This window comes from Lonchura striata, chromosome 31 (assembly GCF_050655825.1).
Source record: "Lonchura striata isolate lonStrDom1 chromosome 31, ASM5065582v1, whole genome shotgun sequence".
Classification (NCBI taxonomy): Eukaryota; Metazoa; Chordata; class Aves; order Passeriformes; family Estrildidae; genus Lonchura; species Lonchura striata.
The window spans coordinates 4,506,401-4,576,213 of record NC_140733.1 but is presented as its reverse complement, the minus strand read 5'-3'; the positions used below and the strand labels follow the sequence as shown (position 1 = coordinate 4,576,213).

At 49.1% G+C, this 69,813-nt stretch overlaps 3 protein-coding genes across 4 annotated transcripts; all 3 read left to right on the top strand.

The window, feature by feature from the left end:
• Positions 1-8,797: 8,797 nt before the first annotated feature.
• Positions 8,798-26,407, top strand: LOC146764773 (uncharacterized). Of its 2 annotated transcripts, XM_085563801.1 has the most exons (10): positions 8,798-11,131; positions 13,522-13,736; positions 14,598-14,758; positions 16,595-16,641; positions 16,846-17,054; positions 18,611-18,771; positions 19,236-19,282; positions 22,888-22,976; positions 23,929-24,079; positions 25,194-26,407. In XM_085563801.1, exons 2-10 carry the CDS (start codon positions 13,572-13,574, stop codon positions 25,370-25,372), a joined length of 1,209 nt encoding a protein of 402 aa, XP_085419927.1. In that variant the 5' UTR covers positions 8,798-11,131; positions 13,522-13,571; the 3' UTR covers positions 25,373-26,407. The 2 variants fall into 2 exon arrangements, with proteins under 2 accessions (XP_085419927.1, XP_085419926.1); XM_085563800.1 differs by lacking the exon at positions 8,798-11,131 and having other exon boundaries at positions 13,305-13,736.
• A 5,467-nt stretch (positions 26,408-31,874) lies between these two features.
• On the top strand, positions 31,875-41,557 carry LOC144247938 (TOG array regulator of axonemal microtubules protein 2-like). The gene is made up of 7 exons (XM_085563850.1): positions 31,875-33,324; positions 34,281-34,384; positions 35,593-35,797; positions 36,953-37,169; positions 38,238-38,324; positions 40,471-40,912; positions 41,364-41,557. The coding sequence occupies exons 1-6, from the start codon at positions 33,223-33,225 to the stop codon at positions 40,704-40,706; spliced, it is 951 nt and encodes a 316-aa protein (XP_085419976.1). The 5' UTR covers positions 31,875-33,222; the 3' UTR covers positions 40,707-40,912; positions 41,364-41,557.
• A 17,727-nt stretch (positions 41,558-59,284) lies between these two features.
• Positions 59,285-63,925, top strand: LOC146764772 (uncharacterized). Its single transcript, XM_085563770.1, has one exon. The coding sequence runs from the start codon at positions 59,839-59,841 to the stop codon at positions 61,555-61,557; it is 1,719 nt and encodes a 572-aa protein (XP_085419896.1). The 5' UTR covers positions 59,285-59,838; the 3' UTR covers positions 61,558-63,925.
• The last annotated feature ends 5,888 nt before the right edge of the window (positions 63,926-69,813 follow it).

The window sequence follows — 69,813 nt, the reverse complement described above, 5'->3', positions numbered from 1 at the left end:
TCTCCTTTCTTCTGCAGAAAACAAAATCCCTAACATGGACTGCATCTCCTCCCAAGTATAAATATTAGGTCCCAAAAATTGATCCAACCGCTCCGCCACCCCTAAAGGATCTTCTAATAAATGTCCCATTTCCTTTTTAAATTCCCTAACATCCCCTGAGTTTAATGGGACAGATATGTACCCTATTCCTAGAATCTGGGCAGGCTGTCCTGATTGCGCAGCATTTGGGTTAGGCACCATTCCCATTCCATGCTCTCTAAGGGGAAATATACCCAATTATTGCTTTCCCTTTTGTCAGGTCTGGCTTCGGGTTACTCGCCAAGGACCCTCAGGGATATTTTCCTCCAACCTTTCACCTTCCAGTCCCTCATCCTCCGATAATTCTTGGGTGGGTGCCGAGGGACCCGGGTGGTTGATTAGCAAAGGTTCCAGGAGGGGGGGTCTAAAAGTTGTGGTGGTGGAGGTGGCAATGGAAGAGGTGGGGGTGGTGGCGGTATGTAGGGGGGGGAATGTCTGGAGGTAATTCAATTTCTTTTGACCTCTTTTTCTTCCTCTCAATACTGAGAGCAAATAATTTTGCCCTTGTCTGTCCTCTTATCCAGAGGGCTGCATATTCACTTTCTTCTAGATTAAAGGGTTCTTTTGAATTAGCGTAAATATTTAAGGCCTGGCAGATCCAATCCTCAAAAGACCCAAATACCGGCCAATATAACTGATCCCCTCTTATTTGTTTCCCCCCCAAAACTTCCATGCAGTAATGAGCCATTTTTACTTTTCCTTTTCCATTCCTAGAAGGAAAGGCATTCCAATATTTAATCATTAAGCCTAATGGACTATCCTCTGGAATATGGGGAAGGTTTAAAGGGATTCCCCCACCCATGGGTTCAGCAGGCTTGCTTTTCCTCTGACCCATCTTCTGGAGTGCCTTCTCTCACACACACACTTGCTTCCCTCAATTCGTGGCCCAGTCCATCGCCGGATATGGGAACCACACTACTATGAGGTCCGCACTTGCTTGGGGAGTCCGAGCTGCCGGCTCCCCTCTCATACACCACACTCGTCACACTCCAGGATCCCCACCCCCAACCAGGCGGTCCCGTTCTCCCAGAACAGGCCTCCTCCGGACACCAGGTCCTTTGGAAAATACTTACACCATCCGGTATCTTCGCCTGGGGCTTCATGCACAAAGATTAAGGGGGTTGCCGGCAGTTCTTTGCTTGCTATCAGATTTTAGGTTCGTCGGTCAGAGTCCGGGGAGGAGTGTCCCCATAAGGCCACTGTTAAAGCAAAGGCAGTGGGGCGCCTCCTTAGAAGACCTCCTCTCTGGGTGTTCCGATTCGAGTCACAGCACCAAATTTGTTATAAATTGAGGCGAATAATTTGATTCAGCATTTTAAGATCAATTAATAATTTTATTAATTACAGCAAGCGATAGCAAGCAAACAGCACTGGGTTCAGCTAGGAGCCTGGCTCCGCCAAAAGCTGACCCCCTTTCTTTCTCTTCAGTCCCTTTTTATCCAGCACAAGTGGGGGTGATGGGTTTCCTTCCACTGTGGTTATCGGTTCCAGCAGCAGTTGGTTTGACAAGTGGGGGTGATGGATCTCCTTCCGCTGTGGTTTTCAGTTCCAGCCAGTCCTGCAAGATCTTTCACAATCTTTGTTTGCGGTTACCAACCTTGCCCAAGCTTGCAAATTCCATGCCCCGACCCCCCAACCCTTTTATCCTAATTTCATACTTTTGATGAACAAACAAGTCAATGCAGTTTCTCACAATACTGTAGCTTTTCTGCATAAAATGCTACACTTGCTGCAAACAAACTCATAAAATCTCCACAAACACAACCCTACAATCCCGAGAATCAAATCACCACAATGCGGGGGAAGAACCACACAAACTCACCGGGGGAAGGTGGCATCTCTTAAAGTGCCCACTTTTCTCAACACAACACAGCATAAATGTCCTCACCCACGTTTCTCCACTTGTTTCACTTCTCTGAGGGGCACTCCCTGCCCCAGACGGCACCCCCAGGCTTCACCTGGTTGCTTTAGATGCAAGTAGAACTTCCCCCCTGCACTGCAGGTACACTCACTCGTTCACTTGTTCACTGTCTTTATACACCCTGCACCCACACGATTACAAACACAATGCATTAACCACACAATGTCCGGACACCACAAGCACACAAACGTGGGGTTCATTTGGCTCGCCCCCAGAGTCTCTTGCGGTCGCTCTGTGGAACAATGAACCCATCTCCAGGCCTGCTGCTCTATCGGCCGGGCTGCCTGCAGGCCAGGAATGAGGCTGGGCACTCCGACATCACTGGGTGACTGACCAGCAGTCCTGTCTCTGACTGACCAGCAGTCCTGGCTCTGAGTGACTGACCAGCAGTCCTGTCTCAGGGTGACTGACCAGCAGTCCTGTCTCTGGGTGACTGACCAGAAGTCCTGGCTCTGGGTGACTGACCAGCAGTCCTGTCTCTGGGTGATTGACCAGCAGTCCTGTCTCTTGGTGACTGACCAGCAGTCCTGGCTCTGAGTGACCAGCAGTCCTGGCTCTGAGTGACTGACCAGCAGTCCTGGCTCTGGGTGATTGACCAGCAGTCCTGGCTCTGAGTGACTGACCAGCAGTCCTGGCTCTGACTGACCAACAGTCCTGTCTCTGACTGACCAGCAGTCCTGGCTCTGAGTGACCAGCAGTCCTGTCTCTGGGTGACTGACCAGCAGTCCTGGCTCTGACTGACCAGCAGTCCTGGCTCTGAGTGACCAGCAGTCCTGTCTCTGGGTGACTGACCAGAAGTCATGGCTCTGACTGACCAGCAGTCCTGGCTCTGAGTGACCAGCAGTCCTGTCTCTGGGTGACTGACCAGAAGTCCTGGCTCTGACTGACCAGCAGTCCTGGCTCTGACTGACCAGCAGTCCTGTCTCTGACTGACCAACAGTCCTGTCTCTGAGTGACCAGCAGTCCTGGCTCTGACTGACCAGTAGTCCTGTCTCTGACTGACCAACAGTCCTGGCTCTGACTGACCAGCAGTCCTGGCTCTGAGTGACTGACCAGCAGTCCTGTCTCTGACTGACCAACAGTCCTGTCTCTGAGTGACCAGCAGTCCTGGCTCTGACTGACCAGCAGTCCTGGCTCTGACTGACCAGCAGTCCTGTCTCTGAGTGACTGACCAGCAGTCCTGGCTCTGACTGACCAGCAGTCCTGTCTCTCTCTCTCCCCAGGGCCCTCTCAGTACACACCGTTTATCGCCACACCAGCAGGTCCTTGTCTGTATCTGCAGGTGGCAAGCCGAGGCAGAGAGGAGCCAAATTCCCCAGGGTGCACCAAGGAGGTCCACGCCCCTCCTTCTGCCCCTGCGAGGACAGATCTCCTGCCCGGCTCGCCAAAGTGAATCATGGATAAAAAAAAATGAACTTCACAACTGTTAGAGGGAATGCCGCGGGAGACAAGACTCATGATATCATGATCATCAAGTCTCAGTTTATTGTAACAGATTACACAGTTTATATATGTTCGTTAATTAGCTCATACATATTGCAAAAGCCAAGCTCATGATTGGTTGCTATGTGACTTGTACTATTATCTTAAAAGTATCTTTATGATCGATACATGCCTGTCCAGCTGGCCTTGCAGTTAGAACAGCTTAGTACCCCTTTGTTCTTCTCTATCTACTTCTACATACCAAGCAGTTTCAATATCCTGCTTTCTGCACACCATCTACTCTTCAGGGCCATGCGAACTTTGCAGCAGTCACGTAGCCCTCCCTATTTGGATTAATTTTACAGTATCATGTCCCTTGTTGTTCAACCATTCCTCTGTCAGGCTCTCTTCACACAACTTTGTGAAAAGTTGTGAAGCTGGTATGTTTATTGCAGAGCTGGACGCATCCAGGGGTTGCTCCCCTTCAAAGGACACGTGCACCCCTAAGAGTTCCTGATCCTTTTTATCTCCCTTTCAAATCCATATGCATAGAATTTCACAATAGGTTCATGAATATTAATTTTACTGATTTTGCATTACACTTGCAGCTAGTTTTTTGTCAGAAGGTACAAAAAAACTCCTGGTTCACCCTGCCGTGTCTGGTTCAAAGTTTGAAGGGCCTCTCTTATCTTTTCAGCTTGAAAATTCGCATTCTTTCTCTTTGGCTGAGACAGTTTTACTAGCACTGCAGAGCTACCAGACTAAACAGCATATTTTACCTATGCTAGCAAGCTACTAATGGTTCAAAGCAGCACATTTCACCTACATCTAAATGGATTTCTACCTTGTTAAATTTTCACTCTGTTTCAGAGGCTTTTCTCAGGCTGGCTGCCCCCGCCCCAGCCCGTGCCAGGCTGGCTGGCAGAAGCTGTCAGCAAGGCCAGGAGCCGTCTCCCCTTCTACAACACCCATTCCCTGTCCCAGCAAAACCAGCTTGGCGGCCGGAGAAAAATTATTCCCCAGCGCCGCTGAGTGGAGAACCTGCGGCATGTGGCCAGGCTGAGCCCTGCCGTGCCTGAAAGCACGAGCATGGCCAGGCTGAGCCCTGCTGTTCCTGGAAGCACGAGCATGGCCAGGCTGAGCCCTGCTGTTCCTGGAAGCACGAGCACGGCCAGGCTGAGCCCTGCCGTGCCTGGAAGCACGAGCATCCCCCACCCCTGTGCCGGCTGGGGACTCATCTTGATTTCATCGGGGTGCAGATCATGTCTGTTGGGAAGGACAGATAAATATGATTGCCTGGCAAAAGATTTACGGTAATACAGACAGGATGAAAACAATCCTCCCTACTGGCTGGGCAATGCCCTTACCTACAAATAAGTCCAAAAGTCAAATGGACTGTTCCATCTCAACCCCCAGAATGTACGGTTCATCCCACACCTGTAACCCTCCCCTGAAACATCAGGTGTCTGTAACCCCATTGGCCCGAGCCTTGTTCCAGCCCACCCTGAAGCCCCCTGATAAGGGGTCTCTGAGGGGCTAGATGCCCTCTTGGAACTTCTCCTCTCTTAGAACTTCCCCTCTCTCGAGATAGCCTTCCGCACGTGCCGATTCTTCCCATGTGCCTCTGCTGACAGGCTCCACTCCTCCTGCTCCTCTGCCCCAGCCACCAGCAGCTCCTGCACCCGGTCCAAGCAGTACCACAACACAGCTTGGCACACAAACCATGCAGCGAGAGGGAGAAGGATGGAGTGTAGCAGACGCTTTGACAAATAAAGGACAGACGGGGAACTGTGTTGCCCATGCAAATACTAACCCTCTTACCCCGATTTTAAAAAATTCCCAGAAATGTGTGGATAATCTCCAACTGACAGACTGGCATGGACTCAGATGTGATAGTCACAAAGAGGACAGTCTGAATCCCCGAACCATGCCTGTGGTATTCAGCCAGGAACCTGGTGGTCCTAGAGCATGGACAGCTGTCCCATCTCAGGATGAGAAAGAATTCCTAAAAGCGATCAATGACGGTGGCATCTCCTCTTCCTATTTTAAACAACTTATGAAAAGTACCATAGAAAGAAAATATCAAACCCTAAAACGCATTTTAAATCAACAGAAAGGGGGATTAGATCAGGCTGCACCTCAAAGGAGGTTGAGTAAGGCTCTGTATGTTTACAATTTTTTAAATAGCTCTGCAGGAGAGCCTGACCCCCTGCTTTATAGACATTTTCTGAACAACAAAAAAGCAAAAATAAAGGGGCACCCCCCAGTTTTGATCAAAACCTTAGATCCAGGACAAATAGAAGGACCATGCAAGCTTATAACATGGGGAAAAGGTTTTGCTTGTGTTTCTACAGGTAGAGGACCCAAATAGGTCCCAGCAAAGAATGTGAAGCCCGCTGCCACCCCCGCATCATGCAGTGCTTCTGCAAGTACAAGCCAAGAAGCAAGCACCCAAACCTGAACTGCGCAGAGTCATCAAGAGGAAATGATTTGCCAGAAACAGCTCGAGAAAAGAATGGAGTTTTGTCATTTGCGAGCATGCATGTTGCTTTTGTTCTTTTGTTTTAGTTTTTGTATTGAAGTTTTACCTGTAAGTCAACCAAAGACAAATGTCTGAGTTGCTTTAGCCAAGTCTGCAGGCTCTGGTACCATCTGTCTAGCTGACACAAGCCCTAACAGACCCTTTTCAACCTGTTCAATTAGAGGACCTTTTACAGAAGGTTTTGATAATGCTACCTCAGTTAAGTTCTTCCATTACACTAAAGCAGTCAAACAAGTTAGGATGTTGGCTCAGTAAAGAAGTAAATGCCACCTCTACTATAATCAGTGATTTAATAATGGATAACCCATCTTAGCTGAACAGTTTATTTAATGGTTTGAGCTTTGCACCTTGGCTAAAGGAACTCTGTAAAGCAAGTTTGATTATTCTAATAGTAATAAGTGTAGTTTCAGTAGCAATACCCTGTATACCTCAGAGTGTGCAGAAAATAGTGGTTAAATCGATATTTAGTATCTTAAGTTGTTCAACAGAACAGGGAAGATGTTGGGAATGTATAGATAATATATAGATAAATATAATTGCCTGGCAAAAGATTTACGATAATGCAGCCAGGATGAAAACAATCCTCCCTACTGGCTGGACAATGCCCTTACCTACAAATAAGTCCAAAAGTCAAATGGACTGTTTGATCTCAACCCCCAAAATGTATGGTTCATCCCACACCCGTAACCCTCCCCTGAAGCATCAAGTGTCTGTGACTCCATTGGCCCAAGTCTTGTTCCAGCCCACCTTGAAGCCCCCTGATAAGGGGTCTCTGAGGAGCCAGACGCCCTCTTGGAACTTCCCCTCTCTTGGAACTTCCCGTCTCTTGGAACTCCCCCTCTCTTAAAACTTCCACCCTCTCCTGGAGCATCCTCTTGTCTCCCTCTACCCCCTGTCTCTCCCCTCTCCCACTCCCTCAGGCCCTGCCACGTGCTGCGTCTGGCAGCTCCAAGCAGGACCTTTCACGCTCTATAATAAGCCTTATGTTCTAAAAGCAGCCTTCAGAGATCTCTCGTCTCCATCCATCCAAACCATCCTGGAGCCCAGCGTTCCCTACATGTGTCCTCCAGGAAGGGGCCTCAGCCAAAGCCAGTTGGCTTTGCCCCACCAGCGGCCAGCTCCAGGATGGTGTTCCCCGCTCCACGTGGTGCTCCAGAAGAACACGCCAGCTGTGCCTCGGCTTGCAGAGACATCACGATGCCACTGAGCTGCAGGGGGATGTTTCCCCTGTTCCAGTCCATGGCACCTTCACTGCAGTGCCACTGCTTCTCCAACAGGATGAGGAGCACTGAGCCGCTCACTCCACAGCTCACCGGGCACCAGCGGAAGGATCTCCTTGGCTGCACTCTCTCCTCCATGCCACGGCCACAGGGAAACGCTCCGGGGTTTTCTTGGAGTGCCACCATGTTGTGGTTTGACACAGAAAAAGAATTTTTTCCGGAAGGAAGAGGTCAATTTGGATATTGACCAATTGAAGGTGGACACGCCTCTGAGAACACAGAGGGGTTAAAATCAGAATTCCCAGGAGAACTTGCTCTCTTTGGTTCTGGTCAGCGCGCGGTGCAGCCTCTCCCCTGCCCGGCCCATGGCTGGGTGAGGTAGGGGAAGGCCCATGGCCTGACTGAGGTAGTCTAAAGGGTGGAGGGGACTGGAACCCCCTGCAGATGGAAGGGTGGAGAAAATCTAGGATGTCTCCGTTCCCTCCCCAAGAGTCTCTTGGCAGTGGTGGCTTGTCAGCAATTTCACCTCAAGGGAGGAGAAGAACGGGGGGCCACAAGGTGCCCAGCCACTGTGGGAGCTGGAGCCTGGGCAGAGAGCCAGCCAGGGAGTCGGGACTTTTAACCCTTCCTTGAGAAATTAAAGCTTTGTGAATTTTTTTTTCCCCTCCTCGGTTTGAAAAGAGAGGAAGAGGGACACCTTGGACCCTGGGATGTTAGAAGGAGAAATTTTAGATGGGAGGGGACAAGGAGTGGCTTTTAGCTAGACCTTTCCCTTTGTAGCCACCGACTGAATCAATCTTCTCCTCCAAGAGAGACTGTATTTTAGGAAGATGCCAGTGAGCCAAGAGACCTGCTTCAGCTGGGAAAAGACGGAAATAGAGCAAACAGAGGAAAAAGTTAGGGGGTTTGTGGTTGTGCCCCCTGTCCTCAAAGAAAGAGAAGAGATCTCTGTTCTTAGACCCTCTTAGACCCTGCTGTGGCTGGGGACCCCTTGCACTAGCCTGGCTTGTCTAGAGCTCCATTCAGCCTGGCCTTGAACACTGTCAAGGGCAGGACATCCACACCTTCACTGGGCAACCTGTTCCTGGAGAGCCTTTTTTCTGAATCCCTACCTAAACTGACTGTCTTTCCATTTAGATCCATGCTCTCTTGTCCTGTCCCTGCCTGCCCTTGTACAAAGTCCCTGTCCAGCTTCCTTGTAGGTTGCCCTCAGGTACTGGAAGGCCCCAGTTGGATCAAGCCTAAGTCCCCTTCCCAGGCTGAAGAAGCTGAGCTGTCTCAGCCTTTCCTTGCAGGAGAGGAGCTGCAGCCCTCGCATCATCTCGGTGTCCCTCCCTGGCACCTGCTGCAGCATGTCCACGTGCTGGGATCACGGCAGAGCCGATGCAGCCCTGCAGGTGCAGTGTCAGGCAGGGAGGAGACACGGCCCTGACAGCGGCTCCGGGAGCAGCACTTGGCGAGTGGACGCCCGCCCTGCAGAGAGCCGGGCCCTTGTGCCTGCCCTTCTCCCCAGGGCTCCTTTCCCCTCCGCCCGCCCGCCCGCTCAGGGGAAATGCCCCATGTGCCCCCTCGGTGCCGCTCCTCGCCCCTGCCCCGGGGGCTCCCTGGGGCCATCTCGAGGGCCCCAGGCCTTGGCCTCACCAAGCTCAGCCCATGGCTGTGGAAAAGCAGATTAAAACACCCAGCCAGAAAGTGCCCTAGGATTCCAAGGTCAATCTTTTCCCTACAGTAGGGTGTTGCTTTCAGAGTCTGGATGGGATTATGAAATAACCAGGAGAAAATAGCACGAGCAAGTTCTGCTTTGGCAGTAGCTCCAGGCTTTGAGGGAGACGGTCGTGGTGCATACTCACTCACAGGGATGCACAGAAAGTGTTGAAATGGTAACAATAGTCCAAACCCATGAGAAATTGGAAGGAAAACCTGAGGCAGTGGCATCTAGCACCTCAGAAAAGTGTAGATTTTGTTCCTATATTCCACCTGAGAGCTTCTTGGGCAGGGGCAACTCTACCAATTTCATCAGTGTGGCCATGGCTAGAAAGGGCAGCGAGCAGATGGGTTTAGCTTCTCCTGCCAGCCCCTGAAGTGCCAGCTGTCATTTGTGTGTACTGAGGATTCGCTTCAGGCTCGGAACTGGCGCAGCTGCTCCTGGGCACTGCTCGCCCGCGGGTGCAGCAGTGCTGCAGCCGCTGTCCCGCACACAGGGAGGGCTCTGGAGCCTCCCAGGGCACCAAGGAGCGGAGCAGGGAACGTGCCGGGATCTGCTGCAGGACCGTGGGGTTGTGCGGGATCCTTCGGTCTCTTGGATGGGGCAGGGAGCGGGACAAATGGAATCAAGGGGAGACAGGGATCAGGTAGCCCCACGGCAGGCAGCATTTTCTCCTCTGAGAGCTTCTCTGAGCTGAGCGAGCTGGTGAATCCTGCGGAGCAAATGAGACCCGGGAGCGAGGGAAAGGCTGGCTGGGAAGCAGTCAGGTTATGCCCGTGTGGGCATTTCTCTTTCCAAGGGGCTCCTGGAGAGACAAAGGAGACAAGAAGGATGTCCCATCTCATGACATTTCCTGGGATATGCTTTTGTGGTGGCCTTGGCAGTGTTAGTGGTCTCAGGTTATTGGGAGGACTCTGTGATCTTAAAGGTCTTTTCCAATGGAAGTGGTTCTGCAATTCTAAACCTCCATTCCTGCTTTTGAAGGATATGGTCTCAAATAGACCCCCATTTGTGTCTTTAAGGAATTTAGCATCTACCTTTCCTTGAAAGTAAGAGGAATCAGGCTATAAATGCTCTCAAAACACTTTAATTCCTTGCTCTTAAGCTGTGTGTTTGAATTGAGGTGCTTTTGTAGAGAAAGGTTTGAGCATGGGATAAATGTAGGAAATTCAGCTGCAATGGCACTTGTTTCGTCTGCTTTTCTTCTTCATTCCCCATGGGTGGTTGATTTAGGAGTATTTGTCTTGTACTTTGAGTTCCAGCTTAGACTTGCTCATGGATGTGCTGTAAAATCTTATCTACCGCTTTCTACAGAAAAATGCTTGCAGAGTGGTGGGAATTGCTAGAGACAAGGCTTGCAAACCAATCCCCAGTGTGATTAGCCCAGTGTCCCTGCTTAAATCCAGGTATGCTTGTATTACAAAGGAGTGAACTATTCTAACTCACTGGCCCCCTTCCCCCTTTTATTTTCTTGTAGCTCTTGGGGCAATTCCTGTGTGCCATTCCAGCTCTTTGTTATCAAATGTGTGAAGGCATGATGCTGCTGTAGCAGCAGCCTGAGTTCAGTGGGAACATGTCCAAAGCACTGGGTCCCACAGCAGTGGGCACAGTGAGAGACTTCCTCTGCTGCCATGGCCATCCAGCCATGGGGAGAGCAGCTGCTGGGGCTTCCCTGATTCTGCCAACAGCAGTCTGCCTCCAGCATGAGGACTGCATGGCCATGATTTTGACAGAATGTGGAAAATGCATGGTTTGAATGTATTCTGATGGTGTCTGACACCACCTGACTGGAGCAGTTTGGTAGGCAGGACACCCTGTGGGCAGGGCCATGGCAGGGATCGGTGGCTGTCACTGGCACTGGCAGTGTTATTTTCCCAGACAGGTTCCTGGTACAGCTGTGGGGAGGGCACCAGCAGCCATGTCAGCCCAGGGAGCAGCAGCACATGAAGGAGACCCTCACCTGCAAAGAGCCGTCACCCCCTTTGCTCCCCCCACAGCAGCGCAAGATGATTCTGCCGCAGGTGAAGAGCTGCAGCAGGACTGGAGACTCCTTCAGCCAGGACTTGCTGCAATCTCCCTGCTGCAGCTGTGCCTGGAGGATGTTGGCCTGCAGCGATACTGCCGATGCCCAGGAATGCTGCTCGGCCCAGAGAGGCAATGTGTACAAAAGCTGCATTCAAAGCGCTGATCGTGAGACCCTGGAGCCGCTGGCAAGTGCAGCAGCTCTTCTTCATTCCGTGCAGGTGAGAGCCCAGCCTTGGAGCCTGTCCCTGGGGACAGGGAAGTGCTCTGAGCATAGTTTTGAATTTTCAGGGACAGTGCAAACGAGAACTGTTGTGAGGCCGGAGTTGTAATGTTTGGTTTAGGTGTGTCTGCAGGAAAGAAAGTGGGAATAAATGAAGGAGAATTTTGCATGGCAAATTTACACCCTACAGATCCACTGATCGCATTGGCCCACTGAATACTGGGGGCATCTAATGCAGAGTGCAAAGCTTCTTTGAGGAGAGAGGAGGCTTGAATAAATGATTTTGCAGATGCAGAAAAACAATCAGACCCATGGATCCCATGGCTCAGGCTTAGCTGTGTGAAATCAAGCATCATTAGTTTTATCCGCTCTGTTGGAGAGTACTTCAGAATGACCTGCCTATTGTGCAATTTCCATGAAGAAAATTTTGAATTGTCAGGAACTGCCCAAGATCAGAAATGTTTTGAGGCAGATCATGTTTATGTTGGATTTGGGTGTCTCTGCAATAAAGAAAACATGGAATAGACCCCTGGAACAATGAAGCAGAGCAAAAGTGGAACGTTTGGATGGTGAATTTGTTCCCTACAGCGATCGGCCAACTGAATTGTGGGGTCCTGTACTGGGGAGTGCAAAGCTTCTTTGACTTCCAGCACCTGGTGCCATTCTTGTGTCCCACCACTTAGTTTGATGTGAAGAGAAAGAAACAAAATCCCACATCAGCAAGCTGCAACCCAGAAGTGAGTGGGAATTACAGAAATAAAGGCCTTGAAAAGTAGCTTTGGAAAGGGTCTACTACCTGGACAGTGTGAAACCCTCAGGCCTGGCCTGGCCGGGCTTAGGGCTGGCTGCCCTTGGAAGGGAAAGGAAGGAAAAGGGATGGAGTTGGGGTGGGGCTTTGCAGCCATGGAAACAAGAGAACCACTGGTGAACGCATCACAAAGGGGCAGCCCCACGCTGGGGTTGTGACGGTTGTGGTTGGCACGGCCACAGCGGCAGGAGACGCGTCTGGCTCTGCCTCTCTGTGCCCAGCACTGGCGATTGGAGTCACCCGACCTTGTTCCAAGGCTGGGTACCAAGCTCCCGTCGCTGCCTACTCTGAGAGCGTTCCCAAATCCAAACCCAGACACTTCTGCGAGGCAGAAGCGCGGGTTCAAACATGGATTTTACTGGAAAAGGAAAGACCACTGAAGGAAAAGGTGAGGACAGAAAGGAGCTGAAAGCCCTGAGCCAAATGGAAAAAAATCCCACCAGATTTCAGGGAAAACTGGTCCATGATGGTCAGTGCTGGCTATGTGTCAGAGTAGGTGGCTGACAGATACAAATGATCCTGCAGGGATGTCCATGGCATCACAACATTCTGTCGTTAGTTTACTCTGCTTTCTCCTTTTGACAGTAGCCAAGTCACTCGTACTGTCAGCCAGGACAGGGACTGTGGCCACAGCTGACCACAGACTGGACATGGCCATGAGATGCAAGTGCTGTTGCTTTCATTGCCATCAATGTTGGGTCTCACTACAGATAAATTTCCCATTCTTCCTCTGCTTGCTGATTGGGTCCAACCCTGAGGATGGTATTACGGTGCTACAGAAACACTGCTAAGGCCTGCCTGCTTGCTGAGAGGTCTTTGTGGTTTGCAGAAGTAGCAGTCACAGCTGTGTGGGTTTTTCCTGTGGATTCACAGGCCAGCCTAAAGAAGGAATCTTTTTTCCCCTTTTATCATTGGAGCCTTCCACCTTTCCCTTCAGACTAGCTAACTCAATACTGCTCAGAGGAATTAAATGCAGGCGAGTTCCATTAATAATAAAACAAAAGAAGTTTTCTCTATATTTAAAACTTATTCCCCTTGAGTGCCATATCCATGAGATGTGTTGAGGATGAAGGTGGGAGTTCAGCTAACTCACTTCTTCCCCTCTGAGCATGGCTCAGCCTCACACAGAGGTGAGGGGGAGCTGGGCTGATCTCTGGTGCGAGGAAGGGTCTTGTGGCAGCCCAGAGAGCCTGTGCACATTGCCAGGGAACAGCTGTGCCCTGCGTGTGCCCCTGCAATGAGCTGTGCTCCCAGTGCCCCTGCAGCTTAGGGCTGCTCAGCTGTGGGGCAGGGAGAGGAGCAGGAGGGTGCAGGTGCAGCTGAGCCATTCCTGGAAAGCACAGGGCTCTGGGCTCCCTGCTGTCCCAGGGCAGCCCAGAGGCCAGGCTGTTCCTGTGGCAGCCCTGTGGAAGCGGGTCAGGGTTTTCTCCGGGCCTGCCTCAAGTGTCTGCCGGCAGGAGCATGTTTCCCTGTGCAGCTGTTTAGAAATTGGCAGGAAATGAATCCCATGAAATACGGAGCTCCAGATGCTTTAGGTTTGCATTGCTGCCTCTGTTAAACTTTGTGTGTCCACTTTGCAGGCCTGACTAGCTACCCTCTGGCCAAGAGGCTTTCCCTGGCAAGTCCCTCTATGCTCCTTCCCTCCAAGCTGTTGCCTCCCATTCAGAAGAGCTCTCCTTCTACGAAGCCCAGCCAGATATGCAGCGGAGAGCAGGAGAATGGGAAAAATGGCAGCAGCTATGATGAGAAGAGTAGAAAAATACAGGAGCTGAGTTCAGAGGGAACAGGATATAAGGTAAGGAGACCAAGTTAAGTCCTGTGTGGTAAATTTTCAGTTTATGTGCCATCAACAGAGGTCTCAGACCTTTTCCTAGACTGGAATTGACCCTCCCTCTGAAGTTTGATCAGGTCCCAAATTGGCTCTTTAGCTGGGCCAGCAATGATGGGATATGAAGGAAGGGTGTGCATATGCCCCTGCTGCCTCCACCCCCATTCCTGGCCATGCCATGGAGGCCCTGGAGGAACTTGGGCAGGCTGAGACCTTGCAGAGAGCAGCAGGGCAGGGAGCTCTGCTGAACTTCCTAATGCCAGTGAGCCTGAGAAGATGGATGTGTGGGAGCTGGAGTGCAGCGAGCACCCTGAGAGCTCAGCAGCATCGGGGCTCAAAGGCTGCTGGGGAACTGCAGGAGGGAGGGGCAGCAGCAGAAGCAATGAGAGGCTTGAGAAAAGCAGGGTTTGACATCCTGCAGAATGGCTTTGTGGCGACTTGGCTGGAGATCAGCACTGGCTGTTGGGTACCTTAGGGGCAGGGAGAGAAGAGTGACCTAAAGCCACTCCCATGCCATCCAAAAGGCCAGAGGAGGCAGTGGCACCTCAGAACATGGAATGTCTTGATGTCAAACATGGGAATGCCAGCTGGGCATGTAGCCACTCTTGGAGAAAACTGAGCACAAGGGGAGAGGTGGCAAATATGTGACAGGGGCTGTCCCTCACCACATGCCTTCCCTAGGTCACCTTTCCCTGTCCTAGGCCAAGCTGCTCCATACATTTGACTTTTCCTGCCAGCTCCCAGTTAAATGCATGGCTAATTGTCTTGAGGCATGAGTGGAGGCAAGGCTGGATGCTTGATCTGAGCAATGTGTTCTACTCTTTCCAGACTTCCTTGCTGTATCCCAGTGGTGGGGATGTGAAGAAGGGGTCATTGGGACCACCTTTGATCCCCCCCATACGCAAGGCAGTAAGTCCCCCTCTTGGCAGTGCTGTGGGGTCTCTGCAAAGCTCTCTGCAGCTGGAATTCCAGGAGTCCCAGGAGATGAGGTGAGCCAAGGTGTCTGCTGTTGCAGTGTGCTGTTCACCTCCCTCTTCCCATCTCATGTGGTTCTACTGCACAGTCAGGTGTCCCAAGTATTTAGGCAAACCTCTGAGTATTCACCATTTTGCCCATCTATGAGGGTCCAGCACAATGTGAAAGCCAACACCAATGTCCCAAGAGCAGAGGTGGTGGTGGGGAAGAGGAGGCAGGGCTTCAGAGCACCTCAACCTGGGTCCTCTGCTGGACTTGGCTATTGGCTCCCTCTTTAATGGTTGGGGTGTGTCCTGGTTCAGGGCAAATTTGGGAGAGATCCTCCAAAGAGGTTTCTCTAGGAAGCAGATTCAATTGGCCCCTTCGCCCAACTGGTTTGGGACAAAATATCTCCTTGGAGAAAAGTGGAAAAGACCATTAAACAAGAAAGCCTAAACCATATTAAACAATAAAACTTCTTGCCACTCCAAAAGAGAGACAAACTCAGGAAAATCCTCCCCCAGGCTGCAGCTCAGCTCACTCAGTCTCTTATCAGTCCCTCCATTGCTGGAAGTACCGCGGCCCTGGCCTGGCCCGCTGGGCCACAAGGTGAGAGCAGCCAGTGCTGATCTGGGTGTTCAGTCCAGAGCAGGCTTGAGCAGGTCCAAAGAAAAGGGAAAAAAATCTCAGTCCAGGGAACTTCTTGGCCTCGGCTAGCTAAAACTAAATAAAAGCAAAGGAGAGCTCTGTCCTGCCATCTGTGTGTCAACAGACAATACAGTGCAGGAGCAGGAATGTGGAGGAGTGAGTGCAGTTTCTGAAAACAAACTCCATGCTTCTTCTCCCCCCATTTCATGCCTGGAACAAGTCTTAAAGGTGCAAAACTTATTTTTCAGCATAAACAGAACAGGTGACTGGGGATAAAAGCATCATATAGACAACCCAGGACAGGGTGTCATTTGGGAACGGTGGTGCATGGGTCTGGATCCTGCAGATCTTTGAATGCTGTGATCCTTGACTGTCAACTTCTGATCCCACAAGATCATGAGTGGGCAAATACAGGCTACTGGAGAGGTGTCTGCAAATTCAGACGCTGCTTCTGTAATCATCAGGTGTAAATTCATTGTGCCTGGGCCTCCACTGTGAAATGAGAACCCAGATAAGTTTTGGGGTATAGATGTATAATCCGATGGATGTTTAATATTTTTATTGAGGCTTAAGATCAAAAAGAGAAAGGCGTGAGAGCAGTGTTATAGGACTGTATCTGATGGAAAGATATTGGCTTGGATATGAGTGAGAAAATATAGCTGTCCGAGTGTTAACAATAAAGAAAGAGACACAGATGTACCATTCCAATAGAAAATCTTTGGTAGGACTTTTAAAGTGCAATCTGAATATCCTGCCCTAGCAGCTGGGTTGGAAAAAGCCTTTTTGTTGTTGAAAGAGCCAGGAGGTGTAATATAATTTGCAGGAGACAGCAGGGCTCCCTGCAGTTTGTGCTGTTTCAGAGAGGCTGTAGGAGCCACCTGGCTCCAAAAGGAGAGAGAGCAGAATTTGAGAGTTATGATGCAAGTGGAAGAATGACTACTGGTGGTGGGGAAGAGGAGGCAGGGCTTCAGAGCACCTCAGTCTGGCTCCCCTGCTGAACTTGGCTAATGTTTCACACAGAGCTTGGCCAGCTCTGTGTGACTTCTGCAATGGAAAGCTGAAGGTCAATGAATTAGCTCTGCATCCTGTTGTGTTTCTGTGGTGCATTTCCTCCTTCATCAGAGTGACCATGCTAAGAAGGTTTGCCTCCTTTGGTGATGCATCCATTCCCTCCATTCTCTTTTTACCTCCTCATATGTTCTTTTGTCCTCCATTTTCTCCAGGCCAACATGCAGCAGCAGAAGCAAGGAGAAGAACTGTGAACATGCAGGTAGGTCCAGTGCATGTCTGTCCTAAAATGACCATTGTAGTCTTGGCTACATTTGGTGACATTTGGAAAGCTTGGCTAAAATCCATTCTTTTTAACATTTCTTGAAATTCGTTTCAATTCCTTGATGGGCTCAGTGGACTCTCCCAGAGCCCAGTCACTGGGAGTGTGCTCCAGGGGTACAGTGAAAATTCCTCCTCTTTGCAGGCGTGACTAGATTCATTTTTTCCAAGTCTTTTCGGCGGTGTCCCTCTTCACTCCTTCCCTCCAAGCCATTGCCTCCCATCCGGAAGATCTCTCCTTCTAACACTAATAAAATGTACAGCGTGGAGAAAGAGAACAAGGAAAGTGGCATTGGCTATGATAATGAGTGTAGAAAAATCCAGGAGCAGAGTTCAGAAGGAAAAAGTTATAAGGTAAGGAGACCAAACTATGTTCTGTGTAGTAAATTTTCAGTTTATGCACTGTAGGCAGAGCTTGGAGACCTTTTCCTGTGGTGTGAGCCCAGGGAAGCAGCTGAGCCAAAGAAGAGCTCAGCTGGACACTGTGCTCCAGGCTGTCTCTGCAATGGGTGTGTAGTGCAGACTCCACGTCCTCAGTGTGTCTCAACAGCAGGAGAGGTCTTTGAATGGTTTCTGGGCCCTGTTGTGGTTCCTCCTCTGTCTTATGGCTGAGAAAACACCAACAAGTAGTCAGAGCAGCTAAAGTTGTCCAATCTGGACAAGCTCTCCTTCTAGATTTAGTAAGCTACAGGTATCTGTGAACTATGTCCATGTCTTCGTGGTGGTGTTTTCTGTTGGCTGTGTCTGGTTTGGATGGAAAAAGATGTTTTCTGGAAGAGGCAGTCCTGCAAAGTCAGGTCCAGGTTGTCTCAGCTTTTGAGTTGTACAGCCATACCCTCTGCAGTTGTCTCTGCTGCTATTTCTAGCCTTCATCAGCTTCTGGGCAGCTGTGTGCTCTGGTATGGCTTTGTCCAGAGGATAGGGATGGGAGGTGGCCATGGAGAGAGCAGCCCAGAGCCAAGCCACACGATTGCCTTTGCAGCAGGGCCAGGACATGCTGTTGTTTAGGGTTTGCCATGGGGGGCAGGAGGAGGCAGATGAACAACAGCTTTTCTAAACAAAATGTCCAATCAAAGGTTTGAGTACCTGATTTCAGCATTGCTGAGAAAGGGCCCAGTGTATCCCTGACAGGAATTGACCCTCCCTCTGAAGTTTGAATGGGTCCTGATTTGGCTCTTTAGCTGGGCCAGCAATGATGGGATATGAAGGAAGGGTGTGCATCTGCCCCTGCTGCCTCCATCCCCATTCCTGGCCATGGCCTGGGAGCCCTGGAGGAACTTGGGCAGGCTGAGACCTTGCAGAGAGCAGCAGGGCAGGGAGCTCTGCTGAACTTCCTAAATGCCAGTGAGCCTGAGAAGATGGATGTGTGGGAGCTGGAGTGCAGCGAGCACCCTGAGAGCTCAGCAGCATCGGGGCTCAAAGGCTGCTGGGGAACTGCAGGAGGGAAGGGCAGCAGCAGAAGCAATGAGAGGCTTGAGAAAAGCAGGGTTTGACATCCTGCAGAATGGCTTTGTGGCGACTTGGCTGGAGATCAGCACTGGCTGTTGGGTACCTTAGGGGCAGGGAGAGAAGAGTGACCTAAAGCCACTCCCATGCCATCCAAAAGGCCAGAGGAGGCAGTGGCACCTCAGAACAAGGAATGTCTTGATGTCAAACATGGGAATGCCAGCTGGGCATGTAGGCACTCTTGGAGAAAACTGAGCACAAGGGGAGAGGTGGCAAATATGTGACAGGGGCTGTCCCTCACCACATGCCTTCCCTAGGTCACCTTTCCCTGTCCTAGGCCAAGCTGCTCCATACATTTGACTTTTCCTGCCAGCTCCCAGTTAAATGCATGGCTAATTGTCTTGAGGCATGAGTGGAGGCAAGGCTGGATGCTTGATCTGAGCACTGTGTTTTACTCTTTCCAGACTTCCTTGCTGTATTCCAGTGGTGGGGATGTGAAGAAGGGGTCATTGGGACCACCTTTGATCCCCCCCATACGCAAGGCAGTAAGTCCCCCTCTTGGCAGTGCTGTGGGGTCTCTGCAAAGCTCTCTGCAGCTGGAATTCCAGGAGTCCCAGGAGATGAGGTGAGCCAAGGTGTCTGCTGCTGCAGTGTGCTGTTCACCTCCCTCTTCCCATCTCATGTGGTTCTACTGCACAGTCAGGTGTCCCAAGTATTTAGGCAAACCTCTGAGTATTCACCATTTTGCCCATCTATGAGGGTCCAGCACAATGTGAAAGCCAACACCAATGTCCCAAGAGCAGAGGTGGTGGTGGGGAAGAGGAGGCAGGGCTTCAGAGCACCTCAGTCTGGGAGCTCTGCTGAACTTGGCTAATGTTTCACACAGAGCTTGGCCAGCTCTGTGTGACTTCTGCAATGGAAAGCTGAAGGTCAATGAATTAGCTCTGCATCCTGTTGTGTTTCTGTGGTGCATTTCCTCCTTCATCAGAGTGACCATGCTAAGAAGGTTTGCCTCCTTTGGTGATGCATCCATTCCCTCCATTCTCTTTTTACCTCCTCATATGTTCTTTTGTCCTCCATTTTCTCCAGGCCAACATGCAGCAGCAGAAGCAAGGAGAAGAACTGTGAACATGCAGGTAGGTCCAGTGCATGTCTGTCCTAAAATGACCATTGTAGTCTTGGCTACATTTGGTGACATTTGGAAAGCTTGTTTAAAGCCCATTCTTTTTAACATTTCTTTAAATTTGTTTCAATTCCTTGATGGGCTCAGTGGACTCTCCCAGAGCCCAGTCACTGGGAGTGTGCTCCAGACGTGCATTGAAATCTCCTCCAGTGTGAATTGTTGAGTGGCAGGGGCTGGAGGGTGCCTTGAGGCCCTGCAAATACAATGCAGGATAAGGAAACATTGCTCTCCATCCTGCACATGCCTTTTATCTCCCTGTAGCTTTTCTAGTGTCACAATTAGTAGGGAAAAAGAAGGCATTTAGCAAGAAATGAGAATTGTTCCCACTCCATCCTCCTGCTTTTGAAGCAGGAAACCTTTGCTTGGGGCAATTTCTGAGCTGAACCCTTTGAGATCTGAAGGAGCTTCATGGACATTGTCTGGTTTTGTATTGGCAGGGATAGGAAAACCTCATCTGACAGAATGTCCTTATAAATCTTCCAGTTAGGGAGAAGGACTCTTCCAAATGGATGCAGCCTATGCAAGGTCTGCGTTTGTCATCCTCTGAGAGCACAAGCCCCAAGCCACCTATGGCAGGTTCAGGATGACAAATCTCTCCCCCGTCTCTCTCTGCCTGTGTCAGTGTTGCAGGCTGAAGCTGGGGGAGGAGAACCCTTCTGCCTTGTCCTCCCTCCCTGCCTTGCCTGATCCCTGACGAGTGGAATGGTGCCAGACAAAATGTGATCTCTGGTGCATCTGGGTCAGCCAATGCTTTAGAGTTGAAAGCCTCAGTGAACGTCTGTTGTTGTTCCTTTGCCATCTCTGGGCGTGTAATGATAGGAGAGATGAGACTTGAAGAAATAATTCTGCTGATGCAGAAAAAGGGATCAGATCCCCTGGTCCCTTTGCTCATGGTTAGTTCTGCCAAATCCTGGATACAACCCCTTTGGAATGAGTCCTTAATTGCGGATAGGCAGCTGGAATGCTAGGGTGTAGTATTGCTCAGTAGATAAGGTGACATTTTTTCTGGATTAATTCTGGACTAGAAATTCCTCATCTCATTAAACCTTACCTTTCTCACTTTTATTGATCCGAGTATTCTACAGCGTGAAGGAATCCAGTTTTAAGAGAGGTATTGCTCTCGTACTGCTTGGCTGACATATGAATTTATCCTCTCTGAAGCCATGTAAAGAATTACTTCTCTTAGTTCTCACAGCTCTGTTGGAGAGCATTTCAGAATGACCTGCCCTCTGCTATTTCTATTAAGGAAATTTTGAATTTTCTGTATTAGCCAAGATGAGAAATGTCTTGAGGCACGTCATGTTTATGTTGGCTTTGGGTGTCTCTGCTGAAAAGCAAGCAGAGAGTAAACCCCTGGAACAAGTAAGCAGAGCAAAAGTAGAACTTTTGGATGACCGCTTTGTTCCCTGCAAATACAGGCTCACAGAGTACTGGGAACATCTGATGGAGAAAGCAGAACTTCTTTTATATCTAACACATGGTGCCATTGTTTGTGTCCCAGCACTTCCTTTGTTCTAAAGAGTGATATAAAAATCCCAAAAGTGCAAAGCCCAATCTAGAATTGAGTAGGACATACAGAAACAAAGGCCTTGAAGACTACTTTTGGAAACAATCACTTCCTTGACAGTGTCAGCTCCTAGAGACCACTGTGAATTTCCAACTGTTTGGAAGGAAAGGGATCCTGTAGTAGTGGGGAGGCAAGGGCAACACATGAAGTAGTAGAACCCTCCTCTCCTGGCTTGCCGGCTCCATATTGTTCAGAGAAATTTTATGGATCCTAGTTTCCTGAAAAATAAAAAACCAACCAATGTTTTCAGTTACTAAAATACACTTTGAAGTCCTCACCCATTAGATGGGTGGATTGTAAAGGGGTGAGTTCAATGAACTCACTTCTTCTCTTGTACCTGAATTACAGCTTCTTCTGAGGCTACAAGAAAAGCCCAGAGGAAGAAGGGAAAGAGCTCTTGCTGTAAGCTGGGACCTGGGATGCCTCTGCTCCCAAGGAAACTCGCTGACCTGTTTGGCTTGGAGAGTCGTGTGCCCAAGCCCGGCCTTGGCAATGGAGGTCTCGGCCCCCGGCCGGCTCAGGGCGCCTTGGCCCAGGAGCCTCAGCAGAAGCAGCAGAGCAGCGCTGGCCCCAGGGTCACTGCCGGGGAGGACAAGGGGGAGCCCGAGCATGGCTCAGCCTCACACAGAGGTGAGGGGGAGCTGGGCCGCTCTCTGGTGCGAGGAAGGGTCCTGTGGCAGCCCAGAGAGCCTGTGCATATTGCCAGGGAACAGCTGAGCCCTGCGTGTGCCCCTGCAATGAGCTGTGCTCCCTGTGCCCCTCGAGCTGTAGGGCTGCTCATCTGTGGGGCAGGGAGAGGAGCAGGAGGGTGCAGGTGCAGCTGAGCCATTCCTGGAAAGCACAGGGCTCTGGGCTCCCTGCTGTCCCAGGGCAGCCCAGAGGCCAGGCTGTTCCTGTGGCAGCCCTGTGGAAGCGGGTCAGGGTTTTCCCCGGGCCTGCCTCAATTGTCTGCTGGCAGGAGCATGTTTCCCTGTGCAGCTGTTTCGAAACTGGCAGGAAATGAGTCCCATGAAATACGGAGCTCCAGATGCTTTAGGTTTGCATTGCTGCCTCTGTTAAACTTTGTGTGTCCACTTTGCAGGCCTGACTGACTGTCATGGCCCCAGAAGAGTTACTCTGGGATCTGTAGTTTCCCTGCCAACTTCCCAGATGCTCTTACCTTCCAAGGCCTTGCCTTCCATCCAGAATTGCCCTCCTTCCTCAAAGCCCATTATCTAACTCTCCTTTGTTGTTAAGTTGACCATTTTCCAAGGGCAAAAATTCTGATTTAAAACATTGGTTCTTTTCTACTGTGCTGCAATTTGATTTTATCCTCTGTGAAGCAGTTGCATAGAAGGATTAGTTCTCCAAATTTTAACAGCTCTGTTGGAGAGTATTCCAGAATGAGCTACTTGCATTTAAAAAATCTGCCTTTAGTCAGGCTGGCCTGAAAGTGGCCCAATCTCATACAGTTTAGAATGAAAATCCTTGGGGAAAACAAATTATCTAGTGTCAAGAACACAGTTCACATTTGGGCATCCCTCCTGCAAGCCTAGGATTTGCTTTGAATGTCCTATGAAATATTCCAACAAAGGGAAGAAAATGTTGATCTAAATGCATACAGGTATGAGAAGCCAGGACTTTTAGGAACTGGAAAGAAGATGTTTACTAAAATCAGCATGAATAAGGGCAGATGAGAATCTCTGTCAAGATCAATCTCCATCTCTGCTCCTCTCTATCAGACACTGAGGCTCTCCAGCATCCAGGGGCTGAGGCTTTTGTTCTGCAGCAGGTTTCAGTCTGCTGGCCAACAGAGTAATGTCATGGCTGCTGCCAGTAGCCCATCCCTTGGCAGAGGGTCTAGGCATCGGACCTTGCTGCTCTCAGTCACAATATCTGTGTCTTCTGAGGACTCTGCAGTCTGGAACCTGTCTTGCCTGTTGCCCAGCATGGTGTTTTTGGGGGCTTGAAGTCTTCCAGAGATTTACACCAACCTTTGCTTCCATTACCAGGCCTCCCACTGAGCCAGGCCAAGGAGATGGATCATCCCAGCAGTCCTGGTCTTACGAGGGACAAAGACCTGAGGGACGGCTTTGAAAAGGTAAGGGATAAGGACAGGGATGAGCAGACTTCCTTTCCAGGGCCTGTTTAGTGCTTGGCCCAAAATGTCACTGAAAATCATCATCTTCCACTCCTGGGGCATGGGGATTCCCTTGGGAATCTATTGGACAGCTACAGAGCAATTGCTTGGCTGTTTCCAGCGGTGCCAAGGTCCCTGGTTTGGAGATGGTGCTAAAGTAATGCCAGAAGCATTCTTTATGTGCAAAGGCTGTTTCAGAGAAGTTCTGAATGACAGAGCAAGCTACACGTCAGTGCTTGTAGGCAAAGTGCATCCTCAGAAGCAGAGAAGCAAAGATTCTAATGTTGGGTGTAAGCAAGGCTGCAAAATAAAAGGGGAGAGTTTGATCTTTCCTGATTACATTTCTGGCTGTATTTCACAGGCCTCTCGTTCTCAAGTTTTCTGCTCATTACCATCAACGTTTCTGCAACTTGTTTTCATGTGACTCCTCTTTTTGGTCTCAGAGACCAAGTCCTTCAGAGTCCTTCAGAGCTGAGTCCTTCAGAAGGCAGGAAGGGAGAAACAGCTGCAATTCCTGGCCATGAGTGTTAAGCAGCAGCTCATTACCCCTCCTTGCTGGGTGTTGCACATGGTTTTTATTCTCCTGCCATGGCCTGTAGGAACTGAACTGCCTGCTCACTGCCATGTGAGCTCTTCATCTGTCTTGCAGCACTCCTATGACTTTCATGCTTCAAGCAGGGCTGCTGACAGAAGTTGCAGTTGGAGCAGTGTAGGCTGTGGCACTGAAGTGTTCCTCCTCACTGTGTGTAACTGCCAGGTTGAGGATGGGAGCCATTCCTCTGAAACTATTGGAATGTGTATGGAGCTGCAGTGAAGCCTGTGGCAATCTATGGACTCTGTGCTCGAGATGAGCTGTTGTGTCTGGTTTGTGTGTCTCTGCTTACAGTTTATGATGTATTTCCATTGCACCTAGATCCGTGCTGCATTGTACATGTTGGCTCAGAAGAACTTAGAGCAGAAGGACATAGAGCTTTTGGAGACAGAGATGAAGAAAAGGAGACAAAAGAAAACATCCTTGCAGCTTCTTCCTGAGACAGTTGAGCCCGGGGATGCAGCTGAAACAAGTAAGTGGTGGCTACACTTGTGGTGGTCCTTTTTGACCACTTGCTTGCCCTTTGCACAGTGTTGCAGACTGGGGGACTGTTCCAGTTGCATCTGAGTGGAAGCTTGCATACGATTGATTTCCATTTCCCAAAGAAAAATACAGAGGCATGAAGTGTCTTGCCCATGGCCTCACTGAGTCAGTGACAGAATATCAGCTTTCCACATTCACCTCTAAAGTCTTTCAGAGGAGAAAATTCTGTCTTGCAAAGTACACTGGGGCTTCAGACTCTCTCCTGCAGAGCAGCCTCCAGGGAAGGTGAGCCCAAAAGAATGCTTTTCAACCAGGGTGCAACCTGGAAGCAAGAAAATCCAACTCCTTCTAATGAAAACACCAGAGATCCTTCTCTGACCACTCCCTGCTGAGGAGCTGGTGCTGTAGAGTTGTGCTGAAGCCCCAGCCAGCACTTCTGTTGCAGCCCCAGGAGCAACAGCATTCCCTGAATCCCGCCTGAGGGGCTCTGACTGCAGGGCTGTGAGCGCTGCCCCGAGGGCGGCAGCAGGGCCCTCAGGAGGCAGCACTCAGCCCGAGGGCATCACACAAGGTTATCTGCACTCTCTTTTGGTAACTTCCCCTGAGAGCCTCTGAAACAGGAGAACAAAAGCAAAGCAATACTGGTTTTCCTTGTTTCTTAGGGGAAGCATGACTGCAGTTTGGTTTTAAGCTAGAGGAAGATAGACTTAGATTAGATATTCAGAAGAATTTTTTTTATAATGAAAGGGATGAAAAGCTGGAAGGGTTTGCCCAGGGAAGCTGTTGTTGGTCCATCCTTGAAGGTGTTCAAGGCCAGTTTACGTGGGGCTCTGAGGAGTCTGATCTAGATGAAGATGTCCCTGCTCATAGGGACTAGACTAGGTGGTGCTTAAAGTTGCCTTCCAACCCAAACTCTTCTAGGATTTTGTGATCATTGTCCCATGTTAGTGTTATACTTGGGATAGAGTGGTATACCATTGTTACACTTGAAGTTCTTCAGGATAATAAAGAGATGTTCTCCAGCTCTGGCAAGTTTTCTGGTGCTTTCCATCATCACCCTGTCCAGCACCCTCCACCTACAAGCTCCTCTTTGGTCCCTGCAGGCTTTAGCCTACCACCTGTTGACGGCACAGCTTCTGGAGTGCAGAGAAACCACCCTGGTAGTGGCTTGAAGGAGAAGGTCTTGAGGAAGCAGGACAACGTGCCCTTACTGCCCAACATGCCCATCATCCACGGGGTTGGCAGCTTCCCACACAACTCCGCAGGTAAGCCTGCTCCATGACAGCTTTTTCCGGTGCGGGTTTTTCCTTGCACAAAGAGCACAAACTGCCTCCTGCCTCAGCCAGCACAGCTGGGATCTTGGGTCCAGAGCCTGTCCTGAGAATGAACAGCTAATCTACTTCTGAGTTACTCCAGCTTGGTAGTACTGGAGCAGTTGGTTCTTAAAGATCCATTGGAAAGTTGAGCTGAATAAAGTAGTGTAATGGCCTGATCTCTGGCTTTTGCCCATCCTGATAGTCCAAACTAGAGCACTGGTGCCAGGAGGCAGCTGTGACTGCAGGGATGAGCTGCAGGGCAGTCTGCCAGGGTGTGCTCACCGTGCACCTACGAGAACCACCATGATCAGTTGTTCACTCACCATCTGGGCCCTCTGCCTGTGCTGCTGTCCAGTTCTGCAGCCAGCTTTTCTGCTCTCCCAGCAAAGGCTGTCTCTGCACGGCCGTCAGCGGCTCGGTGCAGTCGTGCTGCTGCTCCCAGAAGTGCCCGATGGCTCCTCGCTGCCACCATCCCACGGGCTGCAATGCCAAGAGGGAACAAGCAGTGCCTCCTGTGCCACCCAGCAAACACAGCGGCCGTGTGCAGCAGTGACAGGCACAGGGGCTGCCTGCTGCTCCCAGGCTGTTGGCTGCCTGCAGGAAACACTCAGCAGATAGTCCCTAGTGGCTCCTGTCTCTCCTTTGTGGGTAGCCTGCCTGTGCTGTGATCCCAAGTAGGGTGAGATAAGAAGAAGGGAGCTAGAAATGATACTTGGAATGCTCTTTTCTAGTGATGCTGCTTCCATGTTCAGGATTGAGCAGAACTAGCCTGACGTGGCTCTCCATCCATAGTGAATCTAGATGTGTGTGTCTACATACTTCTGCAGTGCCATCACTGGTGTCAGTAGCTGGGGTACCTCAGTGGCATCCAGACTAGATCCCGTCTGAATATTTTTGATATTATCATTCCTCCATACTTTGTGAGAACATGCAAGGGAGCACAAAAAAATCCCTACAGAGTCTAGAGCAGTTCATCTGGATTCTGTGCAATACTCCACAGAATATTGCACAGAATATACTCCATCATTTTAGACAGCGCAAATGTTTTCATCTACACATTAGAAAATGATCTTTTGAGTGCACAACATGAAATTTTTGATTGACAGTGGTTTTGATGACAAATGGGTTTCATGAGAAATGCATTTATCATCTGATTTTTCTCACACCTTGTAAATTTCTTTCCAAAAAATTCAATTAAGGCAAACCCAGGTCAACTGATTAATGAGAGAGTTCATCTGCCAGCAATGTGGATCTGTATTTGAATATTCTTATCCTCAGAGTGCATTTGGAAGGTTTTTTTATCAACTGTCTAGTCTGGAAATTGCATTTTTCCACAAGAGAAAGCTTAGAAACGGCTGAGTTTGCAAACATGTCCATTAGATGGCAAATAAATTTCACCTCAGCATCTTTGAAATACAGCCAGTGTGTAGCTCTGAAAGAGTAAAGATTCATGATGCTTGGAAAGAACAAAATCCATAAAGTAATCCCTTCCCAATAGCAGGCTAAATGTATGTACACTCAGCTGGCTGCTGTCTATGATATTTGAGGTCAGTGGAGGCAGAGGCGCTGTCAGGTGGGAAGGGTCAGGTGTGGCTGTTCCCTGGCAGCTGCTCCGTGGGGATTGAGCCGGGCCCAGCAGGGCTGGGCTGTTCAGCCTTGGCTCGGTGCTGTGGCCAGGCAGCTGCAGGTCTCTCCTCAGGGAGTTGCAGAGTGCCCCATCCCCAGGGCTGGGGGAAATCAGGGCGCTGAGACAAGAGAGGCACCTGAGGGGCTCCCTCCTGGCTGGCCAGCCCTGCTGCCGGCCCTGTCTGGCAGGGAGCGGGAGCTCTGCGGCCGCAGGAACCTGCCGCTGGCTGTGGCCCCTGTGGCACTGGGGAGCTGGCGCTGCGGGGCCATGGTCAGGTTCAGCCTGGAGCTGTGCCCAGCCGGGGAGGCTGGGGGAAAGCAAGGAGCCCAAGGCGCCAGGCAGCAGGGAAGCCTCTGCCCCAGTGCCCGTGTGTGCCCAGGGAGCCCTGGCTGGGAGATGGACTGCCGGCCGCTCCATGGCGGTGTGCCCTGCCCGGGGCTGCAGCGCCCATGGCCGACCCTGTCCTTACAGTGACCTCGCAGACGGCCGCTGGTGCCCAGCGCCGAGAGCAGCTGCGCCGTGGGACTGGGCAGAAGGACACGGCCTCTGCAGACCCACAGCAGTCCTTGCAGGAGGCACTGTCCTCGCTCGGCAGCGATGACTGGTAAGAAAGGCCCCGTTCACTCTGCGTCCCTCTTAGCACTAAGGTTGGTTAGAAGTGAGTCTTGCTGGTGTCTCTGAGCTCCGAGAGCCCAGAGTGCCAAAGGGCACTGGTGAAACCACTGCAGAGCACTGAGAGGATAAAGATTTGAGGGCAGCCTTTTCTCAGCCTTGCTCGGCAGCAGTGCTCCAGCTGCAGCAGCTCCATGCTGTTTCCTCACTTTGCCTGCTGCTCCATGGGGCTGCAAAGGAAATCTTGAGGGAAGGGAGAAAGCTCTGGAATGAGATGATTTGCTGGCTGAAGGCAGAAGCAGGATGGCAGTAGTTTTGAGTGCAGGTTTGGGTGCCTTGGGCCACTGACCCAGTGGGACCGAGTAAGATTCCTCTCTGCTCCCGCTGCTGCCAGCAATGGCAGGTGACAGGGTCTCCCCGTGACCTCCTGCACGGCAGTCCCAGAAGCAGCTCCAGGGAGTTCCTCTTTCTGAGAAACCGACTGAGTTGTGCTTTCAAGTCCCTCATTACTCCTGAAGGACTCATGGCAGAAGAGAAGGAAAAAGAAATAAAATCCTCTAAGAATCTTGCACTTTTGAATTCTACTTTTTCCTTCTCACTGCTTCATATGGGCCTGAGATGTTTTGTCAATACTCACCACGTGTCTTGAAATTATACACAGGCAGAAGGAGGCCCAGAGGTGATAACCCTGCAAATGTTAGGTGATATTGGTTTTCTTTTTGGTGTCTTTTTGATCACTCTCTGGTGGATGCTTCATTCACACAGGGGTAAGGCCTCCATTCACACTGGCATAAGCATGAAAAATCTGCCCCGATGCATCTCCTTGTGCAGTCGCCTTTGCTCTGCCCTTTCTCTTCCCCATTTCTCTTTGGTGCCCTGTGAGGTGCAGAGAGCTTCTGCAGTTGTGGGGGTCAGGATGACACTCAGGGGTGTCTGTGGGATCGGTCACCAGCCCTGTGCTGCAGCCCTGATGCCTCACAGACCTTCCTCTAGCTGAGGGCCTGCAGAAAGCAAGTGCTGGGAGATGGAGTTGTTTGCACCTTTTAAATAGCATGTTGCTGTTGTGGGGGTTGTTTTAGGTAGGGGGTTTTGGGAAAAGCCAGAGTTTCAGCAGTTCTTGCCCAGGGGTGGAATCTCCTGGGATATCCTGCTGCTTTTTTGAGGAATGTGTGAGGTGGAGTGGAGGGGGTGACAGAGAGGCCTAGATTGCAGAGTGGAAACTCAGCTCCAGAGTGCCAGCGCAGACTCTCCCTGCGGAACTGCCTGCTGGGGCTGACAAAGAAGGAAAATGTCCCAGGAACAGCCCCATGGGACTGTGTCTCAGGGACAGGTACAGGGAGGTGACAAGAAACAGCAGCATGGTCCGGTCTCACAGCTTCTAGGAAGGAGTAACAGAGGGGCATCATGTGCCAGAGATTTCAGAACGACTGTCTTCTTAAATGGCCACAGATGAAGAGTATGAAACCCCTCTCTTTGCCTCTTGGATCTGTGTGTGCTTTTGACAGCCACAGTATCCTGTGGCTATGCGTTCCACGATTTCATGTACTCCTTGAAAAGCACCTCCCATTGTTCGACTGAGCTGCCAGCCTGGTAATTTCAGAGGGTGCTGCCTTGGTGGAGAAAAAAATCAATCTTTTGCCTTTCAGGGAGCTGAAGGAGAAGGGACTCTTCACCATCAAACACCTGGCTGAGTCCCATTCAGAGGTCCTTCTCTGTAGACTTCGTGACGTTTGCTTGGCAGTTACCAGTGAGGTGAGAACATTGTTCTGAATTGTCCCCCATACTTCATACACGGTGTGTAGAGTAGGTATGTGCTTCTTCCTCTCCATGTGTGCTCAGGGTCTGCCTTCATTTCTGGTTTTAGACCTTCTATTTCTAATGTCTGTCAGCTATCTGTAGGATCTGTGTGTACATGGAGCTGTATTTACTGGAAGTTTGGGTATGTGACACTTGTCTTTGAGTGTGGTGCCTTTATAATGCAATGTGCAAATGCAGAAACGGAGGCACTAATGACGTTTTTTGCCAGAGTCCCAATCTCTGCCCAAGCTGTAATTCAGCAAATTAGTCTGTAGGCCTGCGCCTGTGTTTTCTGTTTCCTGGCTGAGTGCTTCAGTTGCTGGTGTTGCTTTTTTGAACTGGAGGACCTGACTCTTTTATCTTTATGACTTGTGCCTTTATGATTTGAAAGCAGCCCTTGCTTCAGTTTTCTAGTAAAAGAGCCTGAAATCAAAGCCATGGGCATTTTAGAAGGGTTAAGTAGAACACTTTAGTGAATTTTTTTTTAGGCCTGCAGTATGCAGGTCTGAGGCCAGAAATTGGTGCCAGAGTAAGTGCTTTTCCATGCTTGTGCTCTTCTGCCCTTGTTGTACTTTTATGTTCCTCTGGACACAGTGGGACGTGTTGTCATTTCCTGGGACTTCTGTTGAAGGCAAGTGGTTTTCTTTTCAAGGTGATTCTTATGTTTCCCCTCATGACTTCCCCAGGTGACCAACCTCCATTCCAAGGTGTCCTACTCTGCAATTGTCACTCTGGGAGAGTTCTTTGCAACCCTGAAGAAGGACATGGACTCTGAGGTGGATGAGGTTGCTCCAGCCCTTCTCCAGATGGTGTGGAACTGCCCAGAGTTTGTCCAGAAAGCAGCCTGTCACGCCCTGGGGATCATGGTGGAGAATGTGACTCCTGCACGAGCAATGACTGCTCTCATGGACATGGGAGCCAAGTAGGTTCTCCTTCTTTTAGTGAAATTGTTCACCTTCTCCTGTGTGGGTGGGGGAAGGCATGAGAGAATGGAATGGTGGGAGGGAAGGGTCCTGTATTCTGCATCTTCTGTGAACTCAGTGACTTGATTCTCCGATCAACCTCATTTCTTTCCTCTTGTCACCTGTTTCTGCCCTCCTGCAGCCTCTTAGTTCTCAGAATCACAGAAGGGTAGAATATGGACAGCTGCAAGGGGCCCATCAGGACCACTGAGTCCAGCTCCTGGCCTTGCACAGAACAGCCCAAGGGTCACACCAAGTGCCTGAGATTGTTGTCCAAATGCTTTTTCAACTCTGTCAGGCTTGGTGCTGTGACCACTGCCCTGGGGAGCCTGTTCCAGTGCCCAGCCACCCTCTGGGTGAAAAACCTTTCTCCTGATATCCAGACTGAAGCTCCTCTGACTCAGCTTCCTGCTGCTTCCTGGAGTTCTCACAGTCTGTCAGATTTTCCTAGAGGTGGTGACTGCTGGGGAAGTGAAAGTGCCTGCAAAGGCTAAGGATAGAGCCCTGTGCTTTTGTGGGAAGAGGGACAAGTGCAATTGCAGCTGTCAGCTGCAGCTGGTATTTCACAGCGCTAACCACAGAGGCCCTGGGAAAACCACGTCTCCTCATGATGCCATTACCTGGAGAAATAAGGAGGGTGCTTGCTGGGGTGTGGAGCACATGGGGGAGAATCTGCTGGGTGTGGCACAGCCTGCACAGCAGGTACAGCTCCTGCCAAAAGGAGTCTTGTGTGACTGTCCTGGCCATAGAACTCTACTTCCTATTCAAACTGGTGTTTCATGTTAGCCTTGACATGATGAATCACTTGAAAGGCACCTTCACAGGCCAACTGCCGTGGGACAGTTGAAGCAAATGCTGCCTTGAATGTTGGTGCTGGGCTGGATAGTTGCCAAGAGACACTTTCTCTAGAACAAGACAATCTGACTAAACTGCCTGCTACCCTTTCCTCAGCTTTGGAACAGGGTAAAACATTCAGATGTTTCCCTTGCCAAGCCTCACAGAAGAAACAGGCTGCATTGCTGGATATTCTGCAACTTCACAGCCCACAACATGTTTTCCCTATGTTTGTTTTTTCCCGAAGGTCTGCAGATTTGGGGTTAATGGGTGGAAAGAGTCTAAATCCTGCTGCAGCTCTGTGTAGTGGGTGCCCTCTGATGGATCAGCATGAATTGTCCTTAATTTCTAAATAATTAATATGTAATCTATTTCATTAATCTTTCTCAGAGTAAATACTGTGAAAGAAATGGAGTATCAGGTAGTGCAGGGAGACTGAATTCCTCCCTCTCCCTTGCAGGCAGTCCTTCTGTACAATGCTAACATTGTGTTTACCTGAGGACAGCACCTTCTACAGGTGTCTGAAGTTGCAGGGAGAGCCCAGGCCTGCTTCCCCCAGCAAGGACAGGGAGCAGGCTCTGGCCAAGGCCCGTGCTCCTCTTGCTCCTTCTCCCTGTGCCCAGGGTTTGCTCTCTTCTTCCCAGGAGCCGCCACGCCCAGGTGCGGAAGTGCGCGGCCGAGCTCCTCCTGTCCTTGGTGCAGAGAATTGGAGTCACGAAGCTGGCAGGCACACCCAGGGCTGAGAGGCTGGCACACGTGGCAGGGAAGCTCGCTCAGGACTGTCACCAGGACACAAGGTAATGATCTTAATTTCACCTCCTAAAAGAGGAAAACCATTTTGTGTCTGGCTAGAAAGGTAAAACCACAGAAGAGTGGGAACTAAAGGAAATATGAAGTTGCCACCCTGTGTGAATAAGGGTCATAGCATCATGGAATATGCTGAGTTGGAAGGGATCCATCAGGGTCATCAAGTCCATCTCCTGGCCATGTGCAGGACACTCCAAGAGTCACTCCATGTGCTTGAGAGCACTGTGCAAATGCTTCTTGAGTTCGGTCAGCCTTGGTGCTGTGCCCACTGCTCTGGGCTGCCTGGAAATGACTGTACTGGGTAACCTGAGGTTGGCCAGCAAAAAGGAGCATTGCCAACTGCCTGTGGCTTGAAGGATTCTTTACTGAGATCAAAAGAGCTCAGAGTAACCAGTCCAACAGTTTTGTTTGGCCTTAGGTGCACAACACAAAGTGTTGACTAATGTTCATCCCTGAAGGATCCCAAACATCCATTTCTCATTAACTTAAGACTTTCCTAGAAACATTTCAGGGGTCTTTAGCCAACATAGTCAGTCATTCTAAACCTGCTCTGCAGATTTCTACAATGCTGTTATCTGTGGCTCAGTGACCTCCAGATTTCTTCAGCACGAAAATTGTGGTTTCCTAGTGACAAAATCAACCCAAACCACCAAGATCCTCTTACCTGGATGGTGAAATTCCCATTAACAGCTGCCAAGAACACCACAGCAACTAGCTGCCCCTGTGCATACATATAGCATAGAATAATCAATAGGATGCATGAGGTGTTTTGCCCTGGCTTCCCTCCCTGTTAAAGAAAGACAAATTATTGTGCAATGGTAGAAGGATACTGATAATAGGCTCTGACAACACAGCAGATGTGTTTTGCTTGTTCCCTGGGATCTTTGATCCCACAGAAGCACACCCGCAGTTTCAGAGTGAAATGGTATTTTTCTGTTGCCCCACCTTCTCTTGCCTCTTGTGCTCAGCTGACAGCACTGTGCAGTGTCAAGAGGAAGTACATCTCCCTCTTTGCTGAGTAGGTGATGCCTTCTCATGCAAGGATTGCACCTGTTGAGTTTAAGGTATCAGCCTCTTCTGTTAACACTCTTCCTTTGTTTATTCACCTTTCCTTTGTTTCCTCCCTCTCTTCCTTCTGTCATTCCTGCTGTCCTTCCTTAGGCATTATGGACAGGAGATGGTGAAACTGTTTCTCAATCATCAAAAATTTAAAACGCTTTTGGAACAATCTCTTTCCTCCCGTGATCTGGAAGATATTCTGACAAGAATTAAGAAGAAAGTAAGTGTTTGTCAGGAGAAATGTCTCCTTTGTGCAAGTATTGCCACTGCTAATATGAGATCAAACACAGCCAATCTGTCCTTATGTCATTCCTCTTGTGGTGAATCATTTTGCTTCTGGCAATGAGCTGTTAATCCTCAGCCTGTTCATCTGCAGACCACAAAGGAATTGATATTATTAGGGAAAAAGTGGGGTTTTGAATATTTTGAATATTGGTCACAAAGAGGAAAGAGGAGAAAATGGATTTACATTTAAGCGTAAGTCCCCCGCTGCTGTCTCCCTACTCTGCCCCTAGGAAAGCAATTAAGTGAGAATTGTGCTTCTGAAGATAACAGAGTCTCTGCAAAAGACACTGGAAGTAGTAGTAGCAAGAAAATTTCCAAACATACAGAAGATGTCCAAGTCAATCCTGGTTACTACAATTACTGTCTGTCTTTTGGGAATACTGCCCTGCTGTCAAGCCCTGTGGAACTGGAAGAAGCTTGCTGAATTCAGCAGCATCCAGTGGGAAATCCTTTGTTTATTTGGGGGAGGATTTTATTTCTTTTAGCAACATTATAGAAGGGAGCTTGCCTTTGTGCAGGCCCAGAGAGAATGAGTGTTGAACCAAACTGACTTCCAACACAATGGGCCATCCCCCAAAAAGTCCAGTTTTTTCTGTTGCTTCCTTTAAGAACACCCGTTGCCTACCAGTTTTCATTATTCCCATTTATATTCAAGACTAATGAATTTGGGATTTTAGACTTCTTCTCAGTCTGGTAGCGCACATCACCTGCCTTGGGCTATTGAAAACAAAGAGTTGATATCACTGAATCTCTGGTCTGTTTCCATCTGTAAGTTAGGAAATGTTTCCCTAAGTCTTGGTAGCAGTGATCCTGGTTCCAACTTGTGTTTTAAACAGGGAATTTCCATTTTTATATTCTAAAGATGGATGGGGTTTCTCCGTGTCTTTGTAGGGGATGGAAAACCAGAGGGGTGAACGCCCATCTGTCAAGGAGCCGGTGAAGAAGAGGAACGATGGCTCAAAGAAGCCCCAGGCCACATTGTCTTCTACTAAACGGTACTGAGCACTTCTGTTAGATGTGAGAAAGCACATGACAAGTTTACATGTCTCTTCCTCAGGAAAATCTTTCTGGCAGTGACCAGTTCCACAGATTGTTTCCTTTCCCTACAAATGGTCTACAATAAGAAAATGTCTACCTCTGCATTATGCTGAACACAACTTCAAAATTCAAACAGGGTTTTTGTTTATCTGAGTGGAGTCTTTTTCAGATGGGTGTTTTGATGAGAAGGCCCAGTCTAGAAGCAAGATGCCATTCCACAAAGATGCAGTTCTCATCCATGTGGTTTGGCCTGGCTGAATCATGGTTTTCTTACCCTCAAACAGTATCAAGTTTGAGTAGTGAGTAGCAAGGCAATTCCTGAGCAACTTTGGTCAACAGGTGTTTTGATATTCTTGTCCTTCATATAATTTGTTTGATGGACAGCATGTTTGGTTTTTTTTGTCCTGTGCAATCAGCATTCAAGACAGGAATTTGCTCCTTGCTGTCTCTTCTTGGCAGTTGCAGAGCTACTTGTACCTGTTCTCTGATAACAGAGGGGATTTATTTAGCTCTGTCATGCTCAGCGGCAACAGGAAAATGACCACATGCCTTAGTAGCATAGCTAGCATCTTCCCATGCTCATGGAAGAGACAGGTTGATCCAGGAGAATCGTTCCTAGTGGGGTTGTTAAGCTGTGGATCTAGTCTCTAGGGAAGTAAATGAAATGTGAGCACAGTTCTGGGATGTCTGGCTTCTGTTTTTATCTCTGTTACTGATTTTCTGAATCATTCAAATACGGCCCTGTTCATCTGTTCAGATGCATCTGAGCTACTTTTCCAGATTGTTGTGCCTGGTTGTAGAGACACTTCTCCAGAGTGATGAGTTTTCCTTATTATAAGACAAACACGTCCCATATGAGGAGGCATTTGAACTTGGAAGTAGCATCTCTCTTTCTCCACAAAGCAATGTGAGCTGTGTGCCTTGGAAGCCATCTGAAGATAGATCAGATGCATCTCATCCTTGGTATTCTTGCATGAGAACTGGCGAGAATGTTACTTGCATATTGTCTCCCATAGTGATTGGCATGAGGCCCACGTTGTTCTTCAGAGCCTCATGATTTTCTAGCTTGAAATCACATAATTAGGAAAGCTCCTCAAGATGTTTTGCTCACAATTAACCGAAGGTGTTATCACCAACAGGTTTCTAATTTGGTTTTATTTGTCAGGGTGAAATCTACCTCTGATGGACACTTCCTACACGGTGCAAAAGCCCAGGTGATGTTACCTCCAGCAGTGGAAGAAACGGAGCTGCTCCAGAGGCTTTACAATCTCCTGAAAGCCAAGGGCTTTCAGACACGGATGGAAGGAGTGGCACTCCTCCAAGACCTGTGCAAAAGCAGCCCCCAGCTCATCTCCACTAACATTGTCCAGGTATGTACGGCATCTTCGTTATTCCTTTCCTTTAGCTCCTTTCCTAAGCCTTTAGCAGTAAAGTTAATTCAGTGTGTCTTGACACTCCATGCTGGCTGTTTGGGACACGCTGGTCCCTCTTACCCAGGCAAATTTAATTCAGGTCCAGGCTTCAGGACAAGTTATTTCAGTCCAGCTGTATTTGTCTGGCAGGTGCCTATTGATGCTGTTCATCACCAGAGGATGACAGAATTTTCTGCTGCTCTAACTGCTGCTCTCTCCTACTCCCAGTTGGGTTAAGTGCAGGGAATGCAGCCACTGGAAGCATGGCAATTATTCTCTAGACCAAAAATGGATTTGCATAGGAAGAGAAGTATCAGGCTAGGTTGGTTTAAACCCATTTTTTTAAAAAGAATACTTCTATATCATCCATCTTGTCTTGTACAGGCACAACTCTGGCTACACATTTTCATCCTTGTTCCTATTCCTCCTTGTAAAGACAGTGCTCACCCTTCTTTGGAGAAGGAGGAAAACAGCTAAGGACACATCTCTGCCTTCTCCTCCCAGTAGCTGCTTTCCCCCCTTTTCCAGGAAAAGGTGCCTGATAATGTGGCTGTCAAGGGACTGAACCTGCTCTAATGAGAGCTGTAGAGCAGATTGAATTTCAGAAGTCTACCTGTTACTTAGAGAAATGGTCTGGGATCCTGGAAGAGTTGATCAGAGCCCTGCACTTCTCCAGACACTGGTTCTGAGACAAGGAAAAGAAAACAGATCTCCTCCAGCCATAGTTTTGGCAAAATCATCATTGCCCTCAGTACTTGAGGCAACTGTAGAAAACCAGACATTGTAAACATCTGCTTCCATACTTCTGAAGCAAACATAGTCTTTTGCATTAATAAATGGAATTGATTTCATGGTTTATAGATGGAGAGAAATACCATAGGAACGATTCTGTCCCCAACCAAACCTCTTAAAAACAGAAGAAAATCTTTCAAGCAGCATGAGGTTGTGCCAACCATTCCAGTGAGTGGCCCGCAGGAAAACAGTGACATTGTGCCAGCATGTGCTGACCTGACAGAAAGGATCACTTGCATCTTTTACATTGCTAACTGCTACATCCACTCTTCAAACAAGGACATTTTAATCCAGCTTTCATGTTGTTTGTTCTCATCACAGATTTTTGATTATTTTGTCCTGAGAATATCTGACGGCCACAAGAAAGTGAAGCAGAAGGCGCTGGACGTGCTGGCTGAAATCACAGGGATCCTGAAAGATGCCTTGAACCCGGTGATGATTGATTTGGTGGAAGGAATAACAAAGAGCCTGAACTCAAAGGATCCCAGGATTCGTGCTGCAGCTGTGAAAGCACTGGAAGAATCCATTGCTCATTTAGGTAAGGCTGATCCCCGGCATGGACTCTCCTCAACTGCGTCTCTGTCTCTCCAACACAAGTGACCGCTGAGTGCCTTGATAGCTGCTGTTGGCTGTGGAACGCTCCAGCTGACACCCACCAGAAGCTGTGGAGGTGCAGCCCTTATGCACCAGTCCTCCAGGAGGCTTGAATGTGATCAGCATTTCCCAAAAGTCCCGGAGCCATTAGCTCTGTGCTGTTTGTCTGAAGAGAGAGTCCTGGACTACAGCTTTGCTACAATTCAGAGGCAAAAGGGGTTTTGGAGTTTGCTTGGGCCCCATCTGACTTCCCAAATGAACAGCTTTGCTGTTGGCATGAAGGGACACTGGCCCTCAGATCTTTTGCAGAGCAGCCACCTGGAAGGCTCTGCATTGTAGGCATTAGCTGCCTATTTTCCACTTTTCTTCCTTGTCTTCTGTTTTCAGAGGGGAACTTAAGATTCACCAAATTCATTTCTTTATAACAAAGAGGTGTAAACCCAGTCTTGTTCCACATGTTTTGCATGAAGCAAGATGGCTAGAGTGAATAACTATATAGGCAACGGCTGCTCTAAAATGCTTTGCCATGCAGATTTATGTCAGCTCTGAAAATGATGCACTGGGGAAATATGCCTGAAAAAAGGAGTGTTGAAGAGGCATCTCTTGGAAGGGAGTTTCCACTTTCTCTTCCTCAGCTGCTCTGTGAACTCACAAACTGCCTGACTCAGTGCCTTTCTGTGTCCCAAGGATGGGGTTCTTCCTTTTTGCTCTGGGATGCAAAACCTTTTCACTGCTTACATGTGACTGAACTCTTGAGGTCCCTGATGTGAAATGTTTGAACACAGCTCCTGGTACAGCAGACAAGTTTGAATTTACAAATGTGAAAGGAGAGCTTTTCTTTTGGAATTTTAAGCCCTGCCAAGTAGGCTGGAAGGAAAGAAGAAAAGGATTCAAAAGTCAGCAGAACTGTACTTTATTTTATAAAATGGGGTTGCCCCTGCCCTTTCCCTCCCCACTGTCCTTCCTGCTATGACCTCAGAAGAGTGAGCAGAAGCATGTGTTTCACTTGTAGATAAAGTATCACTGCTGAAAGAGTTCAGCTACCAGTGGAGCCAACTGAGTGGCCAAGCTCTGCTGGATGTCGCGGAGCGTATCACAGGTACGGCCTCCCCTTCGAAGCCAAGAGGTCTTCCCAGGGAGCATTCACAGGGAATGCCTGGGATTAGACAGCAGAGTAGCTCCTCCAAATCAGGAGGTGCTGAGCTTGTCCCCCCTGCCCAATGCCCAGGGCAGGTGTCTCTGGCAGGTTTTCCCTGCTGCTGCAGAGCTGTGCAGCATCTGAGATGGGGGCGGCGCTGGGCCTGGGGGCTGAGCTCTCACTGGGGCATCTCAGAACCACCCCCAGGAAAGGAAGGGGCTAAAAATACCCCAGCTGGCTCCTCTCCTGGAAGCTCAGGGACATCTGTGATCTTTTAGGGAAAACGGTGGCAAATGCTGTTTCAGGGGATCAGTATGTTTTGTCCTCACAGAATTCTTGTTTTTCTCTTGGAAAGTTATGAGGCTGAACCGGGCAGAGCCTGGGGGTCACAGCTTAGGTCAAAAGTCAACAGACAAATTAGAGGCATGGATTTAGTGCAAGGCAGCCTTTGGGGGCACAGGGGCAGAGGCAGAGTGCTGAGGCTCCCTGGCTGTGCTGTCCAAGTGGCACTGCACTGAGCATTTCAGGCTGTGCAAACAGCGTCTTCCTGTGTCAGCACTGTCCAAAATGCTACAAAGGCAGCTGATCATTGATTCCTCAGAGGAGCTTGCTATGTCAGCAATAGGCAAGGAATGGAAAAACAATAATCTCAATATAGAGTAGAGAAGACGATTGATAGCCTTGCTTTAGGTGGGTTAATGGCACTGCTAATTATGCCAACCTCTTTAAACACAAGGTTTAATACACTTTGTGTCTCAAAAGGGCATGTTCAGTGATTGGGAATGTCAAAGAGCATTGTTTAAGAGAATGTTTAAAGAGCATTTGAATAAAGTAGATCTCCAGCAATAGGGAATTTAGTTTGGCAGTTATTTTGATCTCCTTTTCAAATTAAGGAATTAACCATAAATCAGGATTACTTTAGAAAAAGCAGATGTTCTCTCTGAGATTGAGTAGGAACAGACAGCTGTTCCTCACCTTCAATAGTCACTGATATCTTTAATTACATTTAAACTCAATTGAATTCTCATTTTAAAGTGGGTACCATCATCCTTTTCCTGCTTAGTAGAATTGGTTTTGGGTACTTTCAGGAGCTGTTTTGATGTTGATGACTGCTGGTGGATTAACAGCATAAAGAAAATGAAGTCTCTTCCACCACAGAATAAGAAATGGCTACTAGATAACACTTTGCCTGATCAGAAAATAAGAATGGTCTCCAGATCATATCAGGTTTTGATCTCTCAGCCCAATCTGCCATGCAAGGAGCCTGTTGGTAGTAAATTTTTGTCTGTGTTTGATATAGTTGAATTCAGAAAATGAGCAGAGAGCAGATTTCAGAGACAATATGAGAAAACACTTGTGGTTTTGTTACATTTCAGTGCCCTGTGTAGCATTTTTCTCCCTCTATGTCCCTATTTCACTGTGCATTATTAAGAAAAAATGCAATTAACATTGGGAGGGGAAATGGCATTAAAATGTCATTTTAAAATGTGGAGATGCTGAAATGCCCCATCAGTGGGGTCTGGGTAATTATCTAAGACACCCTGAGGTTTGAAAAAGGTCTTTGTTGGAAGCCACAAGAGCATTCTGCCAAAGACATCAGCTGTCACTGACGTTTCTAATCCAACTGTCAAGCAGCAGCCATCCCTGGTGGGCTGGAGCTTTGAAGTGTGTGCTAATACTGCCCTTTGCTGTGTGCCACTGAGCAAAGGGAAGAGCCAGATTTGGCACTTGACATCAAAGTTACAACAATGGAATCATCCCTACGGTGCATTTCCAACTCTTCATTGTGGGTTTAGACAACTTCTTAATGGAAATAAAAGGCAATTTGGCATTTCATTCATTGTTCATGCAGAAAGAGATTATGAAATAATTTAGTAACGGTACGAAGTCTGCAACAGGGACAAGGCTCTGGTTGGAGGATTTAGTCCTGAGGGGTTGGTGGTTCTGTTTCAAGGATGATCAGCTGCTTTGCCCATTTCTGGATCACGGGGTTCTGTGTGCTATTTTGCTGATCTTAGCCAGAGAGGCTTCCAAGAAGCAAAAGCAGAGGTAGAGCCTTGTTTGCATTGAGGTTGGTGGTTAAGAAGCTGTGCCTCTCTCCCGGCAGTGCTTGTGCAGTGGGTTTATGCAATAAGCCCTGAAGTCGTCCAGCACGACGCCCTGCCCGTGCTCTGGTCCTTCCTGGACAACAAGGCGCTGCCTGTCCGAAGCGCCAACGTCCGCATGGTGGCCACCAAGCTTGCCTCTGCCCTCTACGAGGTGATGGGCACCAAGCTGAAGAAGTGTGCTGCCAGCAAGCCTCCACACGTGCAGGAAAACCTGTCCAAAATTTTGGGCTGGTGAAGACGTGATCTTCTCCAGGAAGCTGACCTATGCTGAGTTGGACACCTCCAGATTTGCCTTTTTAGCTGTGCCAAAAATGACAAAATCCTAAGGAAGGGTGTGCATCTGCCCCCGCTCTCTCCATCGCCCTACCTAGTCATGGGGCCTGAAGCAACTCCAGACTGAGGACAAGCGGAAGGCTGAGCATGGCTCAGCCTCACACAGAGGTGAGGGGGAGCTGGGCCACTCTCTGGTGGGAGGAAGGGTCGTGTAGCAGCCCAGAGAGCCTGTGCACATTGCCAAGGAACAGCTGTGCCCTGCGTGTGCCCCTGCAATGAGCTGTGCTCCCCGTGCCCCTGGAGCTGTAGGGCTGCTCATCTGTGGGGCAGGGAGAGGAGCAGGAGGGTGCAGGTGCAGCTGAGCCATTCCTGGAAAGCACAGGGCTCTGGGCTCCCTGCTGTCCCAGGGCAGCCCAGAGGCCAGGCTGTTCCTGTGGCAGACCTGTGCAAGTGGGTCAGGGTTTTCCCCTGGCCTGCCTCAATTGTCTGCTGGCAGGAGCATGTTTCCCTGTGCAGCTGTTTAGAAACTGGCAGGAAATGAGTCCCATGAAATACGGAGCTCCAGATGCTTTAGGTTTGCATTGCTGCCTCTGTTAAACTTTGTGTCTTCATTTTGCAGATCTGACTGGTCACAGTCTTACTGAGAAGTTTTCTCTGGACACTTCCAATGTTCTCTTACCCACAAAGTCCTTGTTTCCTGTCCAGAAGCTCAGGAAGAAGCTGTTGCCTGCCTGAAGAGTGTTTAAAGAATAGGATTTATGCTTTAGTCTTCATCGCTACAGATGTACATAGGTTCTGATCTTTAGATGTAGTTTTGAATAAATGTGTTTGATTGTATCTTGAAATTTTGATTACATATTTTTAAGTGTATATATTTTATTTTGATGATTTAAAAAAAGGTAAATAAATAAATAAAATTTAAATAAACCAAGAGGAGAATGTGAGACCCAGACCTATCTAGCCTGGAGGTTATGGGAGTGTAGCTCACTCGATGTGCCAGTGTCTCACCACATCCTTTCATCACTGGGCCTCTCCTCTTCCTCTTTCTCTTTTGCCATGTGTTCTTTGTGTCATTTGTGCTTCTCTTTGTTATTTGGCATTACAACAGGGCCACCCATTGACATGTCTGGGGCACAATGGACCCACAGGATCCTGTATAGTCAAAAGTTTTCCATGTGTGGTTAGACAGGGAAGTTTGGTCGGAAGATTGCCGCAATGTACGGGAAGATAGGGCCCTGCCCCACCAGTCTAGTTAACCAATAGGAGATTAGTGATGATGTAAGCAGACGATAGTTATTTAAGGCCATTCAAAGAGGAAATAAAGGCCATTCTGCCATCAACCACATTGGTGTTCGTGAGTGATTGGCCTGAATGACCTGTAAGTTAGTCATCGTGTCTTTCTCAAACCGGGTCGCCCTGCCTCGAGAGAGGCAACAAGTGGTGCTGAAATCCAGGAACACGCCCCCCCACATACGGGAAGGCCCGGCCGGGGGATCGGGATTCACGCTGGACGAGTGAAAGGTGGCCGGAGCGGCAGGACCGACTTCGGCTGGGAGGATGCTCCCGTACAGACGAGATGGAAGCCCTCGTCAAGGTAGTACTGCAACTGCATAAGCAGTTTGGTATTGATTGCAAGCCTAAAGACTTTGTGCAGTCATATGAATGCTGCAAATAGGGGCCATTGACTGCCCCGTGGAGATTCTCCACCCGGAATGCTGGGAATAATGCACCAAGGCACTCGCGGATGATGTCATGTGCTCAGGTTCCAGCAAGAGCCTCAAATCATGGGGGAGGACACTGCAAAAGGTGCTGCAAGAACAAGAAACCTGAAGGCAGCTCAGAACTGCCTTCATGTCACTCCAAAATTAGGAGTCAGAGCAACCACGCAAACCTTGTTTAGCGGACGCTCCACTGAGTCTACTGACTCATCACCCAAAGATAAGGAACACTTCCCTTTATCCTCGTGGTCCCCTAGTCCTGTCCGTAATTCACCCGCGGAACAAAAGCACTCGAGTAATGAGACTATTGATAATGCTGAGGTCCCTGCTGATAACTGGAGCCCTGATAGGAACTCCGACAGACCCCCACCCTATGCTCCGCAATATGGCGTTAGCCAGCATGAAGAAGGGCAGGGTTTAGAGTCTTCGCCAGCCGCAGACTCGCGCGCGTGGGAAAAAAGGGGAAGTTGGGAAGGTTTGCCCAGGGACACAAGACCCAATCAAGGAGCACGTCGCAAACCATCCAGGGAAAGAACCTCCCCGTCCGGGAGGCAGAGAGACCCAAGGGGGAGGAAGAAACTTGCCAATAGGCAAAGGGAAAGCAGAGGGCGGAGTCCAACAAAAAGATACCGCAGCCCGGAATCGTTCTACCAGTCGACTTCCGCCTCTGACTCGGACTATAGCTGGGACGAATGGTCGAACAGCTGGGCTGTAGTTGATTCAGACTTAGATTCGGAAAATGAGGAAGTCAAACCAAACCCTAATACTATTAAAAACCGAGCCCCTCCATGCACGGCCGAAAAGGGTAGAGGAAAAGATATGCCCCTCACAGACTGGAAAAAGATCCAGAGTGCATGCGCCAATTGGGTCCTGCCTGGGGTTTTATCATTCCTGGTTCGGGAAGCAAATGGGCAAAAAACTTATTCTCCCGTAAATGCAAAAGACGTACAGTCGATTGTCAAAGCAATTGCCGACAAAGGAATCAATTCTGCCATGGTCTCCACATTGATTGACAATGTCTTTGGGAATGATGATATGCTCCCCTTTGACATTAAACAGACATGCAAAATAATTTTTGACGGGGCACGAATGATAGTTTTCAGGCAGGAATTGGAAAGACAATTGTGTAAAGTTACTGACCCAGGTCTCAGGGGAAAACCACCCTTTACAGGGGTCCAGCTTGCAACAGCTAATGGGCACGGACCCAACAATGATTAACCCCCAGGCACAAGCTCAGAATTTAAGAGCCCTAGATGTAGCTGCTACCACCCGTGCGGCCAAAGAGGCCATGCGTACAGTATGCAGAGTGGTTGCTAAACCACCCCCATGGTCTACTATAAGACAGAGTGAGAGTGAGAGCTTCACTCAGTTTGTAGACCATCTCCAAGCAGCTGTAGACTCCTCAAACTTACCATCAGAAGCCAAGGGCCCAGTTGTTATCGAGTGTTTGCCCCAACAGTGTAATTTAGCCACCAAAGAAATCCTACGCTCTCTGCCACCCGGTTCCAGCATTGCAACGATGATTAAACATGTCGTGAGAGAAGAACACTTAGCTCCAATCCAGGCCGCAGTCTGCACTGCTATTGCCAATGCAATGACTGTGCAAAATCGCCTCGACGCAGGTGGTCCGGCATTCCCTCCATTGCAGAGTTGTCCCAGAGGGCTGTGTTGGGCCTGTGGCAAGAAGGGACACATTGCCCGAGAATGCAAATCAAAAAGACAGGGAAACGGGCAGGGGAGGGGGCAGATGGGCTGCATGCGGCCCCCTCCCCATTGGGATATTTAGCGGCCCACCTATGCAAACCCCAAATGGGGCGAACATCTCCCGAACCTGCTGTCCCCCCGGGAGGCAACCAACTTTATAGCCCAGTCAATGCCCCCGCAAGAATCAATCACGCCCATGACACAGCAGAGCAACGTGGGGAACGAGGCCCCTGTCACCCCCAGAGGGGTCCCTGGGTGGCCCTGGCAGTGGGATGCGACCAGCCCCCAATAATATGGGGGATCTGTCAACAGCACATGTCCTCGCGCTGCTCCCAGCCAGGTGACATTGCCATCAGTGTCTCTTTTCAATAGATACAGGTGCCGACGTGACTGTTATCCCACAAACATATTGGCCCCCAAGCTGGAAGTTAGAAGAAGCTTCAACCATAGGTGGAGTTGGAGGAGTCTCAGTCGCCAAGAAAAGCGTAGAATTAATAGCAATTACCTTACACTCTGAAAAAGGGCCTGAAAAGACTGTCAACTTTTATGTTTATGTTCTATCCAATGTCCCACCTTTGTTAGGGCAAGATGCCCTGTCTCAGCTAAGATGCAAGGTGACAAATTTACCCTAAGGGCCACTGCGGCGTATCCACCATCCCCAGTTAAATTGACCTGGAAGTCATCTGATCCAGTGTGGGTCGAGCAGTGGCCCATCCCTGAGCCTCGAATGTCAGTGCTTCTTCAGCTACTTGAGCGAGAATTAGAAAAAGGACATATCGAATCATCTGTCAGCCCATGGAACACGCCAGTCTTCGTCATACCAAAACGCAGCGGCGAAGGCTTTCGCCTCCTCCACGACTTGCGTGCCGTAAATAAGAAAATCCAGCCCCTGGGTCCAGTGCAAACAGTGTTACCAGCCAATTCCATGATTCCAGAAAACCAACCATGTGCAGTGCTCGATATTAAAGACTGTTTCTTTTCCATATCCTTGCATGAACAAGATAAAGAGTGATTTGCCTTTTCCGTGGTGTTTCCCAATGGCCAGCGGCCAAACCTACAATTTTAATTGAAAGTTCTTCCCCAGGGAATGATTAATTCTCCCACCATCTGCCAGGTTACTGTGGCCCAAGCACTAGCGCCAGTCCGAACCGCGAACCCGAATGCCACCTTAGTGCAATACATGGACGACATCCTTGTCGCCGCACCAACCCCAGACCAAGTAGATCATCTCGTGTCAACAATATCAAAAGTCCTGAAGACCAGTGGTTTTGAAATAGCAGATGCAAAAATAAAGAAAGGACCTTTGGTCACATTTTTAGGCGTAAAGATCACTAACTCTTACGCATCAGCTCCAATAATAAAAGTCCGCCGTGATATTAAGACACTCTATGACGCACAACAATTAGTGGGATCTTTGCAATGGCTGCGCAATGTTGTCCTAATCCCACCAGAAACCATGTCCCCACTGTATGAGCTCCTTAAAGGAAAACACCCATGGGAACAAAAGACTCTCACCAAAGTAGCCTCACGCTCACTTGACTTTATTGAGCAGCAAATGTCTACTGGAGTCCTTTCCAGATGGAACCCACGCTTACCCTTGGACTTGTACGTGCACTTTAACGGGGGAGGTGGGGGTAGGAGCATTGGTGCAAGGGCCCCCTAACATAGCTAAACAAATACCAATGGGTAGTTTTCGGGAAGACATCATGTGCATTCACCCCAGGGGTCGCAATGCCTTGGAAACCTTATCATGAAAGGCAGGAGGCTCGCCTTGAGTCATTTAGGCTTTGAACCTGCAAAGATATACCTACCTTTTCGTAAACAGATTCCAGCTTCATCTGTGGCAATCTCAGAGCATCTAGCTCTGGCCCTCTTCGGGTTTGCAGGAGAACTGTGTTACACTACAAATCCACCATGGATTTAGCTACTAGCAACGGTAGACCTCAATCTTCCACAGAAAGTTATAGATCGACCTTTACCGGGGCAGACTGTCTTTACAGATGCATCTTCAACTACCTCTACCGCAGCTGTGGTGTAGCAAAATCGGAGAGCATTGGCAGTGTGTCAAGATAATTGACAAGTCGCTATCAGTCCAACACTTGGAAGCATCCGCTATAGTATTGGCGTGTGGACTGTTCCAATCCGAACACCTCAGCATCGTGACAGACTCTATGTTCACCGCCAAGCTTTGTCAGGCAATGTCCAGACCAGGTGTTTCAATGTCCTCCGCAGCCATCATGATCAAAGAAGCACTCTTTTCTTGGCAAAGCACCGTATCGATCATCCATATTAACAGTCACAGTCCCGTCAAAGGATTCTTCCAGAATGGAAATGACAAGGCTGACGCCGCAGCAAAAGGACTCTGGACTTTGCAAGAGGCACGACAATTACATGAATCGCTCCACGTGGGAGCCAAGGCTCTTGCTAAAACGTGCAACATTCCACTTACAGACGCCAGACATGTAGTGGCCACTTGTCCTCATTGCCAGAAAACACCGTTGTAGTCCACCGGAGTTAATCCTAGAGGTCTCAAAGCTTCAGAAATCTGGCAAACAGATTTTACTTTCTGTCAAATATTAAAGCCCAGAGCCTGGCTTGCAGTAACAGTGGACGTGTATAGCGGCGTGATTATCGCAACCCAGCAAGCAAAAGAAAATTCTAAGGCAACTGTCCAGCATTGGTTGATGGTAATGGCATGGCTTGGCATTCCAAAGCAAATTAAGACAGACAATGGGTCACACTTCATCTCTAAATCAGTTCAGTCATTTGTTGCCAAGTGGAACATCACTCTGACACATGGAACTCCATACAACAGCACATGGCAAGCTATCATCGAGAGAGCCAAACAGACCCTGAAGTCTAAACTAGAGACTCTAGCTCAGGCAGAAGGATTCACCAAAAACATCCCCCCAAAAGAGCAACCATGCCTGCTAGCCACTGCTTTGTTGGCGTTGAACCAATTCCCCGGGGGAGACAAAACACGTTGTCCCATTAAAAAACACTGGGCCACTCAAGCACTAGAGGAAGGCCCACCAGTCAGTATTAAAAATGAACTGGGAGAGTGGGAATCAGGGTGGAAATTGGTACTGGCAGACCAGGGTTATGCTGCAGTAAAAAAGGATAGTGACATTAAATGGTGTCCGCTAAGGTCCATAAAATCAATGCTGCACAACAAAACTAATGAAAATTCTGAGTTTCTTTTAACAGGTTTGGTGATGTGACTACCCCAGTCAGTTCTGCGCTCCAGTAATGGAAAGGGAAAAAAAGGCGAGACCATTCCCATGACGTTCAAGAACCCAGCAATGGTAAACCCCAACCAATGTTCGTGCCTCAGTATTCTCCTGTTCCTGCTGATATTTTGTATAGGGGAGACAAGCTCAGAATACCATCCCTATCAGCCATACACATGGCTCCTTCGCAATCCTACAGATGGCAGGGAAATAGCGAGTAAGACCGTAGCCAACACCCCCAGTTTTGTTGTCACCCTCAAAGATATATTTCATCCACTGGGCATTGGTAAGTGTATAAATTGTGGAACTTATTGGTGCCCCAGCTCCAACCCAGGGAAAGCTTATTGTACCTATCCAGGATATTGGTTTTGTGAATACTGGGGCTGCGAGACCATTGTAACCAGCAATAGATGGAATCCCGTCAAAAAAGATGCATTTTTAGAAGTGAAGTATTGGCCACATGGCTGTAAGACACCCACTTTTGGGGTGAATGGTAGGGTAGATGTACACTCGCGTGGAACCTGTACCCATTTAGAGGTGACAGTTTTGCAGCCCCAAGATAAAGGTTGTTTTTTAGGCAGAATGTGGTCCATATTTCTCCATAAATGGGACACAGACTTGAGCACAGTCGTCCAGATCACTAAGGCCCCTCCACAACCTAACACCGCCACAGGACCCAACAAACTTTTAGACCAGGCGTGGTCCCCAGAAAGAGTTGTAATCAACCTCCAAACAGTAAGTCCAGCTAACACTGTACCCAAGCCTACCATACAAAGTCCTTTGCTTCCCCGTGTTGTGCACGAAGCAACCCCTCATGACTTATTTTACTGTATGCTAGACGCTGCCTTTCAGTCACTGAACACGTCTGAACCAAACCTTACGAACTCCTGCTGGCTTTGCTATGACACCAATCCTCCATTTTACAAGGATGTAGCCCTCGATGTCCCATTTACTTATTCCAAGGATCCCAACCCAACCCAATGCCGATGGAGCACCCCCCGGAGAGGAATTACTTTGGCTTTGATTACTGGCCAAGGAACCTGTGTAGGCAGCCAAAAATTAATTCAACAAAATAGGCATATTTGTAAAAATTTTACTGTCATCAACAAATCATACTCCTGGGTTGTTCCCTCAGTCTCGGGAGCGTGGGCCTGCAACAATGCAGGTATTAGTCCTTGTATATCAACCAAAGACTTTGATGGTACTAACGACTTTTGTGTTCAAGTCGCTATTGTCCCTAGGATCCTGTACCACCCAGAGGATGAAGTAGATCATTACCAGGGAAAGAGTGTTCAGCGACAAAAAAGAGCTGATGACAGGCGTTACCCTTGCAGTGCTCCTCGGCTTAGGAGCAACGGGTACTGCGACCCGCACCCCAGCCATAATATCCCAAAGACAGAGCCTAACACAACTTCAAATGACCATCGACAAAATTCTACAAATAATTGAAAAGTCCATTTCCTTCTTAGAAAAGTCTCTTGGTTCGCTTTCCGAAGTAGTGTTGCAAAATAGATGAGGACTAGACGTATTACTTATGCACCAAGGAGGTTTGTGGCCGCCCTGAAAGAGCAGTGTTGTTTCTATGCCAACTATTCAGGTGTAATCAGAGATTCAATGACAGAACTCAGGGAAAGGCTAGCGCAACGCAAGAAGGACAGAGATGCTCAGCAAAGCTGGCTAAACTCGCTTTTTAACCAATTTCCTTGGTCTGTCACTATAATATCCACTTTAATGGGACCAATCATAATGATTTTACTTGCATTGCTTTTTGGTCCTTGTGTTCTTAACAAGTTAGTGCAATTTGTTAGAGCTTGCTTAAGCAGAATTGATATTATGCTGTTAGAACAGAGACAGTTGTCATAAGTAGTTTTTATGGCTATGTTAGTCAGTTGTTTAAAGCATTGCAATTTGCCTATTACAATTTTTACACTTATACTGTTATAACTAACACAATTTTGAGCTAACAGTTTTGTTATTACACTGTGCTATGTAGTTTCGTTTATTCATGGCCGGGGGGGAAATGTGGTTAGACAGGGAAGTTCGGTTGGAAGATTGCCGAGATGTACGGGAAGATAGGGCCCTGCCCCACCAGTCTAGTTAACCAATAGGAGATTAGTGATGATGTAAGCAGACAATAGTTATATAAGGCCATTCAAAGAGGAAATAAAGGCCATTCTGCCATCAACCACATTGGTGTTCGTGAGTGATTGGCCTAAACGACCTGTAAGTTAGTTGTCGTGTCTTTCTCGAACCGGGTCGCCCTGCCTCGAGAGACGCAACAACAGACTTGCAAGAGAACACTGCATTTGACTTGAGGCTGTGGAGAAGGCTCCCAAAATTGATTAATAGCACTGGGGTTTGTTGCCTTCAGGGGAAGGCAAGGCGACCTGGTTTCAAGGAACAGCACAGCAGCCCAGTCTCCCCTGGGCCACTCGGGCTAACAACACACGCTGGACACCAATGTGGTGGACAGTCGAAAAGCGTTTATTATCTTGTCTCATGGGTTTAAATAGTCTTGGGGGACTCTGCTACGTCAGGGGGGGTTGGTAGGGTCTCTAGGGTTAGTCAGGAGTGGAAAACTACTGGGTTAGGTGTGGTTACATTCTTTGGGGTAATGGATAACATGTTGCAGGGTGAGAGGGGGAAGGGGTCTTTCTTTCCGTCACATCCCGAAATCTTCCGTTCGCCTGTCCCTATCTACTACATCTCCCCCCTCCTTTTCATAAGTAACATGAGGTAGTCGTAGATATAGGCACTGGAGTGAGGCACAAACTTGTAACTTGGTAAGGAAAAAAGGGTTTTGGTAAACCTGAGTAAATCTCGCAAGGTGAGTTTTGAAGGCTTTTGCAGCTGACTGTGTTCGCAGTTTTTGGTTTACAGCATTTGTTGCTGGCCTACAAACAGAATGTTTGCCCGTTCTAGACGGGCCTGAACAAATGAGACCAGCTTGTTCAGCAGGCATGGTCCTATGGTAACAGCTAAAAGCAGTATTGCCAGTGGACCTACCAGGGCGGAAATTAAAGTGGTGAGCCAAGGTGATTGATTGAACCAGGATTCGAACCAGCTCTGCTGGGTTTCCCTGTCTCTCTTTCTCTGAGCCAGTCTATCTCGGAGTTCTGCCATGGAGTCTTTAACGACTCCCGTATGATCTGCATAAAAGCAGCATTCCTCTTTCAAAGCTGCACACAGTCCTCCTTGTTGCATGAACAAGAGGTCCAGTCCTCGCCTATTCTGTAAAACTACTTCTGAAAGCGAAGAGACTGATTTTTCTAGATAGGAGATGGATTTCTCGATCCTCTGCAGGTCTTCATCGATGGTCATTTGCAGCTGAGAGAGTCCGTGCTGTTGGGTTGCGATGGCTGAGACACCTGTGGCTGTACCAGCTGCTCCCAGGCCGAGCAGCATTGCGATAGTTAAACCTGTGATTATTTCTCTTTTGTGCAGTCTGTCAGGTTCTTCGAAAAGGTGGTACACTTCTTCATCTGAGTGGTACAGGACCCTAGGAACAATCAGAACTTGGACACAGAAGTCAATAGAGTCATTAAATTTGGCAAGGAACACACAAGGACTCACTCTGGATCGCTGGCAAACCCACATCCCAGATGCGGATGGGACTACCCACTCACTGGTTTTTCTGTTGGGCTCGATAACTTTAGTGCAGAAGTTGCCTTTCTGCTTTGCTAAAGTTGCATTGCCAAAACATTTGCCTTGTCCTGTGATTTGACTCAGGGTGATTCCTCTGCGGGGAGTGTCCCATCTGCACTGGTGGGGGGCACTGGCTGTGGAGTAACTGAAGGGGGTGTCTAAAGCAATGCCTTCGTAGAAAGGGGGTTTAACATCATAACAAAGCCAACAGGAGTTAGTCAGGTTCGGTTTGGTTTCGTTTAGGGTTAGAAAGGTAGCTTCTAGCATACGAAAAATTGGGTTTGGATCGGACTCGGCTGTGCGGCTTATCTGGAATACATCTGCATGGCCAGCCGGGGTGTCGGTGACTTTTGGGGGCAAGGTTTTGGGGTGGGTTGTGTTTTTCCCTTTTATTTCTCCCCAGTCAGTAAACTGGGCTGGTTCGTATTGTGGCTGCTTTTCGGTGCGGCTTAAAGCTTTACTTGGTTTTGTTTTAAATTGCGTTAGCTCTGTTCCCTTCGTCTTAGAGACCCAGCTGGCTCCCGGCAGCTCTTCCGAGCTGCCGGAGCTGCTGCTGGACTCTGAGTCGGAAGTCGAATGCCAGCGCACTTCCGGGGCTCGGTGCTGTTTTGCGCGGCTCCGACCCCGCTCCTCCCCCCGGGGGTGGCGCCGCTGCCGCCCCCCGGGCTCGCCCTGCCTCCTGCAGGGGGAGGTTTCTCCCTTACATGGTAGCGGCGTCCGGCACGGCTGCTGATCGGCTCTGAGCCCTCTGCCGCTCTCCTCCTCTTTCTCCCGCACACGCACATTAGCAAAACTCCGCGCCTCTGGGCTCTTTGCGCCGAGACTGCCCGTGCCCCGCCCCTCCCCTTGGCTGCCAGCGCCATTTTCAAAGGGGTATGGAGGCGGCGCGGGCAGGATCTCCCCCCGAGCCGCGGCTCCTGCGCCTCTGGCTTCCCTCGCCAGTCCCCGCCAACAGAGCTCTGCGCGCTGCTGCACCTCCGGTACTGGGTCATCGACCGGCGGTGGCGGGGCGGATGGGGAAGCCGCGAATTTTTGGGAGGTTTCCGCGGGGGGTCCCGGGCCCCCGCCCGGGGAGGGGAGCGACGCGCCGGCCCCCCCCGGATCCCCGCTCCCGGGCGGATCGCCCTCAGGGGTAGTTTGCGTTGCTGCTCCTACCCCTAGCTTGGGTGTAACTAATAAACACGTACGCGCTGCGCTCCATGTCTCCTGCTCTTCTATTGCTCTGCGCAGGGCTTTCTCTACTTTTCCCCACGCCTTAAGGCATTTGCCGCTGCCTGAGGATTTCGTGTCCTCGGCCAGCGCGGCTGTGCATTTTTCCCATATCTCCGGATGCAAAACATCCACAGGGCGTTCAATTGCCCCAAGCTCAAGCAGCCTTGCTATAGCAAGATAAAAGTCTTTGAGCTTACACTCAATTCCCCATTGCTTATGAACCTCACTTACGACCCTGGCGATGGCATCCATGATGATCGCGGGTCCTGGGACGTCTCCCTTGCCGAGAACACGGTCTTACCGGTCTGGCCGCTGCTCTTGTCCAGGCGACACCCGCTGCCCGAGCGAATTATTCCCGGGCTTCGGCACCAGTTATGTTGCCTTCAAGGGAAGGAAAGGCGACCTGGTTTCAAGGAACAGCACGGCAGCCCAGTCTCCCCTGGGCCACTCGGGCTAACAACACGTGCTGGACACCAATGTGGTGGACGGTCGAAAAGCGTTTATTATCTTGTCTCATGGGTTTAAATAGTCTTGGGGGACTCTGCTACGTCAGGGGGGGGTTGGTAGGGTTTCTAGGGTTAGTCAGGAGTGGAAAACTACTGGGTTAGGTGTGGTTACATTCTTTGGGGTAATGGATAACATGTTGCAGGGTGAGAGGGGGATGGGGGTCTTTCTTTCCGTCACATCCCGAAATCTTCCGTTTGCCTGTCCCTATCTACTACAGGGTTACAAGTGCATAGTAGGTTAGAGGTGTATACTACCACAGGACAGAAAACTTAGAGTTTGGGGTTTTAGAACACAGTAATAAATATGTAGCAATATGGAGGTTTTAGGGTGGAGACAGGTTCTTCTTATTGACCTTCTTCTTACCTTCTTCTTCATGGGTTTGGGTGATATTTTGTGATTGGACAGAAAAGTCTGCATTGCAGGCTTCGAGGGATCAGTTATTGGGTTACAAGGGGAAATAATTTAGGTGTCATTTATTGGTTGGATAGTTTTAAAAGACCTTGTAACAAGAGATATTTGTCCATTTTGTGACTTTCTAATGAAAGACTGCAGAACTCACAGTTGTGAGGCTGCAGCACTGATAAGAAACAAGAAGCACCTGAGTCTGAACACGAACTATCGTCTCAAGTACCTTCAATCCTGACCAGGACACAGGTAGAAAAAACAAGCAGAGCACCCACACCTAAGGCCTGGCAGTGTGACAACAGACTTGGCCCCATGAGGCTCTGAAGTGCCACAGAGGCCCTTTGGTTTCACAAGGCCTAAAAATGTAGAAATGGTCTCCATGGTTCCATGAGGCCCTGCTGGGTCACAATGGACCTTTGGTTCCAGGATGCCCCAGAGTGACACCATGGTGACACAATGGTTCCATTGGACCCTTCATCCCACGGAGACCCACAGTGTTCACTGCAGTCCCCTTGATTCCATGAGGCCCTGCCATGCTCTAATGGCCCCTTGGTTCCAGTGGGTCCCAAAGTGTCAGAACAGTCTCCATGGTTCCATGAGGCCCCACAAAGGCACTGTGCTCCCCTTGGTTCCACAGGGCCCCACAGTGTCACAATGGACTCTTGGCTCCATGAGGTGCCACGCTGTGTCACAATGGCTCATGGTTCCATGGGCCACACAGTTTAACAATTGTCCCTTGGTTCCATGAGGCCTCGCTGTGTCACAATGGACCTGGGGTTCCATGAGCTTTCTTACTGCCAAAAACAGTCTCCCTGGTTCCACAGTGTCCCCATGGTCCCATTGTTCCATGAGGTTCCATGGCAGAACTTTGGTTCCATGGCCACCTTGGTTCCGTGTGACCTTGCAGCGTCACAATGGACCTGTGGTTCCATGAGGCCTTGCTGTGTCAGAAAGACCCCTTGGTTCCAAGAGGTTTCTCAGGATCACAATGGTCTCCTTGGATCCGTGGTGTCACAATGGACCATTGGTTCAATGTGGCCCCAGTGTGCCAAAACGGATTTTGGTTCCATGGGGTTCCACTGTGTCACCATGGACCCTTTGTTCCATGAGTTTGCACAGAGTCACAGCTGACTCCTGGGTTCTGTGAGGCCCCATGGCCACCAAATCTCTGAAATATCAGAACAAGGCTCCTTAACACTAATTTGCTATTTAAGAGGGTATCATTTAGTCAGGCCTGAGGTCTAGTGAGGGATAACTCCTAACCTTATATGGACATGAAACTCTACCAGTGTGTTGCTTATACATAGTCACTAAATGTGTATTATAATTTACCCATTTCCATAAAACCCACCCCAAGTTCCCAAGTTCAGTCCTTGCTTTTTCTATCACTGCACCCTTGAGCCAGATGTCTTCTACACTTCCAACTGTCCTTGCTGGAAAAGCAGCTCCTGCACGCCTTGTTCCTGTGTTAAAAGTTCCCAGGCAGAGTAAAAATTGAATGAACCCTTTTGGTATCAGCCCAAGGCTTTGTGTGGCCGGGCAGGGGCAGCAGGAGGCAGAGCTGCCAGCAAAGGAAGGGCCAGCGAGGTGGGGCAGCTGGGGGTGACGACAGCCTGCAGGGACAGAGGCGCAGGGCAGGGACACCGTGGGACAGCCTGGGCTGCAGAGGGCACAGGGATGTGCAGCAGCTGCAAGGCCCTGACAGAGCCAACCTGTGCAGCCCTTTGGCCATGGCTGCTGGCCCTGGGCCTGAGGCCACCAGGGGACAAGTGACCCTTGCAGCCCTGGGGCCTCAGTGCCTCCTTGTCCCTGCTCAGCAGCCTGGCAGGGGCTGTCCCATGGTCCTGCCCTTGGCACTGCACATCCCCACATCCCAGTGCCCATCCCGGGAAGAGCCCTGAGCAATGAGAGAGGGACAGGATCTGCCTTGCCAGGGGCTGGGGCTCAGGCCTGGGCCCTTTGCATTCCTGAAACACACCCAGGTTTGCTCAGCACCAGAGACACCTTTCCCTTGCCTGTCCCCAGCTGTCATCAGTGCCTCCAGTGTTCTGCTCTGACTGGAACCTGGGGACACTTTCTCAGTCCTGTCCCTCAGTAGAACCCATTAAAACTTCAAGAAACTTTGGAGTTTAAATTTAACTTTAAGTTCTTGAGAAGTTTTTTGAAGAGACTCTCAGTGACTGAGTCTGATGTAAACAACACCAAAGCCCTGAAAGGGTCATTAAAGATTTCCTATTCCAGTTTTGGGGAAAGATTTCAAAGTGCTTGTAAGAAATACACATTCCTGTTTTAAAGGGTGTATTTTATTACATTTCTCTCTAGATCAGAGGCGATTGCAGCATTCTGTGATTGATATTGACCTAGGGTCTCCCCTCAGGAACTCTGGCCTGCTCAGAGAAGCTGTGCCCTGAGCTCTGGCCCAGCGTGGACAACCTTGCTCCACATTGCCCCAGCCCATCCTGTCTGTCCTCACTTACCTGGGACCTGCTGTGCCTGCAGAGTTGGCTACACCCAGCCTAAGAGGGGCTTTCCCTTTTTCTAGTTGTGAGCAATCTAAAATCCTGAGTTTCTCTATGAAAACAGACACCCTCCTCAGGTGTGTGCCAGCCCAAGATGCCACCAAAACCACTCCAGACCAGCCCTGGGCCAGCTGTGAGGGTGGATCATCAGCCCCAGCTGCACTGGGCACTGCAAGGGGCTGTGGCCATGGGCACTGCACTGACCCCACTGCTGGGTTTGGCTGCCACGGCAGCCCTGAGAAATTAAACTGTCCTTGGAAACACTGGGGAGGACTGGGACATACTGGGGAACACTGGGAATGCTGTGGGACACACTGGGACATACTGGGAGTGATGCTGTGGGGGACTGGGACAGCCTGGGAACATGAGGAATGCTGAGGGGGAATCTGGGTGGACTGGGATGGACTGTGGGGGTACACTGGGACACACTGGGACATACTGGGAATGAAACTAGGAGTGAAACTGGGGGATACTGGACAAACCAGGGACATTGTGGGGAAGACTGGGCAACACTGGGGCCTACTGTGGATGACATTGGGAGGAACTGGGAGGGCCTGGGAATGAACTCAGGTGTATTGGGAGGGACTGGGCTGTACTGGGAGGGATTGGAGGGGCACTGGGACTGTACTGGGCTGTACCGGGATGAACTGGGCTGTACTGGGAGGGCCTGGAGGGGCACTGGGGCTGTACTGGGCAGTACTGGGATGAACTGGGCTGTGCTAGGAGGGGTTGAATGGGCTGGTCCCGCCTCTGCTGCCTCCCATTGGCCAAAGCTCCCGCCCATCACTGCCTCCAACCAATCAGCGCCAGGGATTGTGGTATGGGGGCGGTGCCTGAAGTCAGCGCCATCTTTTCTTTTGCCTACATCTCCCATCATGCCCCGCAGCCCAGTAGAGCCCCATTGGGACCGGGACTACAACGCCCGTCATGCCCCGCGCTCCACAGAACCCCGGTATCCACCCCCAATCTCTCCCGTAAGCGTCCCCCAGAGCCTCCGGGATCCCCAAGTGCCCTCAGTGCCCATTCGGGACCCCCAAAAGCGTCCTCGGATCCCCTGAGTGCTCCCAGCCCCACAGATGCCTGGTACAGCCACTTCTGGGAATTCCTCCCCTCTCATCCCCCGCGGCCCCAGATCCCCTCAGAACATGGTTCCGCGCCTAAAATTCCTGCCGCGCCCTGAGCCCTGAGGAACCCGGTTAAATCTCCCCAAGCTCCCCCGAGTGCTCCCCCGGACCCCGAAGAGCCCCAAATTCCCCTCCCTGACCTCCAGGGCCCCGGACCCCCGAGTGCTCCCCCGGACCCCGAACTGCCCCTCAGGATCCCTGAGTGCCCCTCCAAGCGCCCGCCCGGCTCCCCCAGGGGTCCCCCAGACCCTCAAGTTCTCTCTGAATTCCCTCCCCAGACACAAAATTGCCCCAAATGTGCCCCAGAAATGTCTCCGTGGGCCCCAAAGTGGCCGCTTTTATCCTGTCTGTAAAAATTATAAAAAATTATGACAAAAATAATAAACCTGGATAACCACCCTGACACCCACCCCAGAACCTGACACGGCCCCAGAGACCAGGGATGCTGCTGCCCCAGAGCCTGACCCTGCCCCACAGCCACCCCAGATATGAACCACCCAGACTGGGTGGGGGTCTGGTGAGGGAGATGCAGGAGGTGCTGAAGGAGTGCATTTCCCCAGCTGGTGAGAAGCCCTCCCCCTGCCTCGAAAAAGGAGATTCTGATGGTGCAGCAGTGGAACCCACAGATGTTACAACTGTCCAGGTTCCAGCTGAGCCACAAAGGCAGCCACAGCCAGCAGCAGTCGCCCCTGTAGAAACAAGGAGGTCTAAGATGGAATCAGAGCACCCAGATAAGGGAAGGCCCGCACAACCCACAGAGGAGCCAGAGGTTGTGATCATCACCGAGTCCCTGACGTACAAAAGTCTCTGTCACCTGCACAAGGACACTGTACGACGGAGACGTGAGGCTTATACAACCTGACTACTTCAAGTCTGAGACCTCATGGGTACAGGTGTCCAGCTGGAGGGTGGTGAGGCAAGGAATTTGGGACCCTTGACCCAGGACTCAGGTATGAATCAGATTTTTGTAAGGAAGCCATGGTCCCTTTCTCTCTGGGAACGGCTTTTAATGAGTGTCAGAGAGAGGTTTGTCCACAGGGAGAGAATGCAGGAGCACCAACACAGAACGTGCTGGAAAACCCTTGAGGAATGGATCCAACAGCTGAGGGAAGTGGCAGTATTGGAGGTACTCTTTGGGAGGGATGGACAGCATGATAATGACCCTGACAAGGTCAGGTGCACAGGGCAAATGCTGTGGAGTCTGGCAAGGCTGGGGCCATCTCAGTACACCACGTTCATTGCCACGATTAATGCCGATAACAGCCGAGAGACAGTGGGCTCTGCTGCCAACAGCTGAGAAATTGTGAGAGTATGATCCATGGCCCAGTGCTGGCTCATGTCTCTGCTGTGGTCAAGGAACTCAAAGAGGAGATGAGGGAGATGAGGGTGGAGGTGAGGAGGAACAGTTCCCACATTGCCCCAGTGCGAGTCACAGGCCCCAAAGTCAGAGCGCATTGTTCCCCAGCCAGAGAGAGAGGGTACGCCCCACGGGCTGGCCTGGGGTTCTTTCTGTGTGACCATGGGGAAGACATGGGAAGGTGGGATGGGAAACCCATTTCTGTCCTGGCAGCGTGAGCGCATCAGCTCAAGGAGGGCAGCACTGACCGAGGGAATTGCAGTGAAGTGAGGTAGCCTCATCCTCCCATGACCAAGCTGCCGAGTGTGATCTGTCAGATCCCCTTTAAAGTACCTCTGCCATGTATGCCTAGGAAAGAAATTATATACAGGGTTAGAGGGGCCCTGCTCAAGCCAGGGAGAGGCACGGGAAAACCGGATCTTTTGGTCAGTGTGGATCCAATGGCCTGGCACATCAGCGCCACAGAAATATGAAGCCTTAGCTGATACTGGTGTGCAGTGTACCCCACTGCCATCGGGACATGTGGGGCAGAACCTGTTTCCATTGCCGGGGTGACGGGGGGATCGCAGCAATTGACCCTGTTGGGAGCCGAGGTGAGCCTGGCTGGGAAGGAGCGGCAGAAACATCCATTGTGACCGGCCCAGAGGCCCCGTGTGTTCTGGGCATAGACTTCCTCCAGAACGGCTGTTACAGAGACCCAAAGGGACTCAGGTGGGCTTTTGGCATAGCTGCTGCAGAGGCAGAGGACATTAAGCAGTTGAACACCTTGCCTGGACTATCAGAGAACCCATCTGCAGTAGGACTCCTGAGGGTAGAAGAGCAACGAGTGCCAATTGCCACCTCGACAGTGCACAGCTGGCAGTATTGAACGAATTGGGATGCCGTGATCCCCTTCCACAGAATGATTTGTGAGCTGGAGAGACAAGGGGTGGTCAGTAAGGCCCACTCACCCTTCCACAGCCCTATCTGCCTGTGCACATGTCTGATGGAGAATGGAGATTGACTGTGGACTATTGTGGCTTGAATGAAGTGACTCTACCGCTGAACGCTGCTGTGCCGGACATGCTAGAACTCCAGCATGAGCTGGAGTCCAAGGCAGCAAAGTGGTACGCTATGGAGAGTTTTGTGGAAGAATGGCTTCGTGAGAAAGGACATGACTACGTGCAGTTAGTGAAGCAGTAGCTGAAAATTGCACAGTGCAGCAATAGCAGATGTAGCAATAATATCTTATGTCCTTGGCTAAGCTGGTTCTCAACAGTAGAATGTTCAGCAAAAAAGATAAATGTAAGGGAAAACAAAGCAAGCTTAGAAAGCTCCAAAGGCGGGGTTGACCTGTTTTTCATACACCAATGATGAGCTTAAATTTTGCAATATGCATGAGCTTCATTATAACGGGTATAACTATACATGTGTGCTTGAAATAAACTGAGACTTGTTGACATTATAGAATGGACTTGTCTCCCGTCATTTTTTCCACAAAATGGTGACCCGATCGACGTGATAGGCGCCACGGTGGAGTGACGAAAAAGGGTTCGGGTCCTGATGCAGCCAGGACGGCAAAAGTGCTGAATTGAAATAGAGTGCACCGTGCCCCAGGTGACTGCAGAGGCAAGCCTGGCCGATACGTGCTGCCGACGACCTCGGAGGGCTGCAACAGCGCTGACAATATAGGTATGGAGAGGCAAGCAGCATATGATTTATTTACTGCATTCTTGCAGAAAAGGCAGATTAAAGGCATTGATTTACAAAAAGATCTGCCAGGGTTATTAACATATGGGTATTCTAAGGGGTTCTTTGTAAATCCTCATACAGTACATGAGTTGTCTGAGTGGCGTAAGTTTGGGGATAAACTATGGGAGGAAGTTTTAGATGATGATAAGACAGCTAAAAAGTTGGGAAAGTGGTGGAAGATAGTTCACAATGAATTATTACAACATCAGGCAGAAAAGAAAGCTGCCGAGCAGAGAACTTCAGCACTAGAGAAAAATAGAGGTTTTAACGGGGAGGATTGGTTGCCTGGTGTTTCCATGCCACCTGCTGTGTCTACAGTGGAGTTACCTCCCTTGCGACCTGTGCCTGAGGACACGGAAACAGAGTTGCGTTGTGAGCCCACGGCTCCTCCAGCCCCCTCAGAACAGAAATCGACAGTTCGTCAAAGTTTGTCTGCCAGTAAGCCGACCCCTAGGGCAGAGTCTGACCTAACGGAGGCTCTGGCCAGGGAACGGAGGGAAGTTTGGGCGACTTTGGCAAGAGAGGAGCTGGACAAAGGAGATGGGCAGGCTTTGGAACTAGCAACAGAACTGGCTTGTCCTGTAATTTTTCAGCAGCAGGCAGGCGGGGGGTTAACAGCTCAGATTACACCGTTAGATTGGAAGTTGTTGTCACAGTTGCGAGCTACAGTGAGTCAATTTGGAGTTACTAGTGAACCGGCTAGGCAGATATTGGATTATGTTTGGAGTACTAATATATTGCTACCAGGAGATTGTAGAAGTCTTGCTAAGCTTATTTTCTCGCCACATCAGAGGCTTTTGTTTGGTGCACACTGGCAGGCAGAAGTTAATGAAGCTGTAGCTATACAAAGACAGCCTGGAGATCCTCTTCATGGAGTAACTATGGATGAATTGATGGGCTTAGGACCATATTTTCGCACTGAGGCACAAGCTATGCTAGGACCTGAAAAGTGTCGAGAGGCAATGCGACTAGCTCGAAGGGCTATAGATAAGGTGAAAGACCCGGGAGGTTTGCCAGCGTATATGGGAATTAAACAAGGAAGGGATGAGACTTTTGGAGCATTTATTGATAAGGCAGCGGCAGCAATAGAGAGAGCTGGAGTGCCTGAGTTTATGCGTGGATCATTGTTGAAGCAGTGTGCTTTGCAAAATTGTAATGCTTCTACAAGAAGTGTGTTAAACACATTAGGAGCTAATTGGACTATAGAAGATGCATTAGAGAGGATGGCTACTATACCAACGGGGCAGCAGGCATTTTTAGTTGAGGCTATTAAAGAGCTGGGAGAGGGATTAAAAGAGCAGGCAAAAGCTTCACAGACACAAATGTTAGCTTCACAGACACAAGTGTTAGCTGCTCTTGCACCCCTCCAAGCGTCAGTAGCAACCCAGGGAAATGTTTACGGCAGTCGTATGAGATGTTTCCGATGTGGAGGGACAGGACACGTTCGGCGAGAATGCTCTGCTGCTGGAATATGGTGTCCTAAGTGCAAATCGGATACTCATAACATTGCTGCCTGTAAGAGGAGACCGGGAAACGCCCGAAACAGCGCGAACAAGAGCAGCCGCGCTGCGACACAAATAGCTGCTCCAGCCTTTCCAACAGCGACACCTTGCGTCCAGCCACAAGAGGGAGCCTCGGGATGGACTTGGCAGCCGCAGTAGAAGTGACTTTAATGACACCACAGCCGCAGAAGGTCCCCACTGGAGTTAATGGACCTATTATAATAGAGGGCAGGACAATGGGAGCTTTGTTATTGGGAAGATCATCAGCCTCTATGCTTGGATTATTTGTGCTGCCTGGTGTCATTGATGCAGACTATACTGGTGAAATTATGATTATGGTTCATACTCCATTTCCTCCTATTCGGATTAATAAAGGACAAAGGATTGCTCAATTGGTTCCTCTAGAGCAAGTTACTAAGGCTGTATCCTCACGGAAAAGCCGTGGAGGAGATGGATTTGGATCTACAGGAGGTTTGACTCTATTAACTTTGGATCTGAATGACAGACCAAGAAAGGAGGTTTTGTTGGAATATAAGGGACAAAAATGCATGCTTACAGGTTTGCTGGACACGGGTGCTGATTCAAGTATTATTGCACCACAGTGTTGGCCTGCACATTGGCCTTTACAGCCAGCTGCTACAGCAGTAACAGGAGTTGGAGGTTTAACTCTTGCAAGTCGCTCGCCATCTCTTACTGTCTCAATAGATGGTAAAATCATAAAGGCAATATTTTCTGTTGTTCAGTTACCACCTACGGTGCAATGCCTAATTGGGCGAGACATTTTAACACAGTTAGGGGTTGTCCTGACAAATGAGCACCCTTTGGGATAATAGCCATTGCTTGGACTTTCCCGATTCCCATAATTTGGAAAAGTGATGAGCCTATATGGGTAAAGCAATGGCCTTTAAAAAGGGAAAGTCTGCAACATGCTCATGCCTTGGTCACTGAACAATATCAACAAGGGCATCTGAAATTATCTACAAGTCCTTGGAATACCCCTATCTTTGTGATAAAGAAAAAGTCAGGGAAATATCGCTTGCTTCATGACTTGCGGGAGGTTAATAAACAGATGGAGCCAATGGGTGCACTACAGCCAGGTCTGCCTAATCCAGCAATGTTACCTGAAGGATGGCCTCTATTGATAATAGATCTCAAAGATTGTTTTTTCACAATTGCTTTGCATGACAGGGATACAAAACGCTTTGCATTTACTTTGCCAGCTCTGAACAGAGAAGGTCCAGATCAAAGATTTGAATGGACGGTTTTGCCTCAGGGTATGCGTAACAGCCCTACTTTATGTCAACTTTACGTAGATTCTGCATTACAACCATTGAGGCAACAGTGGCCACAAGCTATCATTTATCACTATATGGATGATATTTTGATTGCTCAGCCTAAGTCATTTACAAGTCAACAGGTTAAACATGTACAAAACTTGCTGGGACGTTTTAAGCTTGTTGTGGCCCCAGAGAAAATACAGTTAACTTCTCCTTGGAAATACTTGGGATGGACATTGTCTCAAAGTTTGGTAACACCTCAGAAATTAGAACTGAAAACACAGATTGTTACTTTAAATGATGCTCAGAAATTATTAGGTGATTTACAATGGCTTAAACCTATAGTGGGCCTTCCAAATGAACTGTTAGATTCTCTTAGACCCTTATTGAAGGGCACAGACCCAACAGCACCAGTGATCCTTAATCCTCAGCAGAAAAGAACTCTTCAGCAAATTACAGACTGTGTGGTTCAGGGTCGTGTACATCGGCGAATACTGGGAATCCCGCTTAATCTCACTATATGGTGTGGTGAAAAACATTTGCTGGGAGCTTTAACACAGCTAGAAACAAAAACGGGGGAGATAAGGGTGTTGGAATGGCTATCCCCTCCACTTCAGCAAACAAAAACTTTAATTCAAAAAATTGAACTGTTAGCAGCTTTGATAAAACGGGGTCGTGAGAGAATTTTGCAGGTTGATGGGCGAGAGCCTGAACTAATACAGATTCCTATGAAAAAGGACTCTTTACAATGGTATTTGGTCAATAGTGAAGAATTGCAAGAAGCTCTGCTAGGAATAGGAGGTGCTGTCATAACTGAAAGTATTAAAAATCCTCCATTACAGTGGATTGGAAAATTGAGTTGGATGGTTCGGCCACAGCGAGAAAAGGAGCCGATTCCTGGTGCAATAACGGCATACACAGATGCAGGGAAGAGGTCAAGAACAGCAGCAATTACATGGCAGGAGCAGGGAGTCTGGAATCATGAAATTCTTACTGCAAATGATTCAGATACCCTTCAGACCTTGGAGTTAGCAGCTGTGGTATGGGCTCTAACAGTCCTGAAGGGGCCTTTGAATATTGTTACAGATTCCTTGTATGTAGTTGGTGTCGTGGAAAGAATAGAGGACGCTGCTATCAAGGAAGTACGAAATCAGAGACTATTTGAACTGTTCATACAACTTCAAAAAGCAGTAAAAATTCGAGAACATCCTTATGCTATTATTCATATAAGAAGTCACAAATGGGAAATTGGTTTAGGAGAGGATAATGCTCGGGCAGATAAGCTTGTCACAGTTACTCAATCTTCTCCTTTATCAGGGCAAATGCTTGCTAGGGAGGCACATTCTATGTTTCATCAGAACGCAAAAGGGTTACAACGGGAGTTTGGAATATCCCATGCAGATGCCACTGCTATAGTGAGAGCTTGTCCTACCTGTAGTTATCATAATGGGGGTCATGGCATGGGATGGGGAGTTAACCCACGAGGTCTTTCATCTAATGAACTCTGGCAGATGGATGTTACTCATGTAAATAGTTTTGGTCGCTTGAAATATGTTCATGTTACTATAGATACATATAGTAAATACATCTGGGCAACAGCTCAAGCTGGAGAAAAAGCATTACATGTTATAAGGCATTTGTGTAGTTGTTTTGCAGTAATGGGAGTGCCAAAGCAGATTAAGACAGACAATGGTCCTGCATACATTGGTGGCAGGGTGAATAGATTTTTAAAATCATGGGGAATTAAGCACATTACAGGAATAGCACATTCTCCCACTGGACAAGCAATTGTAGAAAGGGCAAATGGAACTTTGAAGAGATATCTGGAAAAACATAGAGAGATTGGAGATGTTCAGGAAAGATTAATGAAAGTGCTCTTTGTTCTTAATCATTTGTGTGTATTTGGGGATTCAGAGGCACCACCTGCAATGGTTCATTATGGTCAAAAAGAAATGAGAGAAAGGGGCAAAGAAGTATGGGTCAGGTATAGGGACCCTAAAACAGGTATTTGGCAGAACCCAGCAAAGGTCCTATATTGGGGAAGGGGATATCTTTGTGTTTCCACCCCTACAGGTTCACTCTGGGTGCCAGCAAAGTGGACTAAACCAGCTCTGGATGAGTCGTCTCTTAGCTCGCCTGACGGATCAGGACCAGAGGAGAATTGAAGAAAAGCTGATTCGCACAGTGGGACCTATTCTTCAAGAGATAAGAGGACTTTCCCCAGTGATTGATCAACTTTTGCCTTCAGAGTTAACTTTTACAGCAATTGTTACAGCTATTGAGGCTTTACAGACTGTTCATATTCCAGGACCAAAGAATCCTGAGTGTCTTAGTTGTGGGAATTTTAATTGTAATAGTTGGATTGCTTTTGTTTGTGGGGGTTGTGGAAAAACATACTGGGAAGATCAAGTATTTTTAAAACGACATTTTTGGTGTAAACATTGTGACTTTCAAAAACGAGGAGATTCTTGGCAGAGAGATTTAATACGGGATACAGGCTTAGGAGTTGCTATAGCTTTACAGTTATTTGAAGCACCAGAACAAAAAATATTAGCTTTTTATAGGTGGGAAGCAGAGCACGCTTGTGATAGATTAATTAAGCAAGCAAATTCAAAAGTTTTATCAACAAGGTGTCAAAAGCAAGTGAAGGTATCTATAAGATCTTATTTAGGAAAACCAGTAGTAGGAAATCCAGACATAGAATTAGATAAGCTTATTAAATATGTGCAGACATTAAAATTAAAATCCAAGCAGAAGAAATCATGAGAGCGATAAGGTGGATAATCTATTTTGTTCTTTTGACTAATCTTTGTCATGGACTAATAGAATTTAATCAGCCCAGAGAAAATATTTGGGTAACCTTGGCTAACATGACTAATCAAAGTTCACTATGCCTTAGCTTGGGAGGAGTGACAAATCCATTTCGTACCTGCCTAACAGGTGTTCCTGTCTGGAGACCAGAGGAATTTTGTGGGTTGATAAGGAATCCGACGCTTTGCAAGAATTTTGCAAAGGTGAAAGGGCCAGACAAGAATGTTGATTACACAGAAGCTCAACGAGATGGCTATAGACAATGTTTGTTGATACTGTCACTTAAAGAAACATTGCAATCTCCACCAGAGGAATTAGATCTCTTTGGAAGTGCTAATGCTAGTTTAGGGAATGCTTCAACAGGAGGATGGTTTAGCTTTGTTCCATTGAATTTGCAGAGTGTAAATAACCCAAGAAACAAATGGGCTTCTCTGGACTCTTCACTGGATTCAGAAAGGGTATCATCTCAGTTATATTCCAACTGTGATGGTTCCAAGATAACGAAACCCTTAAGGTTGCCAAAGGGTGTGTTTTTGATTTGTGGAGATAGAGCTTGGAATGGAATACCGGTAAAACCACAAGGGGGACCCTGTTACCTAGGAAAACTAGCACTGTTCCATCCTAATATATCCTTGCTACTGCAATGGGACAGGCTAGGGACGACAAGGAAGAGGCGTGATGTGCATGACTTAAAATGTGATCAGGTTGGACAACCTCAATTTTGGAGTACTTTAAAACAGGTAATAGTGGCAACCCTGTTACCAGGAGGAGCTGCCAAAAAGGCTATGGTGTTAGCTGAACAATTGGGATGCTGGACTAAAGATGAACTTAACAAAACATCGGAGGTTTTATCTATGCTTGCTATGGATGTACAAAGTGTAAATCATGCTGTACTGCAGAACAGAGCAGCCATTGATTTTTTGTTGTTAGCCCAGGGACATGGATGTGAGGAATTTGAAGGAATGTGTTGCATGAATCTCTCTGATCATTCTGTATCAATACATGCTAGGATTAAAGAACTACAACAGGGCCTTCATCAATTAAAAGAAGAAGATGGTCTAGGGATAGAAGAATGGCTTAAAAGTTTAGGGATTGGTCCTTGGCTAAGAACTTTTATCATGTATGCAGTGGGAATCTTGATTGTTGTTTTACTACTCTTGCTGATTTTGCCCTGCCTGTTTAACTGTCTTCAGAAGCTGGTGGAACGCATGGTTCAAAAGATGTGGACAACTAACTTAATGGTCCAAAACAAAAACGGGGGAAATATGGAGAGTTTTGTGGAAGAATGGCTTCGTGAGAAAGGACATGACTACGTGCAGTTAGTGAAGCAGTAGCTGAAAATTGCACAGTGCAGCAATAGCAGATGTAGCAATAATATCTTATGTCCTTGGCTAAGCTGGTTCTCAACAGTAGAATGTTCAGCAAAAAAGATAAATGTAAGGGAAAACAAAGCAAGCTTAGAAAGCTCCAAAGGCGGGGTTGACCTGTTTTTCATACACCAATGATGAGCTTAAATTTTGCAATATGCATGAGCTTCATTATAACGGGTATAACTATACATGTGTGCTTGAAATAAACTGAGACTTGTTGACATTATAGAATGGACTTGTCTCCCGTCATTTTTTCCACAGTACGCCACTGCTGACATTGCTAACACGTTTTTCTCCGTTCCTCTGGCAGCAGAATGCAGGTTTCGGTTTCCTTTCACCTGGAGGTGCGTGCAGTACACCTGGAACCGACTGCCCCAGGGGTGGAAGCAGAGGCCCACCATCTGCCATGGACTGATCGATGCTGCACTGGAAAAGGGTGAGGCTCCAGAACACCTGCAGTACATCGGTGCCATCGTTGTGTGGCGGAACACAGCAATAGAAGTGTTTGAGAGAGGTGAGAGGATCATCCAGATTCTGCTAGAAGCCAGCTTCGCCATCAAGAAAAGCAAAGTCAAGGGACCTGCCCGAGATCCAGTTCTTGGGGTAAAGTGGCAAGATGGACAGTGTCAGATTCCCACTGAGGTCATCAACAAGATCATGATGATGTCTCCACCCACCACCAAGAAGGAAACACAAGCTTTCCTAGATGCCACAGGGTTTTAGAGAATGCACATTCCTGAGTATAGCCAGATTGTGAGCCCTCTCTATCTGGCTACCAGCAAGAAGAATGATTTCCACTGGGGCCCTGAGCAGCAACAAGCCTTCACCCAGATCAAGCAGGAGATCGCTCATGCTGTAGCCCTTGGCCCAGTCAGGACAGGACCCGAAATCAAGAATGTGCTCTACTCTGCAGCTGGGAATAATGGCTTGTCCTGGAGCCTTTGGCAGAAGGTGCCTGGTGAGATTCAAGGCCGACCTCTGGATTCTGGAGCCAAAGTTAGAGAGGGTCTGAAGCCAACTACATCCCAACAGAGAAGGAAATCTTGGTTTCCTATGAAGGAGTCCAAGATGCCTCAGAGGTGATTGGCACGGAAGCACAACTCCTTCTGGCACCCTGACTGCTGCTGCTGGGGTGGATGCTTAAAGGGAAGGTTCCTACTACCCACAATTCCACCGATGCCACATGGAGCAAATGGATTGCTCTCATCACTCAGCACGCCTGCATTGGAAACCTGAATCACCCTGGGATTTTGGAGATAATTACAAACTGGCCAGAAGGTGAAAACTTTGGTCTCACTGATGACGAGGAGCAGGTACAAGTGGGACCTTTCAGGTGCTGCATTGCCTGGACTTGACTGCATGCAGTGACAGCATCATGGATCTCTTGTTGAGGCACTTGCTGAGTGAGCGCACAGAGATGTGCCGCCAGGTTCTAAGGGCCCTCCTCTTGCTCAGGGATAATCCCTCGCTGGCAAGGAGGGGCAGCAGCTGAAGCCGTGCAGGCAGCGTGGTGCTGGGGAACGCAGTCGCTGGAACTTGGCTGGGCTTCAGGCACTGGGGCAGCTGCTCCCAGCTCTCCTGCCTCCCACTTCAGCTGCCCGAGTGCTTTGGGACAGGCCTTTGGCCTCTGGGCCCTGTGGCAGCAGGGTGGCCTTTCACACACTTTTGTTCCACACAGGCCAAAAGAATGTGGAGCCTGACCGAAAGCCTTGGGGAGCTCCTGCAGGAAAATGATAGTGATGTGGTCAGGATGGCCATTGTTCTACTTAGTGATTTGTTCCTGGATAATGATGCCCCAATACCCAGCCTCATCGCCATGCAGCTGGCTAAGGTGGTCCTGCCACTCTTTGACCACGTAAGGCTCTGTGCCCTCAGCCACGGCCACTGGCTGCTGCCCAGACACTTGGTGCCCTGTGGAGATGCAGGCCTGTGCCCACGTGGGCCAGAATCAGCTGATGCCAAGGTCTTGTTTCCTTCCTGTTCCACAGGATGATAGCCACGTGCAGCAGCTCTCCATGTTTGTCTTTCAAACCTTGCTGTCTGCTGTAGCAGAAGAAGGAAAAAAGCCCCTGATGACACAAGTGTGTCAGAGCCTGCTGCCACTCTTCTTCCACTGCCATGAGGAGAATCAGTGTGTGGCAGAGGTGAGGACTCGCGGGAAGCTGCTGTCCCCCCGGGAAGGGGGCTCGGCTGCCTCCTGCCCTGGCGCCTGGCGGGCTGCAGCCTCCTCCTGGCCCTGGCACAGGGATGCTGATCCTGAGCCCTGGGCTGTTGGGCCATTTCTGTGTCTTGATTGCTCTCCAAGCTTCTCGGGAAACCCTGCCTTGTGTGGCCAAATTCCTGAACAGGAGAGATCTTGAAAAATCTGTAAAGAAGGAGAAACTGTGGAGGTTCATTAAGATCCTGGTAAGGAGGGCCAGGAAGCCGCAGCCCCAGCCTGGAGAAGGCCCCCGAGCGCGGTGCTTGGTGTGCGGACTGGCAGCTGTGCCCCTGCCCGCTGCTGCAGCCCGAGGCCGCGCGGGCTCTGCTCCAGGCTGTGATGTCAGTGTGACATCACAGAGAAGTCAGAGTGACATCACAGAGTGCTGTGTGACATCACAGAGAAGTCCATGTGACATTGGAGAAGGTTGTGCGAAATCACAAATATCAGTGTGACATCACAGAGAGCTCTGTGATATCACAGAGATGTCAGTGTGATATCACAGAGATGTCCATGTGACATCACAAAAAGCTGTGTGGCCTCACAGGTTCAGTGTGATATCACAGACATCTCAGTATGACGTCTCAGAGCTATCTGTGTGATACCACAGGAGTTTGTGTGACATCACAAAGTTGTCCGTCTGACATCACAAAGAGCTGTGTGACATCACAGTGAGCACTGTGACATCACAGAGATGTCCATGTGACATTACAGTGTGCTCTGTGACATCACAGTGAGCTCTGTGACGTCACAGAGA

Excerpts from the sequence above, each read along its gene's own strand:
- LOC146764773 (XM_085563801.1), top strand. The coding sequence starts at position 13,572 with ATGCTCCTTCCCTCCAAGCTGTTGCCTCCCATTCAGAAGAGCTCTCCT. Across the intron at positions 16,642-16,845 it reads GAAGAACTGTGAACATGCAG|GCGTGACTAGATTCATTTTT; the intron begins GTAGGTCCAGTG and ends TCCTCTTTGCAG. Across the intron at positions 22,977-23,928 it reads TGAGGGACGGCTTTGAAAAG|ATCCGTGCTGCATTGTACAT; the intron begins GTAAGGGATAAG and ends CATTGCACCTAG.
- LOC144247938 (XM_085563850.1), top strand. The coding sequence starts at position 33,223 with ATGGTGAAACTGTTTCTCAATCATCAAAAATTTAAAACGCTTTTGGAA. Across the intron at positions 34,385-35,592 it reads ACATTGTCTTCTACTAAACG|GGTGAAATCTACCTCTGATG; the intron begins GTACTGAGCACT and ends TTTATTTGTCAG. Across the intron at positions 38,325-40,470 it reads TGTCGCGGAGCGTATCACAG|TGCTTGTGCAGTGGGTTTAT; the intron begins GTACGGCCTCCC and ends CTCTCCCGGCAG.
- LOC146764772 (XM_085563770.1), top strand. The coding sequence starts at position 59,839 with ATGGAGAGGCAAGCAGCATATGATTTATTTACTGCATTCTTGCAGAAA.